This window comes from Toxotes jaculatrix, chromosome 1, assembly GCF_017976425.1.
Source record: "Toxotes jaculatrix isolate fToxJac2 chromosome 1, fToxJac2.pri, whole genome shotgun sequence".
Classification (NCBI taxonomy): Eukaryota; Metazoa; Chordata; class Actinopteri; family Toxotidae; genus Toxotes; species Toxotes jaculatrix.
Window position 1 is genome coordinate 32727272 of NC_054394.1, and position 69706 is coordinate 32796977.

At 46.0% G+C, this 69706-nt stretch overlaps 4 protein-coding genes and 1 long non-coding RNA gene across 6 annotated transcripts; 3 read left to right on the forward strand and 2 right to left on the reverse strand.

Annotated features, from left to right (window-relative positions):
• Positions 1 to 780: 780 nt before the first annotated feature.
• On the forward strand, positions 781 to 23203 carry hsd11b2 (hydroxysteroid (11-beta) dehydrogenase 2). 2 transcript variants are annotated; one of them, XR_005894223.1, is made up of 6 exons: positions 781 to 1316; positions 12285 to 12497; positions 15759 to 15944; positions 16746 to 16883; positions 20095 to 22141; positions 22185 to 23203. XR_005894223.1 is itself a non-coding variant. In XM_041040880.1 (5 exons), exons 1-5 carry the CDS (start codon positions 1034 to 1036, stop codon positions 20514 to 20516), a joined length of 1242 nt encoding a protein of 413 aa, XP_040896814.1. In that variant the 5' UTR covers positions 781 to 1033; the 3' UTR covers positions 20517 to 23203. The 2 variants fall into 2 exon arrangements, 1 of the variants encoding a protein (XP_040896814.1); XM_041040880.1 differs by having other exon boundaries at positions 20095 to 23203.
• A 5362-nt stretch (positions 23204 to 28565) lies between these two features.
• Positions 28566 to 33905, reverse strand: LOC121183716 (calcium and integrin-binding family member 2-like). Its single transcript, XM_041040909.1, has 6 exons — positions 33671 to 33905; positions 33224 to 33258; positions 32171 to 32282; positions 31242 to 31389; positions 30960 to 31155; positions 28566 to 29486 (listed from the first exon to the last, which is right to left on the reverse strand). Exons 1-6 carry the CDS (start codon positions 33719 to 33721, stop codon positions 29465 to 29467), a joined length of 564 nt encoding a protein of 187 aa, XP_040896843.1. The 5' UTR covers positions 33722 to 33905; the 3' UTR covers positions 28566 to 29464.
• An 885-nt stretch (positions 33906 to 34790) lies between these two features.
• Positions 34791 to 43565, forward strand: LOC121183710 (isocitrate dehydrogenase [NAD] subunit alpha, mitochondrial-like). The gene is made up of 11 exons (XM_041040896.1): positions 34791 to 34859; positions 36065 to 36130; positions 36593 to 36676; positions 36776 to 36890; positions 36967 to 37154; positions 38440 to 38573; positions 39002 to 39104; positions 39289 to 39353; positions 39446 to 39530; positions 39924 to 40076; positions 42984 to 43565. Exons 1-11 carry the CDS (start codon positions 34833 to 34835, stop codon positions 43065 to 43067), a joined length of 1104 nt encoding a protein of 367 aa, XP_040896830.1. The 5' UTR covers positions 34791 to 34832; the 3' UTR covers positions 43068 to 43565.
• A 1312-nt stretch (positions 43566 to 44877) lies between these two features.
• Positions 44878 to 54720, forward strand: LOC121178896 (ras-related protein Rab-8B). The gene is made up of 8 exons (XM_041033384.1): positions 44878 to 45160; positions 48727 to 48787; positions 49333 to 49393; positions 50366 to 50443; positions 51031 to 51120; positions 51530 to 51595; positions 51675 to 51725; positions 52080 to 54720. The coding sequence occupies exons 1-8, from the start codon at positions 45037 to 45039 to the stop codon at positions 52167 to 52169; spliced, it is 621 nt and encodes a 206-aa protein (XP_040889318.1). The 5' UTR covers positions 44878 to 45036; the 3' UTR covers positions 52170 to 54720.
• Positions 53427 to 59126, reverse strand: LOC121178907. The gene is made up of 3 exons (XR_005893838.1): positions 58574 to 59126; positions 57902 to 57987; positions 53427 to 53559 (listed from the first exon to the last, which is right to left on the reverse strand). It is a non-coding gene; the product is annotated as an uncharacterized LOC121178907 (long non-coding RNA).
• Between the last annotated feature and the right edge of the window lie 10580 nt (positions 59127 to 69706).

Below are 69706 nucleotides of genomic sequence, written 5' to 3' on the forward strand. Positions count from 1 at the left end.
ACATGTCAACTGATTCATCTCTATGAATCCATCCACTGTTGGTTTTTCAGCAGCTGAAAGGATCATAAATAAATAAAGACTTTACTTTGTTTACTTCAAAATGTGTTTAACTTTAAATCCAGGTTCGTTTTTTTCTTCGGGCTTTCGTCTTCATCCACGAGTCAGAAAAGACAGAAGACACGAGAGCAGCTGAGCAGAGACGCGAGGGTCAGATCTGGACTCATGGTCGACTCGTCACAGTCCTTCAGATAGACTGGAGCTGATGAAATGGTGAAATGAATCAATGATTGCAGCCTCGGAGCATGTCTCGTACTGTGTGTGTCCTCACACACACACACGTTAAAAAGCTGTGTCTGCACTTTTTCTACTTTTCATGCTTTTAGAATTTTTCTGGAAATTTTTAGAAATTCAGAAAACTTTAACAAAAAGGTCCAAAGGATCCGTCCTCATGATTATTCAAACTGTGTGTATGAGTTTTTGTTGCCCCTCTGGGATGTTTTCCAGGACAAACACCGGGGCAGTAGTCCTCACTGAGACCAAAGCCTGGTCCTAATGAGGCAACACGTCCCTTCTCAGGTCCTGGTTAACATTAGACTGTTGACAAAGGCTGGAAGTCAACACAACGTCCGAACAAAGAGAGCTGTGCAAATGCACGTGTGTGTGTGTGTGTGTGTGTGGGCTGCAGATTAGATGCAGGGCTGCAGCCTGTAGTCCCTCCTCCCCCTGCTGCTCTCCTCTATATATACAGTGAGTGAGACGGAGGGAGAGGCAGCGATGAGCTCTGAGCCGGCTGCACTGCTCCGATCAGACCGAGTGTGTGTACAGCAGAGAGCGAGAGCGGTAGAGAGACATACACAGTAACTGAGCGACTGACTGAGGGGAAGGACAGACACTGACCTGGGACCAGAGTCTTTTCTTTTTCCTGTTTTAAAATTTGAAGCAGGGAGAGACAGACAGAGACAGACAGACAGACAGAGATAGACAGAGACAGACAGAGACAGACAGGTAAATCAGGTGAGCCAGCACTTCTCTGATGATGGACGACTACACTCTTCCCTTCTGGATTTACCTGGGCGTTCTGACCGTGTTTGTTGGTGGAGCCATGAAAAAGATTTTGGCGTCCCACCTGAGCGCTGCTCCCACACTGGTGGCCTGGCTGGGGGCCACTGTGCTGGTGGAGCGGCTGTGGGCGTTCTGCCTGCCGGCTGTGCTGCTGCTCGGGCTGCTTGGCTTCGCCTGCTGCCTCTACTCTGCAACCAGAACCGGCCCGCCGCCCGCCGCTCTGCCTGCCCACGGCAAGGCTGTCCTCATCACAGGTAAGAGGAGGCTCCTCCCACTCTCTCAGGTGTGTAAATGTGGCTGCAAAAATCTGCTTTTTTGGCCGTTTATTCTGCGGTGACACCAGAGCTGTTTGCTTGTTGCTGGGCTCAAATTTTCTTTATCTTTTTGGGAAAAGCAGCTTTGTTCCATCTGGATGTTTAATGCATTTGTTAGATCTGGATTCTGAGTTTAGGACGTCTGGAAAAAGGTTTTGACTCATTCAGGAACATGAAATTCTTCAGAGCATGAAGGGTTCACACGTGCTGTGGATGTTCTGTGAGCTTCGCTCCCTTTTAGAAAAGGGTCAAACCCGATAATTTCCTGAAAACTAAATCATTACATTTCACTGAAGACTTTTTTGAGAGCTTTCAACCGTATTACACAGTCTTCATCAGCAGCATTCAGCTGGTTTTACAGAAGTGACACAATCAGCGTTTCAGTAATTCAAACTTTGTCAAAAATTCAAACAGAAATTTGCTTTCGATTCCAGAAAAGATCCCAAAGTTCAGGAAGCGTCGTGGCAAAGTTTCTAAAGTTCTGCACAGAGAAGAAGCTGAGAAATGTTCAGTCAGCTGGAAAAAGCAGACAGAGAGTGATGAGTGACTCTTTAACTTTGAGGAGAGAAAACCAGGCTCTAAGAGGTTAAAAGCAGAGGTTTCGTAATGTGTGTGAGTGGAAACGATCACAGCCGAGGTCACGCTGAACTCAGCCCTCTTTTAAAAACCATTGTATCACTGCTCAGATCAGGGAGGTGATCCGATCCCACAGGGACTGACTGAGGAGAAAGGGCAGTGTGTGTGTGTGTCATGGGGAAACACGTAATGAACAATAGATGCCTGGAGCTGCGGGGGAGGGGTGGGGGAGGGTAAAAGTCACAGAGTGGAGGGAAACTTGAGCAGTGTGTGTTTGCCGGGGTCACAGGTTACTGCGGAGTGTTTTCGTCCCATGTTCTGTAAACTGTGATCTGTGTGTGTGTGTGTGTGTGTGTGCGACATGTGAAGCGCTCAGCAGGCGGTTGGTCAGTGTTTGGACCGGCCTCCGTCTCCATGCAGACTTAATCACATTTTTGTTGCCTGACAGCCAGCTGGCTCCGGGCTCTTTGTGTCGTAGTTAATGAGATAATCAGATCAGCAGATTAATGCGACTGTTTAATAACACCACACTCAGCCTTTGTGTAACTGTACTCTCATCTAATCTGCACAGAAACAGACTTATACTGGAAACTTTCCCAAACTGGTCCTCAGGTGAGGCAGAAAACAGCCGTCACCATGGAGACAGACGGACACCTCGCTCCCTCCGCTGCTGAGTTCAGTTACCTGCTGTGTTTCTGTAAAGGCAGAACATCCGTGATACGAGTGTAATCTGTCCCTAACGTCAGGTGATGCTTCCATGGAGGTTTTCAGGGCTGAAGTGAGTCAGCGTTTTCATTACTGATTAATTATTAAAAGGTTAGTAATTATAATGATAAACTTTATTTCCCTGGTGCTTCACAAAATACAGAACTATTTAATCCAGAGATAAAAAGAACAACATGAAAACGTGTGAACAGACGCAGCAGAATGTGTGAGGAACGCAGGCGCAGCTGGGTTTGAAAAGACTTCACAAACAGAAGCAGTGGGTGGAACTTTGAACCTTTGATTGTTCTGATGAGTCTCGGTGCAGAATAAGGTGTTCAGAGCTCTGACAGGTTCAGTGGAGCCGGATCGTGACGTGGTTTCATCATCATCAGTCGGAGGAACCTGGGGTTAAGTTGCTCTGCTGTGTTTTTGGAACTGAAACAGATTCTTCATGTGCTGATCAAAAACAGCTCCCATGTTTCTAGCAGAGGCTTCATGTCGGTTTTTTTAGAAACATGATCAGGACAAATAACCAGGACTTCAGTCTGTGTTCAGCTGCAGAAAGTTAGAAGCCATGCAGGGACGCAGCAGTGCAGAGACGGAGCCTCTGCCTTAAAATCGTAGGACAGACGCTGACACAGAGATAGAAACGGAACCAAACTGGGCCACGGCCCAGTCCCTCCAGGTCCCCTGGTCCCTCCAGGCCGATCCAGTTCCTCAGTCCGGTCACAGAACCATGATCACGTTGAATCATTTAAGGTGAAGAGAGTATGACATAAACAGGACACTGAGCCAAAAGACGCCTTTTCTTGTATATTTGGATATTTTACTAAACTCATTGCTGATGAACTGAAGGAAACTGTGGACAAACAGGAGGGACGAGATCAGAGATGAGCAGAGGACACCTCCAACGTCCACACCCAACCTGCAGGGTTTCAGCCTTTCACAGTAAAAGTTTCTTCTCTGTGTGTTATTATGTATTAGACAGCTGAACAGGAAGTGCAATAAAATATTAGACATGGGTCATTTCACTTCCCTCAGAACAGAGCTGGTCGCGCTCTCATCACTAAAACTGGCTCCTACCAGTGTTCTCTCTATGTTCTCTCTATGTTCTCAATATGTTCTTGCACTGCTGGGCTGGATAAGAACAGTATAACTATATTTTCACACTAACCAAGTAACATAAATCTTTGCTCGGGATTCAGCAGCAGCAGCTCCCATGAGTCTTAGCTCCAAATGAATTTGCCTTTGCCGTTTTCTGTTTCTCTGTTAAACGTCCTCCAGCAGTTTTCGTGTGCCAAACAGCTCGTGTGCAAACATTTTCAGACTTTGAACAAAGGTGTGGCCCACATCTCCTCCAGTCACCTCCCACACAGGAAGGGCTGCTCCTTTGATCTCAAGGAAAGAAATCTAGGTTAAACAAATATCACTGAGCTGTTTCTTCATATAATAAACAGAGAAAAGACACACGGGCAGAGTCGACGTGGGCCTTTTCAGAGCCCAGAGCACAATCTCACCACGTCACACGATGACTGCGTGAACTCTCACCTGTCCAATCCTCCAATAAACGTCTTCCATTGAAGAGATTTTTAGGACTGAACCAGAGACAGAGGATCTGATTTTAATCTAAACTTTAAATTATGCTGAAGTGTGTCACACAGTGATGCATCTGACTGACACACACACACACACACACACACACACAGTCGTATCTAACACATCCTGTCGCCTCAAAATGTTTCTGTACAACTGAACTGTCACAGTAAATATGTTTTTTATTAACGTGAAGAGGAGACGTTCATTTACGTTTCTGGAAAATCACAAATTCATTAATAATAAACGTGTCAGTGAAATGTTCACGAACAATGTTTTTGTTTTTTAATACACAAAAAGTTCAGTGTTTTCAGACACAACCTGTTTAAGATAAGATAAGACTTTATTGATCCCGGAGGGAAATTTAGTTGTTACAGCAACATAAACATAAATAACACGACATTTCACAAGATAAAGAAATTTATTTCCACTGAACTGAAACCATCGTTTCGAACCTTAACTGAAGTGCTCCTGGTCTCTGGTGGGACAGTCCCAAACTGTTCACGTCCTCACGGCCACTTCCTGTGACTCCATGTTTGTTAATACATGTGACCTCATTCATTCAAACAATAAGAGCGCGGTCTCTGAAAACAATCCAGATAAACTTCGTTGCTAATGTTCACAGCTATGGGCAATGCAGAGTTCCCACTCAGCCAAACTTGCTTGTCGTTGGACTGTGGGACGAAGCCGGAGGAAACCCACAGATGCACGGGCAGAGCCTGCACACTCCACCCAGGGATCCCAGCAGGATCCAGAACTAGACGGCAGGTTCTGTTCAGCCGAGCCACAGATGATGAACTGAATGGAAGGACGGATGGATTCTCATTTTCGTTCATTTGACCTGAGCACTAATTTAAAGTCTGTCTTGTAATCAGTTCATTAATCAGTGGATCAGTTGAGCACAGTCTTCATAGTTAAAGTACAAACATCGCAGGACGTTAACTTGTTATGGACCTGTAACATAAAGTGTTTCGCACATTCAGCTCTGTCAACAGAGACTAAACTCAGCTCCTGTGTTAGAAACACTGATGGAGGAAATGACCCCAGCACAGACCAGAAGAACAAAGTTAATTGGTCCAACTGGTCTTGCTTTCTGGTCATAAACGTCAGTCTCGGCATCGGGCCAAGGTAATTCCAACTCAGATCAAGATACACTGCAGACTAAGCTGTCTATTGGCCATGCCAGAGAGCCCCAGGAAGTAGTCTGATGTCATGGCAACATGGCTCAAAATCCCTGAGACTCGCACACGACGGTGTCCGAACGTCACCTCTCTCCATGTGGTCCCCAGGAAACTTTACAGGCAGCAACATCTTTGCATGTATGCAAACACAAAAAGCCACAAACACCAGCAACGAGTTATGCAACAGTTCCTGCTGTGACAGGCGGCTTCCTCTGAATTCATGTTTCATGTCAGTGGGAAACAAAAAGCCTTTGCTTCAGGTGTGATTCCAGTCTGGAAGCCGTCCTGCCCTCACGGTGCAGCGAACGTTGGTTTTGATGCAGTACAGCAGGCTATAGATCAGAGGAGATTTAAAACTTGGGCCAAGATGTCAATCAACAGCTTGTTTGTAATTGGCTCTGATGGAAGCTGGTAAAGGTCAGCGTGGGGTCGCTCTGGAAAAAGAGCAGAGGGTGGAAAAAAGGCCCCGGTAAACCTCTTAGAAAGCTGAAGTGCTCTACAAAGAGCCACATTCTTCCAAGGATGAGTGTTGAAGTCACAGGGCTCGTTGACCAGGCAGCGCTGCAGGCTGCTGGCCTCCCAGAGTCTTCAGACTCTTAGCCAATCAGGCGAGGGAAATCTGGTTATTGTCATGTTTGCTGTTAGACGTCTGAGGGTCAGACTCTGGGTCTCTGTAAAGCGCGTTGAGACCATTTTGATTGTGGAGCTGTTTAAATAAAGCTGAATTGAATTGAATTGTGGCGCGTGCATCGGTGTTGATGGTGCTGTGCTGGAATCAGATTGCACCAGTTTAGCTGTGTGGTCATTCAATTAATGGAATGAGATTCGGGCTGAAAAATACCAGAACTGTCCTTTAAGTCAGCTGCCTGTGTCCACCAGTGTCCAACAGCTTCTGTGTTCATCGGAGATGTCCTCGATGGGACGGATACGCACACCTGACGATGGCGCTGGACGAAAGGTCGGGGGTCACAGAATTGATCACTGTCCGTCACACAGCAGCTGCTGACAGATTTCAGCGTGGAGCAGAGAGGTGAACGTGACGGCTGCAGGCGGAGGACGGCAGCTGCATGTGCTTTCCTGCGTAGCAGTGATCTCTGGCCAGATTCCAGGGCTGACTCTCAGGAGACACTGATCCCTGATCCAGAGGTTTCAGTTGCACAGCTGCAGGAAACTCGTCCAACAGAAACAAGAACACAATCTCTACATCTGCAGCCGCGTTTAGACGTCAGGTCTGAAAGCGATTGGATTAGGTTCTCTGACTCTTCCTTCCTTGGATCCTTGGTTTGTTTCCTTTTCTTTCTTCTTTCCTTTATTTTCTTCTTTCTCCTTCTTTTTTCTTCCTTTCACATTTTTATTACTTCCTACTCCTATATTTCCTTTTTTCTTCTTGTGTTTTATCTTTATTTTACTTTTCTTCCTCTCCTTTTTACTTTTTTCTGTCTCTGTTTTTGTCCTGAAATCCTGTTTTTTAATCTTTTCTTTCTTTCATTCTCTCATCCTTTTACATTTGTGTCCTTTCTTTTTCCTCCCTTCCTTCTCTTTTCTCCTTATTTCTTTCTTTTGTCCTTATCTTGTCCATTTTTCCTCCAGCAGCCTCTGTTCTTCTGTCATTCTTTGTCTCTTTAGATTTTTTTTTTTTTTTACCTTTTTTACAGTCCCAACACTTTATTTTCTCTTTTTCTTCCTTCTTTCATTTCTCTGATTTCTCTCTTCTCGTCTTATTCGGGCCGTCAGAGTCCTTCCCTCTGTTCACAGTTGGATGACACTTTGTTACTGCAGAGTTTCCAAGTGATGAAGCAACGATGGCCTTTGCTGTGTGCTCATGTTGTGTTCTCACAGAAAATCATTTTTTCCTTTGTGCAACAGAACAAGCAGCAGCAGCATTTTTAGAAATGTTACTCAACATTTGTACAGAAACATCGCAGAGTCCCAGAGTCCACCACGAGTACCTCACCACGGGGTGCCGGTCAAACCTCGACCACGAGGTTCACAGATCTGAAATCAGAAAAATTGTTTCACAGAACCCCTAACCTTATCAAGACCCCTACCTGTCAAGCCCCGCTAGAACCACTTCAAAGCCCTCTAGAACTTTTTCAAGAATCAATAGAACCTCATTTAGAACCTCATTTAGAACCTCATTTAAGACCCCTTTAAGCTTCTCAAGGATACACAGAACATCCTTAAGGACCCTTAAACCCCCTCCAAGGTTTGTTTGGACCTTTTCAAGGATGTGTAGAACCTTTAAGCATCCAGTCCCACGCAGCCTCATCATGGACAGAACCAACCATCTAAGACTCATTGAAACTTCTCAAGGAACCCTGGAGTCTCTTGAACCCTGAGTGACCCACACGTCCGTTCCTCTCCTGGTTACATTCCCCAGTGTCTTCCTGTGTAAATGATGAAGTTCTCCTCTGACAGCAGTGATTAAGATGAAGCATGATGCTGTGATGACTTCCAGGTGCATCTCTGTGCTGGACAAAAACACATCTGGACGTCTCTGAGGCTTTTTAATAAAACCGTGACGGACGTCTCTCACATTCTTTCATCTATTTCTGATATAAAGTCAGCCACTGCTGCAGACACACAGAGATGAAAGCAGCTGAGTCTGAACTGAAACTCTGATGTAAGAACACATTTGCATGCTCTCTGCTCAGGAAGCGTTCGCCACGCCTGAGATGAACCTGCTGGATACAAGGCTGATCAGCAGTGATTGTGTTCAGCTTGAGATGGAATCATTAGAATTTTTTGTTTACTCGTTCAAACATTTGATTTTTCCCTCTCACTATCTTTTTATTTCAAAACTGAAATAAAACAGTGTGAAAAACAAACATGACTTTGTGCAGCTGCTGAAGCAGTGAAGAGTGATATAATATGTTCAGTCACTGACTCCTGATGACAAAGAGAAAACGTCTTCACAAGTTTCTGTAAATTAAGTCAAAAGTAAAATCTCTCGCTTATTGAAGCATCGAGAAAAACTCTACAGAACTGTGGGACATTATAGACACAGGTGGACTCCAGTCAAATTGTAGACACATGAGTAAATCAAACAGGAAGCAGCTGAGCACAGACAGGATGCAAAAGCTCTGAAGACTGATGAGGACAAACGCTGTTTTATCCATTTTTAATGAACACAACACACATCCCGCAACCTATGACCAAACAAACTGAACGAGCCAACAAACCTGTGTGAACACCTGCGCCCAGTTTAGAGTCCAAGCAGCTCAACAGAACCAGTAATGAGTCCGGTAACTGGAACTGTGTCAGACTAACCAGCGTCTGCTGCATGTTGTCAGAGACCAAACTGATCAGCTGATCAACCTGACGCGTTAAAACGTCTTCTGACTTGCTGATGTTGATGTTTTTTTTTTGTTTCTGTTTCGTAAAATTTTTCTTTTTGTTTAATATTGTATGCTTTTATTGTGAAACACTAACTTTTGTTTTGAAAAGTGCTACAGAAATAAACATGTAACTTGTGTGAAACTAATGTTGAGTTCATCATAGTAAAGTAGTGAGTAAAAAGTCCAGTCCACGCAGCCACCTGTGAATAATCTGAACTCTGAATGTGAAGCTGGAGCTGCTGTGTCCAGATGTTGAGTCCTCCACCCAGAGACAGATGTGTGTGTTTTTGACCTCGTACGTCTCTCAGTACTCGGCTGTCTCCACACAGATCCAAGTTTATTTCTTCATCAGCGTGGCCCCTTGGAGTCTCGCCCCGTTACGTAACGGTGTTCCTCCTCAGAGCCGGATCCGTCTCCTGCAGCGATGACATGTGTTCGGCCACAGACTCACACTGTCAGATTTATCTTCTGCTTTAATGAGCCATTTACACGCGTGTTCCCGTCGGCTTGTGTTTCACAGAGAAACCTCGGCCGTCCTTATCAGAGCCTGACGGCTGTGGACGGCCCGGCGGTGGAGCTAGCAGGACTCCATCTCTGTCAGTTTCTCTGAGACTGGAATCCACACCTCCTCCACCCTCAGTTCAAAAATGGAGACCTGCTGTGAGAGGTCGGTGGTGGACAGGACGAAGAATGTCGAACGGTGTGTGGTCTGCAGCGCTTCTCCATCTCAAAAGCTGTGGACATAGAGGAAAAGGAATTTTTCTGAGCAGCCAAACTTTTCCTGAACTGCAGCAGCAGCTTCAGGCTCGAAGCTGAAGTTTAAAGTGAACTGTTTCACTCTGATGGAAAGAAAAAAGAAGTTTAGGACATGTCTGATCCAAACGATCCATGTTCCTGTCGGCGCTGTAACAAAATGGGATCTTTAATACTTCAAACCCCAACAGAGCTCAGCTGCTTGCGGCCCCTGGTGGCCCCAAGGAGATGAAGCAAAAAGGTGGAGAGTGTTCACACCTGCAAACAGGAGGCAGGAGAGTCCGGCATGTGGCATTCACTTTCTCCTGTCAAAATAAAAGACGGTCACACAGTGAAGCACCATACAAGACACAGAGACAAGGGTCATAACGTGACAGGGACAGACTGGTCTGTGAGGAAACTGAGGTTATAATACAGTCCTCTGTCTTAAGACTGAACAGGTGTCTCAGACTGTCCACAACTGTGAAACAGAGCTTAGAAATATATCTGAGCTGTGTGTGTGAGTGTGTGTGTGTGTGTGTGAGTGTGTGTGTGAGTGTGTGTGTGTGTGTATGAGTGAGTGTGTGTGTGTGTGTATGTGTGAGTGTGTGAGTGTGAGTGTGTGTGTATGTGTGAGTGTGTGTGTGTGTGTGTGTGTATGAGTGAGTGTGTGTGTGTGTGTGTGTGTATGAGTGAGTGTGTGTGTATGAGTGAGTGTGTGTGTGTGTGTGTGTGTGAGTGAGTGTGTGTGTATGTGTGAGTGTGTGAGTGTGAGTGTGTGTGTATGTGTGAGTGTGTGTGTGTGTGTGTGTGTGTATGAGTGAGTGTGTGTGTGTGTGTGTGTATGAGTGAGTGTGTGTGTGTGTGTGTGTATGAGTGTGTGTGTGTGTGTGTATGAGTGAGTGTGTGTGTGTGTGTGAGTGTGAGCGTGAGGTTGTGGTTCTGTTACACAGAGCAGAGCAGTGGTATTTATTCCTGGAGCCAGCCTTCACTCTATCTTTCTTCTTGGGACATGATTCTGGACGCCCTCCAAGGGCACGGAGCGAGGCAGCGCGCCAACGCCTCCACGCTCTTTCAGACACCCGCCGCACAAAAGAACAAACAGAACAGCGAGTACCGCAGAGGATCAGGTTGTAGGTGCCGGGACTTCTGGGAAGCTGGGGAGCAGTGGGGTACGTGACAGATCCCCATGGCGGCTGTTTCTGAGGGACTCTGCGTCCTTCTGGGAAAACATATGTGGATGTGTGGACACAAATGTTTCTGCTGCTTGTTTCTCTGCACGTGTTCAAAGTTTGCTGAAACGCTCAGATGAGCTGATCTGAGCTGCTCATCGTGTTTCTGTCAGAGCCAGAACGCTGCCTATCCAACAGAGTTCTGCACGGGCCTACAACCGAGACCTGAACCCCAGTGATGACCCGCTGTCCCGACCCGTTACTGAGCTGGAGGACGCAGTGTCCAACAAAAATCAGTGTAAAGAGAAAAGTCTTTGGTGTCTGAGACAGAACTCGTTCAGATAAACTGAACATGATGATGTGGATGAAGTGAAGAGATTCAGTCCACAGGCTTCTTTTAAACTTTCACAGCTTTTATTTTGAAGCACAGATCTCACATTTGATAGAATGAATTATGGGAAATGTGTTTAAAATGATGTGGAATATTTCCATTAAAAACCTGGATCAGAAAAACTGCAGACATCGAAATGCTGGAGAATTTGACCTGAAGGACTCAGACATGTTTTTCTGTCAGAAGGCAGCACAGAGGACAAGCACAGAGGACAAATCAGAAGAAAGACAAGCACGAGGACAAGACTTCAAACCAGAAGAAAGGACAGGCCCCTCTGCTCAGTCCTGGTCCTCAGGTCTCCTGCTCTACTGTTTCTGACTCATCTTTCCACAGTAAGCAAAGAGAAAGACGTCAGATTTCACAGGGAATTCTGGGCCGCTGAGTCTAACTGAGCCTGAAAACGGAATTCATCACCAGTTCGTCCGATTGGTTTATGTAACGAAGCAGAGGCAGCAGTGGAGCGATGCCAGATCTCAGAGCTCTGTACAAACCTGCTCTTACAGCAGCTGTCACACCGTTAGCTACACATCTAAACATCTGCCGACACATCTGAACTGATACGAGCTGCAGCAGGAGGAGGATTGTGTTACAGGCGCTGGTGAAACTTCAGCTCATCCATCCGACCTGCGAAGCCTGGGAACCTGTAGCTGCTGTAAACAGCAGCGTTTGGTGCTGATGAGTAAAACTCATGTTCACAGTCACAGGAAGTGGCCGTGAGGACGTGGACAGTTCGGGACTGTCCCGCCAGAGACCAGGAGCACTTCAGTTAAGGTTCAGGAACGATGGTTTCAGTTCAGTGGAATTAAACAGGTTGTGTCTGAAGACACTGAACCTTTTGTGTATTAAAAAACACAAACACACAAAAACACATTGACACGTGATCTGACACGTTTATGATTAATGAATTTGTGACTTTCCAGAAACGTAAACGAACGTCTCCTCTTCACGTTAGTTCAGTGTTATTGATTCAGTTCAGTGTTATTGATTCAGCTCCTTCCACAATCAGAATGGTCTCAAAGCTCTTTACAGAGATGCAGAGTCTGACCCCAGATCAGCGCTGAGCGTTGTGTAATCGTCAAACTGTTGAAGATGTAAAAACATTTTGCCCTGTTCTGATTTTATTGACTGGTGTTTGTGTGTAAGTCTGTCTGTGGCATCACCAGTAAAGAAACAGCACTTTGTAGAAAGCTGCTCACGAGTCTCTGTCCATGTCCCTACAGGCTGTGACTCTGGTTTCGGGAAAGCGACGGCGAAGCGTCTGGATGCTCTGGGTTTTGAGGTGTTTGCCACGGTGCTGGATCTGTCAGGAGACGGTGCCAGAGAGCTGCAGAGGACCTGCTCCCCCAACCTCACCCTCCTCCAGGTGGACATCACCCAGCCACAGCAAGTCCAACAGGCCCTGCTGGACACCAAGGCCAAGCTGGGCCTCAAAGGTAAAGACTGGCTGCTGGAGCCAAGATCTCATGTTCTGAGTCACATAAATCTGCTGGAAGGTGGATTTTTCTCATTTGATGGAGCTGAGCTAACAGCTTCCCTTTGTGCTAAGCTGAGCTACAGTGTCCCTCGTCCTTCGCCCTGCTGTGTTCTTGTGAAATGCCACCGTGTTGTCTTTGGAGAAGCAGGTCAGCTCCTGGTTTTAAACAGTCAGGTTATGCTGCACCTGAACGCACCTTTCTGTGGACTCGCTCACTCAGTCAGTGTTGACAGTAAAACGATCTCTGACATTTGATGTGAGAGCTTTCAGTTGGTGTTGTGGTCGTCCTCCTGAGAGCACCGTGTCTCTGTCGAGGGTGAAACAGGAAACTGAAAAACCTGTGGTGGCGATAAACCGTCTGAAGGTAACGTCATCGTCACCGCAGAGCGTCAGAGGTAACAGCTGCTTCAGATCAGATCACAGTAACTTTATTCAAATCAAACTCCCAATGGAAAACGAAGAAAATGAAGCGTAGTACACAGAAGAGTTGGAAGATAGAGGCAAGACTGAAATATACATACACCCCAATATCAGGAAAAATAAAACGTATTTTCATATTTACATATGTACATGAGGTTTAATAATTAAGTATAGCAGGACACAGAGTCTGTCTGTAGAGTTCAGAGTTATATAGTTTGATAACAACAGACAGGAATGATTTCCTGTCGCTCCTGCGTCTGATCAGCACACGGTGGACAGGGTGTGAAGAACAGTCCAATATCATCGTCTGTTCTGCCCCAGCAGACAGCAGCGTGCAGAACTGGCCACCACAGACTCGTAGAACATCCGCAGCTTCATCCAGCAGATGTAGTGGTTCAGGAGCTTCCAGTCTTGTACTGATCTGACTGTCAGTTTGTTAATTTACCTGAGGACAGGTGTGTCCAGCTGACCACACCGTGTCCCCGTCTTCTCAGGAGTTTTGTTTCCTTAGTTCAAACTCTGTATCAAAAAAGGCTTAAGAGAGTTTCCCTAAATGTTGGATTGTTCCTTTAAACTGTCGGCAGTTGTGCTGATTGTGCAGAGCTCGGGTTCACCTCACTGGGGCTTTTTTCAGTGTTTGGAGGCAGAATGTTCTGAGCGACGGAGGAATGTGTGGTGGAGTTTGTCCAGCAGCCTTCTAGGAAATCACTGAACTGCAGAAGCAGCAGCGGCAGCGACGATGTGGGAAAGTTGCTTAAATAACAAAATAACTCCAAACAGCTTGAACTGATTTAAGAGGAGCGAGTGTCTGAGGGGACCGAGGCTGGAGGAGCAGAGGTGGCGTCTCAGGTTTCACTCACAGAAACCGGAGCACAGAGAGTCTCCAGGGTCACTGTGATTGGCTCAGACCTGCAGCTCCCACTGGCTTTGTAATTAGCTCAGACTGCTGGCTGTACCTCTGAGTCATTTAAGGATACACAGAGTGTGTGTGTGTGTGTGTGTGGGCGGATGGATGTAATAAAAGAACTGGAAGGAAAGGTCACTAACACACACTCCCATGCACTCTCTCTGGAGCAGTGTGTGTGTGTGTGTGTGTGTGTGTGTGATCGGTGGCTCTCAGCTTTGAGCAGCCAGGTGTGTGAGGGTAGATTCTGAGGAGACTCTGCAGCTGTTGTTTCCAGACCAGTTCACCAGTGAACTTATGAGACTGGTCCTGAATGAAACCGTGACAATCAGGAGATGATCAGTGTTAGAAGACCGACGAGGACACGCTCTGATGGGAAACAAAGTTTTGTATCTGCTCATAAAATGTGAACCACAACAGCTCTAAAGTTTCACTTTGACTTTAACCTGTTCAGAAAGATTAAAACTGTCAGATAATCAATCTTCAAATAAACAATCAATACATTTCCTCTGCTGCTGGAAAACTTTCTGCTGACACGTACGAGTTTCTGCCATCGTCCTGGTGATGTTCCAAAAAGCAGACAGGACGTTACCTGGGCGGGACGTTCAGGTGTTTGACTGTCTGCCAGCCTGGATGTTCTGTTCATGGTTATCTGTCATCAGCTCTGAGACAGTTCAGACTTAAACAAAGATCCTGCAGCCGCTCATAAAGCAAAGAGCGGGATTCTGGGTCAGCTGTCTCACACGAGGACGAGCGAGGCTTGTTTACACTAGCAGAACGAGAGAGAGAGAGAGGGGCTGAGCTCATGGTGCAGAGTCTGAGTGTGTTGCGTAATCGCACAAGTACACAAGTAAACTCAGGTAAACCTCAGAGTGCTCATACCTGGATCAGTTTCACTGATGAGTGAACGTGTGAGCAGGATGTTAGTTACTTTATACTGGGCTGGGATACCAAGGACTGCCCCGACCACAGACACCCCCAGACCCCCCAGACCCCTCCGAACCCCCCCCCCCCCCGAACCCAGACCCCCCAGACCACCAAACCCCCCAGTCGTTTGTTACTGATGGCTGATGGGTGATGATCTGGCGACTGGTAATTTATGGATTGTATGAGATTTGAGAACACGACACACGAGAAACCTTCTATTCTGGACATAGGACAGTTTGGAACTTTTCAGGGACAGAGACACAAAAAGTAAACAGCACCAAACTGAAGGATTTTGGATTTGTCCTCACTGAGCAGCAGGAAGCTGTGGGACATCCAGGTGTTCATGTCTGTGATGGAGTCAGTCTGTGAGCACAGTCTGTAGCAGATGAAGACAGGTGCAATGGACCCGGTGTGGAGCCATGAGGAACTCCATGCACGATCCCAGCTTTGTGAAGTTTAGGAGCTTCTTGTATCACAAACGGATACAAAGCTGTTTCCGCTTTTTGAGCTTATCAACTCATTTTGTCACCGGCTGTTGATTGGTTGAGGAACTCACTTTGTACTTCTACTCTCTCTGAGATGAACCTTCATGAACTGTTCATTTCTTTGAGACATTTATCGTCCTGGGCAGGTTGGATGCTGAACCACACCTGTTATCACAGAGCCTGTCAGCCTTTCTGTGTGTAAATATAAATATGTGGGTGTTGTATCCAGCTTGGATCTAAATGTTGTGATTTGGAGTCAGCGTGTGCAGGTGTTCCTGTTTTCATGTGACTTCTCCAAACCTTTCATATTTTGATTCCATCTGGGATTTCAGTGTTTCCTGCACTGGCCTTAAATGGAAGCAGCTTTATTTTCAGGTTCTGGTTTTCCTGCTGGTAGCCAACAACAAGGTCAGGGACCGCTGCGTAAACACAACACAGTTTAGAATATTTGTTGTGTGTGTGTGTGTGTGTGTGTGTCTGGCAGGTTTGTGGGGTTTGGTAAACAACGCCGGAGTGTGTGTGAACTTCGGAGACGCTGAGCTGTCGCTGATGTCCAACTTCCGTGGCTGCATGGAGGTCAACTTCTTCGGCACTCTGACTGTCACCAAGAGCTTCCTGCCGCTGCTGCGACAGGCCAAAGGACGCATCGTCACCATCTCCAGCCCCGCCGGTGTGTGTCCAACACACTCACTTACACACACACTCACTCACGCACACAGTGATGCAGTAATAAATCTTAATTGAATGTTCTAGAACAGCTGAACCACAGATGAAATAACTTCTGCGTCCAAACTGCCAAACCAAACAAACAGAGCTGCCGCTGCTCGTCTCTCTGCCATCTGTTATCCAACTCAACTCGGTCGCCTCGCCAAAGCATCAGAGAGCGACCAAATCAGTTTCAAAGGTTCATCCCCCCCTGACAGAATGAATGTGCTCAGCAGATTTCATGGTCATCTGCATGTTAGATTATCACAGATGTTGTGTGGTGTTTCAATTTTGGCTTAAATGTGGTCAAAGGAAAACAGTTTGGAACCGTGACATGATCAACAGCCCAAACAATTTGGACATTAGTAACCATAGGACAATGTACATAAATCAACTGATATCTTTATCAGACTTTAACAAATTATCAAAAGTCAGCTTGTTGGGGTGTACAGGTAGCTCACCTGGTTCAGTGCCCACATTAAAGTTGAGTCCTTAAAGCAGCAGCTTGTCCATCCTGCAGAACTTCATTGAGAATTCTGCTGTTTTTAAGTTTCCTTCAGTATCACAGTGATCCAGAGGAAGGTGTCTGTTCATCCATGATTCGTCCGTGATTCCGCTGCTGTTAATGGGACAGTTTGACTGAATGGACACAAGTTGTCGCTTACACCTGATGTGCCTAATCCATGACAACATTACACTGTGCTACACAGAAGTGATTGGGCAAACTCTGTGTGATGTCATGACGATGTTGTAACTGCGTTTTCAGGTGACCAGCCGTTTCCTTGTCTGGCAGCGTACGGAGCATCTAAAGCAGCTCTCAACCTCTTCATCAACACTCTACGACATGAGCTGGAGCCCTGGGGAGTCCAGGTCTCCACCATCCTGCCGTCCTCATACAAGACAGGTAACACCAGCAAACAGTTCAATTCAATTCAATTCAATTTTATTTATATAGCGCCTTCCACAATGTCCCCTCCCACCCCGACCCCCCACCCGTAGGACTAAACTGTGATTCATCTTCCTCTGGCTGTTATTTCCTCCGGGCTTGTGTGTTATGGTTTGGTCTCATGTTGAACACGATGACAAACCTCCTGCTGAAGAAAATACCCTCATAATGAGGACCACATGTGGGATGGACCATCTGTTTTCACACACATAGAAACTACAAATTGCTAACGTACCATTTTGAAACTCTTGCAGGATGGATGTGATTAGAGGGCTGGAGTTGCACAGAGCCAGCCTGCTGGCCAGCAGAAAACTTTAAATTTGGCCCGTCTCTGTTTGACTTTCTGATTCTCCCTGAAAACTGTTTTCATCTTTGTTGTGGGTTTAAAAAACAAAAATCCTGCATGCCTTAAAATTTCACTCTTTGCTGCAGTTATTGTGGGAAAAGTCAAGATGTTTGTCAAAATTATTTGAAAATCCCATTTTAACAGATTTATCATTTTGAGATGTAGAACAGATAAAGATCACAACCATAGCAAGTGTTGGAAGAAGTATTTAGAGAATTTCCTTTGGGAAAAGTTTCACAACCACATTAAAATACTTAATTAGAAGTAGAACATTTGAATTCAGAATTTTACTCAAGTAAAAATACAAAAGAAACCAGAAAATGTAGCTAAAGTTTCAGAAGTAAAAGGACGAATCAGAACAGTTTAATAGAAGAGGTCTGAACCGACCACAACCTAATGATGAACAAGATGGTATCATCAGCGTAGAAACTGACTTTGGACAGTTCAGTTAGAACATAAATATATATAGTGGGAGGGTGTGGGGTTGTTATTATTCTGATGCACTGAGAGTTGACTACAGACCTTTGTGTAACTGAACCGCCAAAGAAGTTTTCTGGAGGAAATTGTCATCAAGTCTTTAAAACACACCTCCGACAACAGTTGCATAAAAACTGAAAGACTGAAAAACTTAGATGTGAAAAATAAAATTAGAGAGTTCAAATCCACTGGAGCCTGGTGTTCATCCCTGACACCAGGCTCCACACAAAAACAACAATGAAAGCAAACAACAGGAAGTAACAGTGAAAACAAAACAACTAAACAGCTAAATCTGCTGTTGATGTTTCTGATGTTGGTGGGTTTGATCTTCATAGAGAAGAGTTCCCATCATGTATTTGTTTGTGTGGTGACTGATTGGACGGAGCAGTGGAGATGTAAACAGCGGGCACACTTTATCCTCCTGTTCACACTCTAATCCTGAAGGAACAGGTTTGTATTTAAACTCCTAATCCCGCTGTGACTCTGCTGGTTTGGCTGAGAGCCGACTGAGTCCGCGAGCTTTGTCCACACTGAGCTGACACCGCATAGAACAGTTAAACAGTTTGTTCTCCACACAGACTCTGTGAGATCAGCTGCTTTAAACTTCACACTGAGACAAAACAATGAAAAAGCAGCAGGACAGTTTGCACTGAATGTTCTCCAGCTTTAAAACTGCTCTGATTTCTGGGAACACAAAACTGGTTTCAAACTTCTTTCAGTATGAAACTACAGGCTATTACAGACTGGGAGAGTGGGGTTTAAAGACTTGGCTCTTTACCAGGCAGGGAGGCTCTAATGAAAGACACTATCCAGAGGCATCATGGGAAATGTAGGATCCAGTGTTTTTGAGGATGTCTGCTCCTCTGCTGCTCAGATTTGGACTTTTCAGATTGAAATATGTTTCTCACCAAAGCTGCTTCTTCATGAGTGAAATGTTTTGTTTCATCACCTCAAGACAAAACGACTTCATCTTGTCTATAAGTCTTATTTCATGGCATTTGAATGATCTATAAACTGCCTTAGCTTAAAATGTGAGTTAACTGAAGCTGAAGAATTTTATGAAGAGCTGAATCTGTTGAAGAGACAAGGTGAAGCTGCTGTCAGGTGGATGAAATCCATCCCACCTCACAGTCACTGTTACTATGAAAACAACCAAGTCTTCTCTGAACATGTGAAAGATGTTTTCTCTTCAAACTACAAACAGAAAGTTCTGTGGGAAAGATGCTCCGAGGCCTGTTAACATACTGATGATGCTCATTTAGGAACTTCACTTAATGTGCCTCGCAAAAGTTTTCACACCCCTGGAACTTTTCCACAGTTTGTCACGTTACAACCACAAACTTAAATGTAGTTAATTGGGCTTTTATGTGATAGAACAACACAAAGCAGTACATAATTGTGGTGAAAGGAAAATGATACTTGGTGTTCAAGATTTTATACAAATAAAAATCTGAAAAGTGTGATGTGCACGTGGATTCAGCTCCTGACTCCATACTGAGTCTGTGAACAGCAGCTTTCACAGCCACTGCCACAGATTATTTCACTGGGCCATTCTAACACATGAATATGCTTTGATCTGAACCATTCCTTTGTAACTCTGGCTGTATGTTTGGGGTCATTGTCCTGCTGGACGGTGAACCTCCGCCCCAGTCTCAGGTCTTTTGCAGCCTCTAACAGGTTTTCTTTCAGGATTGTTCTGTATTTAGCTCCATCCCTCCCACCAACTCTGACCTGTCCCCGCTAAAGAACACTATCCCCACAGCACGATGCAGCTCCTTCACTAATGTTCTCTAACAAACCTGAGCTCTTCACACAGCAGCTGTTTTGAAGCTGAGATTGAAGCACACAGGTGGATTCTATTTACTAATTAGGTGACTTCTGAAGGCAGTTGGTTGCACTGGATTTTATTTAGAGTAAAGGGGCTGAATACACGTGCACATCACACTATTCACATTTTTATTTGTATAAAATCTTGAACACAGTATCATTTTCCTTTCACTTCACAATTGTGTTGTTCCATCACATTAAATCCCAATAAACTATGTTTAAGTTTGTGGTTGTAACGTGACAAACTGGAAAAGTTCCAAGGGTGTGAAAACTTTTGTGAGGCACAGTAATGAGTTGAACTTTCATCAGTTTGTTCATTCAACTCATTTCAAACGTCAGACAAACGTGTTCTGAAAGTTCAGGATCAGCTGATTCCACTAAAGTCCTGCATGATGTTTCCTGCTGATGATATTGGAACTACCACAGTTACTTTGAGTGGTTCAACAACTAGATCATCCCTGCTGTGTGACAGTGTACAGTCGTTGTTGTCATGGTAACACAGATCTCTCTCATCTGCAGGTCAGTCCAGTAACCATGCCTACTGGGAGCAGCAGCACAAACAGCTGCTGCAGAGTCTGTCTCCCGGGCTGCTTGAGGAGTACGGCGAGGACTACGTGACCGAGACCAAGGAGCTGTTCCAGAGTCACGCAAGGCAGGCCAACCCCGACCTCAGCCCTGTCGTTGACACCATCGTCCAGGCGCTACTGTCGCCGCAGCCGCAGGTGCGCTACTTTGCCGGGCCCGGGGTGGGCCTCATGTACTTCATCAACAGCTACTGTCCCTTCAGCATCAGCCAGCGCTTCCTCCAGAAACTGTTTGTGAAGAAGAAGCTGATGCCACGCGCTCTGAGGAAGCAGTCGAGCTTTGACCTGAACCTCAGCCTCCACAACAATAACAATAACAACAACAACAACAATGAGGAGAAACTCAAAAAGCTGTGAGACAGTAGAAACATCCTGGTATTATCCTGCAGCGGTAGAGGACCACGTCTATAAACATGCTCATAGAGCTGAAACCTGTCGTTTTCTATGTTGTGTTTTTTAACTGTTGAAGGGATCATAGTGATGCACCAAAATGGTTTCTGTTTGCTTCTGTGTTGTCTGACCCTGTGACACCCCCCAGTGGACGGCATGGACACACCTGGAGGTTGGCGGACAGGGTCTGGTACAGGTAGGGATTCAGCCACAGGTCAGTCAGAGAACACTTTCCTTATGTCAGCGAGATCAGCTGTACTGTACACACACCGAAACAGTCACACCGACTTCACGTGCCTTCATCACACAGATGAGATCATCGATGAACCAGCGGACAGAATCCAGCAGCTCGTTTTTAACACAAGCAAACAGTGTGCACATCAGTGGCTGCGGGAACACGACGCCGCTCAGTCACTTCTCACCCAGCATCTTCTCTGCTGAGTTGCTGAGACACAGAGACGTCGTCCATCAGTTTTATGTCAGACCCCAAAGAGCCGCAGTCAGCTGAAATGCGCTGACCCACCTCCGGCCGCTGGCTCCGGCCCAACCCCGACCCCGGTGCTGCTGCTAAGCAGAGCTGACTTTCAGCCAAAATTCACGCACAAAATGAGCCGAATCTGGTGGTTGTATCAGGCCAGAGCCGCAATCAGCCCGACTCCGCTGGATCCCTGAGACGGTTTCAAACAAAACCACAGTTTAAGTCAATTATCTCAGATCACTGATTCGGAAGCAGTGAACATTAAAGGTGTTAGACAAACTGTGGGGTGTAGATGTTCACCAGCTCCACTGATGCTGCCGTTCTACTGGAACAACATGGTTTCTGTGTAAATGATAGAAACAACATGTTTCCTTCAGTCTGTTTAAGATAAGTGAGGAAAACTGTGGCTTTGCTTCTGATTGGTGCTATCGGATGATGTCCCCGTGTCCTCAGATCTCAGCAAAGTCAAATTATGACCAAAACAAAATAAGCATTTTTTCAAAAAACAAAAACAAACAAAATTTTCATCGAAAGACGTCAATGCAACCGTGAGAGAGAACAACCAGCGTCATTTACTTTTAAAAGAAGAGGTTTGATTGGCTCTTGCACTAAAACAAAAAGGGTCTGAGGTAGAAAACATGATGTAGAGATGTTTAGCATCTGTTACCATGGAGATCAATCAGATCAATCGATGATTCAATTCAATCAGGATTAAGTCAAGATTAAAGATCTTCTGCGTGATCAGCAGCGTGGAGCGTTTTTGACTCTGCAGTAAAGATGGAGCTTATTTCTGTTTCTGACAATTTATAGATAATTTTGATGATGAAAAATGATGTGGTGCAGTGATTAGCACTGATGCCTCAGTGAGCGGGCGCTTACCAGCCTCCAGGTTCTCCGGCTTCCTCCCACAGCCACAGAGCGTGAATGGTGGTTTATCTCTCAGCCTGTGACACCTGTCCAGGTGTACCTGCCTGTGGCTCAGTGTTGAAACAAGCTGCTGTGGTGACGCCTCCACCCATCACACATTTCTACATCTCTGAATGTATGAGACATTTAGAGTCTGTGGACAACAGAGTCACACGTTCTGAGTCCAAGTGTTTGTTTCCTGCATCATGTTTTTCTATCTTATCTTATCTTATCTTATCTTATCTTATCAGAGGAAGCAGAGACCGAATCCTTTCAAAATAAAAGTTTGACATGTCTTAGTTTTATACTTAAAGAACCAAAATATATTTACATTAACATTATTATTAGATTTTCCGGGAGATTCATCAGAATTCCAAATACTGATGAACCTACATTTTCATTTTATTGCCCTGTTACCAGGCAGCAGGGCGACACATACAGCACAGACATTAATAATGTGTTTGCATGTTTTCATGTAACTTTAGGTACAATTATTTTGGAATAATAAACAACAAACAGAAAAGGTGAGAGAAACAGGTTCAGCAGTGAAGCCAGTTAGACAGTGAACTCCTGTCTGATAAGTCTCGTCCTTAAACTGATGAAAAATGTCTGATAAAACGTTGACTTACAGTCAGTGGACAGGATTAAGTCAGGATGCTGCTTAATGAGCAGTGTCACGATGTGATCTAAAAATATTGTGTATGACGTCTTGGCTCCTGACGTGGTAACAGCTGTTTCTCCCTCAGACACTAAACGTTTCTGTGTCTGGATGAAATCAAATCCATTTGTTCTGTTGTGAAACAAACACAGACCTGATGCTTTTCACTGAGTTTCTCTTCATATTCAGGAAATTTCATGTTTCTTCATTTTGTTTTTTATGATTTAATCTATAAAATAAAGTATGTAGCGTTTTTTTTGTTTCTTTCTTTCAGCTGTGACAAATCCAACAAAATTCAAACCTCAACTTTACAACTTTTCCAAATGGACCTATTTCCAGAGCAGGTGTATTTACTGTGGAGACATTAGCTCATGTTCAGTGTGCGAGAGTTTCTGTGGAACCTCTCTGATCACGTTCACATCACCGTTTTGTTTGTTTGTTTGTTTTTCTGCCCACTTTCTGTTTTTGTTTTTGAATCAAACTATTTATGGCATCTTTTCTTTTCTTCACTTAAACTGTGAATTTTATATAAAAATGTAAAACAAAAAACACAAAAACGTGATGTAAATGTTCACTTGGTTCTTTGATAGAAATAAAGTTGACTTTTTCAGACTCTGCTTTCTCTGTTGTGTGTGGTGGGGGGTCAACAGCTCAACAGCCCCAACAACAGCCCCGGTCCCTCAGGGGCCCCAAAGCCCCATGTTTACTCTGCTTCTGTCTACATCATGTCATTCACTCTTCTCTCCTCCCTCCTCTGTCCTCCCTCCTCTCTCCCTCCCTGCCTCCCCCACCCCTCCCCTCCCCTCCCCTCATCTCGTTGGTCCAGTTTCCATTTTCTGAGAACTCAGAGACGGCTGAGGGACGCTCATCATCATCAACATCCACCACAGAAGAAGACATGTGGGACAGAGACACAGAAGGCCTCTGTTGAAGCATCCACCACATGACGACGACCTTTGACCCAGTGTGTGTTTCATTTCCATCGGCAGGCCTCCTAATGCCTCCCCGTTCACCACAGAACAAACAGACCTGAGACTGAGACAGAGGCTGAGATGAAGCCTGAGACTGAGACAGGGACTGAGACAGAGACTGTCAGACACAAAAACCCAGAAAACTCCTTCTTGCATTTACTTCACTTGTGTCTTTCACTTTGTTTCTGGTTTCCAGAAAATCGTCCTCCTCAGAAAACAGGTGTGTGTCCTCATGTGGTCTGTAGTGGACCTGGTCCAGCAGCAGTTGGGTCAGTGGGTTGAACTGTTGGCAGCGTCCTATGATAACCAGCAGCTTACTGGCAGCCAGAGGACAAACCCAGTGTGCACTGGGAGCGTGTGTGACCATTTACTCTGGCAGAGCGGCAGCTGAGGAAATCCGGCTCCTTTCCATCAGGACCGAGGGAGGACGAGTCCAAATGTTCCCCCGATCCGTGGTGTGCGGCAGCCTGGACCCCCCAGCAGCCGCTCTCAGCCAACTGATGGAAATAACTCACATTGTTCAAAGCTCTGTGGGATACCAGCTGGCTGCATCACAGAGTCACCGAGTTTAATTTTCACTCACACTCAACACGAAGCACACAAACCCCCACAGAGCCCTTTAATTTATTATCTGCCCCCCTCCCTTCCAACGATGCCCCCCCCCCCCCCCCCCCCCTTTTTCTCTGCTCTTGCCTTATTTGACCTGTTTCTGCTCCTCAGATTTCCATCAGCGCTGAGCCTCAGGAAACAAACGCGCAGAACAAATTTAAAGGTTTATGTGAAACTGCTGAACTCGACTCTGACTTAAAGGAACAGTCCAACATTTCTCACCGAGACCAAACTGTTTAACAGAGGACGATGGTCTCAGAAAGACACTGCTGGAGGAAATGATTCAGTCTCAGATGTCTCAGAGTCTCAGAGCGAGAGACCAGAGGGAAACTTTCTCTAAAAACACATGTTGGAAGACGTTCAGCGCCTCCTACTCTCAGGGTTTGTCAATGCATAATGAAATCGTCTGAGCTCGTCTCCGCTCTGACTGAACTCACATCACCTGCTGCTGAGCTCATAGAAATATAAAGTACAGAAGAGATCATCATGCAGAGAGGACGTTCACCCGGTCAGATGCGGTCGGACCTGGTCGGACCCGGTCGGACCCGGTTGGACCCGGTCGGACGCGGTCAGACTCTGACCGAGCTCAAGTGTCCTGACAGGATCACAGTTTCCCAGAGAGAAACTAAAACGTGTTCATATAAAAAGAAATGTGTCCATACATGTCAAACCAGTTACTCTTAATGTTGTGGCTGAGTGATGTCTACACTGTGCAGGATGAATATGACTGTATGTGAGTGAGAGAGTGATCGTGAAGCCGCCCGGATCTGGCTCAGCTCCTCAGCTCACATTACACTCCGTCGTAACTGTGCGGTACGACGTGTTCTTTCTGAAGAACGCTGAGGACAAACTCTGATTTACTTGCCATGACCTTTGACCTTTCCATTATTTCAGTGCTTGTCAGAGTAAAGCAGCATGTAGTCCAGCGGCACATTATCTGCTGAACCTCTGAATTTTCTTCAGGGAGGAATCTGGATTTGGTCTGGGCGCCATGACAGCACCAGGGCTTTTCTCGAGACTTGGACCGCTCCCTCTGTAACACGTCATTAATGTTACTCTGTTATCATGTTTTTAAAGTCGCTGTGTCATGTTTTTAAAGTCCCTGTGTCATGTTACTAATCAAAGATAAAGATGGAGAACTGAAGTTTGTCAGAGGTGATGTTACTGTAACACGACTCTTCACACAGAGAACAACAACATTCAAAATCAGTAAGCAATAAATAGAAAGATCAGCATTTCAGACAGAATAAAATGGAGATTTAAAAAATGAGTTAAAACGAAATATAACACAGCAAAGACTCATGAGAGCAGCGAAGCTGTGAGGGCGCAGTGAAAGGTTGGGAACCATGTGACCTGCCACACAGGGACTGATGACACTAACAGTAACGACTGATATCAAACAGGCTGCTGATCACACACTGACTCTGAATCTGTCTGAGCCTCAGTCACAGGAACCTTCTTTAACTTTTAGTGTAATTATATTTCACGGCTGACGAACTGTCTGTGAAGGACCAGCAGCGACAGGCCGACACGAGCTGCTGTCAGTCGTTTCAGTCCTGGGTTTGATTCCTCTGACAGTCCCGCCTCCTGCCACCAGAGGTCAGTGTAACACAACCAACAGGTACCTGAGCGAGCACAGGTGTGGTGTCCTGTGTCTGAGCTCCCTCTGCTTTCATGAAGCAACACGAAACTCTCACAGACGACACAATCAAAGACGTTTTACCTTCAGTATCTGAAACAGCAGAGACGGGGGGCTGTCTGCTCCTGTAAATTAAAAACACATTTTGAATTTGTCTTTAGATATTAGTAACATTGTCCACTTCCAACCCATTCTACATGCTGCATGTCCTCCTCCTCCTCTCCTCCATTCCCAGCTGTCCTATCTCCCTCCTCTCCCTCCTCTTCCTCCTCTCACCCAGCCCGGCCCTCAGCAGGAGGCCCCATATGAGCCCGGTTCACAGGGAGCTGTGTCTGCTGATCTGGGGTCAGACTCTGGCTCTCTGTAAAGAGCTTTGAGACCATTGTGATTGTGGAAGGAGCTGAATAAATAACACTGCACTGAACTGAAAAATCCCTCGCGTGTGTCTCTTAGGGGTGTGCCATCTAAGTCACCTCACGATTCGATTATGATTCACAGTGCTACGATTCGATGAGTCCCCGATTATCGATGCATCTCCATTCATCTTTTTTTTCCCACAGAATGTTTCTTTTCTCACTCTGTAGTTACTTGCAAAATAATGTATATTTTTAAATTTCCATTCATTGAAGTAAAACACGTTTATCTCTATCTTTTCTTTTCTAACTCCTCTGATAAAAGAAACATTAGCTCGCACATGTAATGCCGGTTTCATTTATTGCTGTAGATTAAAAACAATAATAATAACACTAAAAATATATATAGTGTGGCTGTACTGACATGATTCTGATTTGATTATTTTATTATGAACATGTACATGAAAAAAATATGTTAAAAAAGAAAAGAAAAAACAGGGAAAGGAAATACAAACAATATTTCCACTTCTATTACAATCTGATATCTTGATGTGCAGAAAATAATCCTTTTAAATCTTATTGTATGTGCACGTCAGCCAGATTGTTTCTCATATGGATTTTGGACACTATATGGTCACTGTGCGTATTCTTACGTTTCCAGTCAACAGAGTGTTGACAGAATATATAACACTCGACGCTAACCCCTCAGTACAGAGCCGTATGCAGCCGCTCGGCCATGCTTACATTGTTTTGAAGGGGGAGGGGCTTAGTCTGTGGAAGGGGCTTGTTGTGCCACACAGATTTGCTTCCCTCTGTGCAGTTTTCCACAGACACACGTTCCTCTTCCACACGGAAACAGCATTGCACTCAAATTATGTCAAATTCCGCGATATTCCATGTTAAAAATAGATTCCAATTTAGTCGACCGATTCCACGATTCAGTGATCGCGGAAATCATAGGGCCCCATAATTTTTTTTTTTTCGTTCCGACCGCTGGACTTTCCTTCCGTTATTAAAAGAATCTATTTTTGAACATTTATGAATCGATTCTGAATCGTCAGGTGTCACATCACAATTAATCTATGAATCGGGCACACGCCTAGTGTCTTTGTGTGTCTCTGTGTGTGTGTGTGTGTGTGTCTGTGCGTGTGTGTGTGTCTGTGTGTGTCTCTGTCTCTCTGTCTGTGTGTGTGTGTATGTGTGTGTGTGTATGTGTTAGCTTGCCTGTGATTGCTGCCTGCTGATTGTGTAAACAGGTGACATGCTCCTCAGCGTTTGTTGGGTTGATGTGTTGAGGACTTGGTAGTTTGTCTTGTTAAGCTCAGCCCACAGTTTTGATTCCACAGAGACGCCACTCAGATTTCCTGTATGGCTTTATATAAACACAGAGAGCAGAGTAAAGTGGCTGCTATTAGATTAATGTGTAACTGAAGCTGAGAAACTGCAGGGTGACAATCCAGCAGACGGCAAAGACATTGATCAGCCTGAAGTGACGGAAACACAAGACGTTTGTTTGGGGACAGAAGCAGCACTGCAGCTCAGACATCAGACATCACCCATCAGCCATCAGTCTGCAGCCATCAGTCAGCAGCTCAGCCATCAGGATGTACTGTACAGGATGAACTGTCCCTGGATACTGCGTGAGACTGAAGGAAACTTAAAATCTGCAGGATTCTGAATGAAGTTCTGCAGCATGTTTTTCTGATTATGGATCTTCTTCAGTTTTGAATTGTTGCAGCTGGAGGCTAAAAGTTTAAAGTGGTTTCATTTCCTCCATGAACGGTGTGTTTTTATAAGAAGGTCAGAGTAAAAACACTTCCTGTCGTTTTCCCTTCATCTCACAGTATCTTTGCCTCATCTTTGTCACCACAATATTTAACTACTGATCGATCTCCATCCTTTCCCCCACCAGCTGCCCTCTGTGGTGATAGCTCCGTCAGGTGCATGCAGCATACAGCAGCCCGCCTGATCTGGCAGATGAAGGCGGGAGTGCTGAGGCAGCAGGAACAGCGTCGTCACCACTGTTCCTGCTGACTGGCCGACTGTGGCTGGAATAATCAGGACGAACGTCCTGATGTTGTTCCAGTGCTGCAGCAACACGTCTCCACCTGAACTGAACATCAGCCTGAAACCTGAAGCAGCAGCTGTTTGTTCTGTATATCTGCATTCATCCACACCGCAGCCACACAGTGAACGCTGTCAGTGTGAAGTCCTTCAGTTCCATCATTCAGTCCAGCTTTGGAAAAAAACGCGTCCTGATTTAGATCATGTACGTGAAGCTGCCACCGACGCTGCCTCACCTGACAGCACTCGCAGAAGGTTAAAGGAAATGAGAGCATTGTTACGGCACAGCAGCGAGGACAGCTGATGGAACATGTTTGTGTTTAATGTTTTGGCTCTGATGGATTTAGCTGCAGACTGTGGAGCAGCTATAATACAGCACAGGACAGACGTCAGCACCTGAACCTGAATCAGTTTCTGTTGGTAAGAAGTGTTGTGGAGCGCTGAGCAACGGAAAATTCTTTTATTTGATTCTAGTCAGAAAACGTTTCATCTCAAATGAGTGAAAACTGTTTTCAAGTTTGTTGGAGGCAGGAAAAGTTTATCACAGCCAAACTTTACAGGTGAGATGACAGAGCCCTTCCATCCACTGAGCTACAGGTTACTATGATTGTCATTATGCACCAGAACCTTTGACTGTACCAGACGTAGAAAGTGTCCACAGCTTTACAACATGTCAGGAAGAAAAATTGCATAGTTCTTCACTGTTTGCCCTTTGAAAATGTGCTTTTTAAAAAGAATCCAGTCAGTGGATCGAGACTTTCTGCAAAGCACTGAAGTCAGAAAAGCCCTGTTCCTCTGCAGCACTGTCCTCCCAGCGTCTCAAATTGTGTCTCCAAAGAGCAAAAATGTTCCAAGGAGACATCAGACTTGGTGCAGAGAAGCTCTCTTGGTATAAAATTAGCCCCGTCTTGGTTTATCGCTCGTCCTCATCCGCCTCCTAACATTCACAAGGAATTAAAGAGAAAGGTTTCATGCATTGTCTGTCCCCGATGTCCCTCTATGCAAGAATTGGCAAGAGTTGACTGTGCTCCTGTCAGTCCAGACGAGACTTCGGGTCCAGTTTCAGGTTTTGCTGGAGAGGAAGACTCTCCACAAGTGATAGAAAGGACAGGCACTGAGTCGAGGTGGGTCTGAGGTTCAGGTGGAGGTGTGGGAGGAGGTGGAGACCGGTTGGATGAGGAAAAGGTGTCAGTGAGACATCTCTCCTCTGCAGGATCTCGGCTGTGAAGGCAGAGTCTCATATTCGTATGTGGAAGTTACTGCAGACGAGAGACAACAGACAGAATGAGAACCACAGACAGCAGCCACACACAGCCCTGATGACTCAGCAGTAATTCATCCAACCACAGATTCACGTTACAGTCACATGTTTTAATGTGAGCCACCAACAGTGTTGGGCAAGTTACTCTGTGAATGTAATTCAACTGTGATTATTGATTATGCCTTTTAAAAGTAATCAAATTACTCTTACGATTACTTTATTTCAAAAGTAATTAGTTACATTACTAGTTACAGTACTAGTTACTCGTTCCCACCCCAACCATTCAAAAACAGAAGAACCTCTTTAGTCAGCTCGTGAAAAACTTTATTGAGAAACGCGTTCTAAACAAAGTGAAGCCAGTGTTACACCCTGTGACACGGTGAGAGCAGAGCGGGTCCACGGCGGAAACACGCAGCATGTCCTCCACCATATAACCTGCGACGAGCTTATTTAGACTGTCTCCACTTACGTTGGTGCAGCTGCCGTAGCTCAGCTGGAGGACACCCACCGGAACTGGACTGGAAACGCGTCGTGTGTGTGTGTGTGTGTGTGTGTGTGTGTGGCAGACACAGGTACCTTCAGGAGTCACCTGTCTCTTCTGACTGTTTAACACAATGACAACTGCCCAACAACTCTGCTGCTGAACTAGATTGTGTTATACTGACAGGTGTTTCTATTATTTTGTCCACAGACAGTGTCCACAGAGGACATTTCTTACAGGACTGTCAGATTAGCACGAGGAGGGAGATCATGAGCTCAGTCTGAGTGAGTCTATCAGCCTTCACACTTTAACACACTCTCATTACACTTTATCTCACCTGGTTGCCATAGCAACAAGCACCCAGGAGCCTCATCCCCAGCTAATCTGTGACCGGCGGTCCGGTGTGATAGACAGATTTATGACTGAAATCGCTGATGGGATGAATCCCCCGTCATCTTTTCTGCAGCCGTGTTCTTTCTGCTTGGTTTGGGCGGAGGAATGAAACTGCAGTGATGGATCATCGGCAGTAAAACGAGTTGATCGAGCTGCACTGTTGATTTTGTGGGTTTTATCTATGAGTGCACAGCTTTACGCAGAGCAGAGCAAGATTCGGCTCGAGCTGCTGAACATGTGGTCAGCCCGTCCTCCCTGCTTCTCCCCTCGAGCTCTGGAAATTATCCGGAGGTCGAGATAAAATGTGGAAAGAGAACTGAAGAGCTGACAGAGGAAATGAACACAGGGCTTTGAGTGACGGACAAAACCTGATGTCACATGTTTTTGTCTCCACGGTCAGCTCAGGTGTTTTTTCTACAACCTTTAATCTGTCAGATGTCTGATTTGGCAGACCCTGTGGTTACTGATGAGAACTACAGGTCCAACTCTGCCAGACAAGAATCTTAATGTTTGATTGTCCTGTTCCAAACCATTCAACTGTCGACAGAGCTGGTGAAAACAATCTGCTGAGGGACAAGTTAAAAACGAGCATTGTACCTCAGGAAGTCTGGAGCCTTAGAGATCATGTTCTCGAAGTCAGCGAAGGAGAGTTTGTTGTCTCCGTCGAGGTCAGCCTCCTCGATGGCTTTGTCACAGACCAGAGTTACCTCCTCTGCAGTCAACTCTCCTTTGGTCAGCTTGTTCAGAGTCTTCTCCAGGTCCTCCTTACAGATGAAGTTGTCCCTGTTAAAGTCTGGACCAGAACCAGAACATCACACAGAGGAATACTGAGAAACATTTTACAGTGTCTTACAGATCTCAGAGAGACAAATCTGTTACCATAGATCTTGAAGGCGTATATTGTCTTCAGCTCTCTGGGTGAAGTTTCACAGAGAGCAGAAAACAAGTCGACAAAATCGTTGAAGCTCAGGTTCCCCTGTCCGTCCTCTGAGAACGTCTCCACGATTCTGTCTCTGAAAGGGTTCTCCTGTCAGGACAAATGGACAAAACAGCTCCGTGAGCTTCTGGTCGGAGGTCGGAGCAGAGCAGCTCGCTCAGAACCAGCTCCTTCCCTGATCTTCACCGAGAGCTGCGAGAGTCTGAACAGAACCGTGAACAGAGTGGGTTCATAATGCTGGAGTTCTGAGTGGAAACATGTTACGATCTGCTCTGCCTCACATTTCCTACAGATACATACGAACATCGTTTCTAAGAGACAGATTGGTCCTTGAGCCTGGCCTTAATCCCTGACCACTGCTGGTCAGACTGGTTGTACTGGTCAGTTCATCCACCTCGATAAAGGTGAGGACTTAACTAAGAGGTAACGTGGCTGATGTGTAAACATGAAAACTGAGAAGAAATAAACTGAAACAAGGACAATAAAATATTAAAATATGACTTTACCTTATGATCAAATGACTCTTTCTTACTTCATTAGATCAACGTCAGATCAACGTTAAACAGTGATATGTGTTTCTGCCCACCTCCTCAGTCTGAACCACCTCTGTCTAAACATGGTGAGTTCGTCCCTCGGATATGAGCAGAGCAGAGCGTACCAACGGCAGGTGTGCCGGGCCTTCGTTGTCACGCTTACAGTAATAAACACACAGTCACAGATAAAACCAAATACATTGATTATTGGTTTGGAAATGAACAGCAGTCTCCTGTGTGAAAATCCATCCGCCCGTCCTCGTCCTAACATGGACTCACCTGACTCCTAACAATAAAACCTGACTATGGGTCTGTCACAGGAGGACTGAGCTCTCTACCTTCAGCTCAGGCATGGTGATGATGAGCGTCAGAGGGACTTTGATGTCGGGATTGTTGGTGTAGTCCAGTGGCACTAAATGTGGAGCCAGCTCACGATATCTGCCGTGTAACCTGCAACAGAGCAGAAGACACAGGATTAACACACTCCTGTTTGACCATGATGACAGTGTGGATCTGTGGCAGCAGGCAGCAGGCAGCAGCCAGCAGCCAGCAGGCAGCAGGCAGCCGGCAGCAGGCAGCAGGCAGCCGGCAGCAGGCAGCAGGCAGCAGGCAGCCGGCAGCAGGCAGCAGGCAGCCGGCAGCAGGCAGCAGGCAGCCGGCAGCCGGCAGCAGGCAGCAGGCAGCAGCCAGCAGCCAGCAGGCAGCAGGCAGCCGGCAGCCGGCAGCAGGCAGCAGGCAGCAGCCAGCAGCCAGCAGGCAGCAGGCAGCCGGCAGCAGGCAGCAGGCAGCTGGCAGCAGGCAACAGGCAGCAGCCAGCAGGCAGCAGGCAGCAGCCAGCAGGCAGCAGGCAGCAGGCAGCAGCCAGCAGCCAGCAGCCAGCAGGCAGCAGGCAGCCGGCAGCAGGCAGCAGGCAGCTGGCAGCAGGCAACAGGCAGCAGCCAGCAGGCAGCAGGCAGCAGCCAGCAGGCAGCAGGCAGCAGGCAGCAGCCAGCAGCCAGCAGCCAGCAGGCAGCAGGCAGCAGCCAGCAGGCAGCAGGCAGCAACTCCACGACTCTTCGTCCCTTCAGTCTGAAGAGTCTCTGCTAAAGATGGATTCACAGTGAACACAGAGGACAGAGCCTCGGATCAAGACTCAGACTGATGTCTGCTTCTGTATCTATATGATGAGGTTTTCTGATTTATTCTCATGTGGACGTTGGGAGTGTGTTGGTGGAGGTTGTTGTTTTTGTTTTTTCTGTGCTCAGTAAGCCAGAAGCAGAAATGGTTGAATCAGATGCTACGAGGAGCCGCCTCCTCAGCCTCCTTCCAGCAGAGGGAGTTAACTCTGACCAGGTGACTCTGCTAATGAGGCCGTTTGGTGAGGATTTGTCTCAAAGGTGCCGATAACTCACCGCAGGATTTCTTTCCGGGTGAAGAAGGTGCAATCCTGTAAACAAACAAACAAACAAACAAACAAACAAACAAACAAACAAACAAACAAACAAACAGATAAACAGCTGATGATGGAGCTGGGTGTTGAGTCAGAGTGACTCACAGAGCTGCTGAACCTCAGGGAGGATCTGCTTTCACACCATCAGTCAGCAGGACAGCAGCAGCATCACATCCAGCAGGATGCAGAGAGAGGCTGGAGCTCAGCCAATCAGCAACAGGAGAGACACCCTGCCCTGTCTGCTCTGCTCTGTGCTATTCTGCACTATTTCAGTTTATTCTATCCAATTCTGTTTAATTCAGTTCTATTGAATTCAGCAATCTTCTCTCTTCTATTCCACATCTCTCATCCCCATGAAATAAAAGCAGGACATCTGTGTTAAAGATGATGATGGGTGTGGATGTGTCACCTGAAAAGCCTCCAGCTGCTCCTCGGTGAAGGTTGTCTGCTTGTTGCCCATCCTGCTCGGCCGATTCTCCCATCACACTGGAACTGCAGGTCTCAGATCTGCTTAAATCCGCTCAGGACGACATGTTCCGGTCCAGCAGCTGTTCTGCACACGGCCGAGACATCCACGGTCCTGATCCGGGTCTGACTCTCCTCCTGGCCGCCGCGGAGCTCGGAGCAGCAGAGGAAAAGGTGATTTTGACGCCTCAGCGATGAGGAGGCGGTGCGGGGAGCAGCCTGATGCCTTCAGGTGCTGCTCGTAAACACAGCTTTCAAGTGGGAGTTACATTCAAGTGTCTCAGGTTGGAAATGGGATAAATAGGCAAAGTAGATTTTAGCGCCACAGGATGAGCAGATCGTCACTGAGTCAGTGTCACTCCGCGGAACAAGAAGGCACCAGGAGGTCAGCGATGCAAATCTCTCAAATCATGTTAAAGATTTACAGAACTTATTTAGTTTGTTTGCTAAAACATCACAGCATTTTCCAAAATATTCCAGAAATGCCAAAACCCTTTAAGAATATTCGAACATCTTCAAAAATATTCATGGATTTTCCAAACCCTTCAAAAATTTCAAAAACCTTCAAATCTCCACCCCCCGATTACCGAGGCTGCGCTGACGTCACCCTGCCGCAGATGACATCGTCCACTTCCGCTCTGCATCGAAGATAATCTATTATTTCAAAGATGAATCACTACAACGATCTTTCCATAAAAGACAAACATTAACAGGCATTTTAATGTAAAATAAACAGCACAGAAAGTGGATGTACGACACGTTACAGGGGAACTCGAGCTTCAAACTGTCAGATTTCAAAAATCGGACAGTTTTGAGAAAATGACCAAAAAAGGAAAATGACCAAAAAAGGTCATTTTCTCAAATCCTGATCTGAAGCAGGAGTTTGAGGTATTTATACTTCAGTTTTTCCTTTTCACTACTTTACCTGAACTAGCTACTGAGCTAAAACGCTGTTTACACATTAATACAGCAGCGAGTAATAATATCAGAGTCAGAGTTAAGTACTTTTACTAATAGTTCCGTTCATCTTGTGCTCAGCGTGTGAGTCTGAGGATTCTGTCAGAGTGAGCGCTCTGTCACAGAGGATCTTTGTCCCGGAGTGCGGAATGGCAGGCAGCGTGTGGAGGTCAATGGTGAGAAAAAGATGCTTTATACACGGATTAAAGCCACTGACACCGCGTTTATCAGCTGCGAGCTGTGTGCTGTGTGTGAGCTGAAGTGTTAGCGTCACTCTGTCGATGTGTACTTGCTCTGAATGTGTTTTATTCGCTGCCGTTAGCAGGTTAGCAGGCTAGCAGGTTAGCAGGCTAGCAGGCTAGCAGGTTAGCAGGCTAGCCGCTCGTGTGTGTCCTTCAGCGTGCAGTCAGGGCGGATTTCAGAGCAGACTGCCGCGGCCGATTCTTCGGCTTTACCCTGGAACAGTCACGACTTCATCCATCACCACGAAACTATAACTTGAACTCTGTCAGTGCCGCGGGTGGAGGCCTCGACTCTCAGCTGTCACGGTTTGGCTGTAGGGACGCCCAAAACCGCGCTTAAAAATAAACAAATTTAAGGTTTCTTTGCTCGTTACTCAACCGAGTTCCTTCTGCTAAGTTCGGCGATATTAAATCTACCATGCAGGCTTTCATTACAGTAAAATTTAAATTGATTTGAATGTAGTCTGTCATAAATTCACAAACGACACAAGGCCAGGAAAAATCGGGTTCAGTTCAGTGCAGTACGGTACATGGGCACGAAAAGACAGAAAAGAAGGAAAATACATTTAAGTAAGAAACTACAGCAGAACATGTAACATAAACAAGGTTTCTCACATTAAACTGAAGCACAACAGATGAAGATAAGAAGAAGAAAAGTTCATTATTTGACCAAAATATTGATAAACCTTCTGTTAATACTTTGTTGTTGTTAATGGGATTCAACCTTTTCTAACTAAATTAATATGATGAAACAGCTCGTCAGAGTCATAAAAATAAAATGTTCATATGTTTTAGTGGAGATTTTAGATCAAAGCTCAGAGAGGGTGTGTGTGTCCTGGTGTCTTTGGGTCCTTCACAGACCTCACTGCCAACTTCATGAGCATCTGGAACAGTAAAGCACATTAAAGTAAACAAAGCATGAAACTGCAGACGTTGGTGCTTGAAGCTGCTCGAGATCCTGTGACTGAGGAAACGTTCGTTTGAAAATCAGCTGCTCTGTGAACCATCGCCGGCCTCAGGTCGTTCGGTGATGTGACACTTTGGTTGTGTTTGACCGGTTTCCAGTCAGATTCACTGAGTGTGTGTGTGGTCGGTGTGGAGTGTGTGCGTTGCAGTGACCTTCATGTTGTGTCCTCCAGCTGTCCCAAGTGGTCGGAGGGGCGGTGAGGAGACCTGCTCTGTCCTCAGCTTTATTTTCCAGAGGGGTGAGTAGTTCAGGGTCCCCAACCCGACACCAGCACCTGCTGCAACACACTCACACACACATAAAACAGGGCTCAGCATTTTCTCTGTGTCTGAGTTGGTTTGTTTTTCTGTCCACAGAAACTGTGAAACTACCTGATCACAAAAATCAATCAGTTAGTTTCAGCTATCAATTCATTAATTAGTCAGTGGAGAGAAAATCAGAGTCATAAATACAGAACTTCCTGTGGCGTCAGTTTTATCAGTGTCTCAGATTCATGCTTTTGTCAAACACACATTCATCAATGAATTGTGAAAATTATAAGACAACTCCAATGTGCACGAGCTCGTAATTCATGTAAAGTTGAACATTTTGAAGAAATGCCTCAGGAATGAAACATGAACGGGTGAAAATGACAGAAAATTAATTTTATCGATCATCAATCAATCAGCATCAATCATTTTGTCCGTCCGTCTGTCCACAGATGCAGACGGTCACTCTGATCCCTGGTGACGGGATCGGACCAGAGATTTCCACGGCTGTCATGAAAATCTTTGAGGCTGCCAAGGTGAGTGAGTTCAGCACAGGAGGAGTTTGTTCTCTGTTTACCTGGAGAAACACCTGGCTACCGTAGGGAGAATCGGCTGGTTTTGATTGTGTCCTACAGGCTCCAATCAGATGGGAGGAGCGGAACGTGACGGCGATAAAAGGACCTGGGGGGAGATGGATGATCCCTCCCGATGCGAAAGAGTCCATGGACAGGAGCAAGATCGGACTCAAAGGTCTGTGGAGGGTGAGTGTGCAGCGTTCAGAGTTTGTCTACGTGCGCCACTCATCAGTGGAATCTCTGTCCTGCAGGACCCCTGAAGACGCCCATTGCCGCAGGTCACCCGTCCATGAACCTGCTGCTCAGGAAGACCTTCGACCTCTACGCCAACGTGCGTCCCTGCGTCTCCATTGAGGGCTACAAGACTCCGTACACCGATGTCAATCTGGTCACCATCCGAGAGAACACGGAGGGCGAGTACAGCGGAATCGAACACGTGGTGAGTGGACCAGATGCAGGATGTACGCTGTGTGATGGGAGGTCAGACCCATTTAAATAAAATCACACAGCTGTTGAAGGGTCAGTTCACCCAGTTAAAACTAGCAGGAGAGTTTATGTAGTTAACTTTTATCACTCAGTAAATAACATGAACTAACGACAGCTTCGTGAGTCTGTAGCAACGTTTGCTAACGGCAGTTTAGGAGGAAAGAGCAGAACTTTAACCACAGTTCATCTACATCTTCAGTCCAGTGACCGTTAGACTCAGGTCTGATGTCACCGCGTCCAACTCAGTGGGAGAATGAAGTGTGTTGCAGCTGTGAGCAGGTGTTACCTGTGTGCTGCAGCGATGACCTGCCCTCCTCACCTGTGCTCCTGTAGGTCAGCTAGTCGTTGCAGACAGGACGCTGTGCTCCTGTTCGTCTTCAGGGTAAGAATGAGGAAGCAGCTCAGTCGTACAAACCTCACCTGTTCGTCCTGCACAGTCCTGCTGTGGATCAGTGTGTCTCCCAGGTTCACACTGTCAGCTCAGATCTGGACTCTTTAACCCCCTGAATCAGAATCCTGAGAGTCTGCTGTGATTAGCTTAGCTTAGCACAAAGAGACCAGTGTAACTGGTGTAAGAGTCATAGACATGTTTGGTAAATGAACGAAATCCTGACCAAAGCATCGGCACAGATCTTTCAGCTGACAGGAGACGTCCCAGTGTCTGTGTGCGGACTCCCTCTCACCCTGAGCCATAATCAACCTTTGTCCATTTTCCTCCTGTTGGGGTTTTGTGTCTCTGTCTCTCTGCACCTCACTCACCTTCTCATGGAAAAATCGTCATTGACCTGCTGGTAAAAAAAACGAGTCTTATTTTTCCTTAGATTTGATAAAAAAATTTTTTTTTTAAATGTTGTTCCGTTGGTTGTGAGCAGCTCAGACACCTGTGTTCTCCACACGTTCTCAGGTGTGTGTGAGTCAGGTGGTCTGACTGTGATTAGTTAGACACCAAGACTGTGGATCCAGTTAAGCAGAATATAATTCACACCAGCACAAGATCTGCACCTGAACAGGTGTCGTATCATCTGTAAATCCAGATGTTTGCTCCTGGAACAGCAGCAGCTGAGGTGTGTGTGTGTGTTTGTGTGTGTGTGAACTCTCCCTGTGGACACTGCAAACTGCATCATGTTTTCTGCCGATCAGGACGTTATCATCAGTCAGTGTCCCGGTCCTGATCCCGGTCCGTGATCTGAATCCCTCATCTCCCGGCTCTGAAACTGTCCTGTCTCCTGTTGTTGTAGATCGTGGACGGTGTGGTTCAGAGCATCAAACTGATCACGGAGAACGCCAGCCGACGCATCGCCGAGTATGCCTTCGAATACGCCAGAAACAACCAAAGAAACAGCGTGACGGCTGTCCACAAAGCCAACATCATGTGGGTACCACAGCAGTCGGTCAGACGGACGCAGTGAGGGACATGGACAGACGTGTGAAGACGTCCTGACGAGTTTGGTTCAGATTTCTGAGCAAACTGAAGAGTTAATGTGACTCGTCCTAAAAATCTGTTTAACAGTTACAACAGTGCAGCTGCTACTGCACACACACACACACACACACACACACACACACACACACACACACACACACACACACACACACACACACACTGGTTCAGTGTGCAGGAGTCAGCAGGCAGAGACTCTGGGTGTTTACCTGTGAGGTGTCAGTGGATGCACAGCTTCCTGTGTGATTGATCCTCTGATGGCTAAACCAAAGCTAACACGCTAACACTGTGATCAATGATCTGATGATTGATGGTCATCTGGATTCTGTTTTCCTGTCTCTGTCTCTGTCTCTGTCCAGGCGAATGTCCGATGGTCTGTTTCTGAGAAAATGTCGTGAGGTTGCAGAGAACTACAAAGACATCAAGTTCACTGAGATGTACCTGGACACTGTGTGTCTCAATGTAAGTTCACTGTGAGACCTCAGCAGTCCACTGAGACACTCAGGACTGTCTTTGTAGAGGTGGTCTGCTCATCATCTCAGTCTGGAGTTTACAGATGTTCAGTGTTCAGAGTTTGTTCCGTTTTCACGTTTACAGCTGAACCTTTTTTGTCTGACCTTCGTGTCCCGGTGTTCTGGTCTTTCAGATGGTTCAGGATCCGACCCAGTTTGACGTCCTGGTCATGCCCAACCTGTACGGAGACATTCTGAGGTTGGTTTTTGTCCCTGCAGCGGCAGTGTTACCTGTGAGGCCAGCAGAGGGCGTGTGGGGTAAATGTGACATGGTGATGCTTTGTGTTTCAGCGACCTGTGTGCCGGTCTGATCGGAGGACTCGGGGTCACTCCCAGCGGGAACATCGGAGCAAACGGAGTCGCCATATTTGAATCGGTTTGTTTTTCACGTTTTTTTAAGATTTAAAGCCGACGGGTCGTCACTCTGTCACACCTGCGTTTAAGCTTCTGAATGCTTGTGATGGAGGGACAGCAGCAGGTCGCTGAGTGTGACAGACGCTGTCTCATCATTAGTTTGGACAAACAACGTGAGACTGTTTGACATGATCGATCTAAACGATCAGTTATCAGAACTGGAAACCGGTTTCCAGTTCTTCCAGTCCCTCGTTTCCCAAACGGAGAAACAACATTGGTCAGTGGAGGACGTGTGTCTCTCTGTAGACACGGAGCTCAGGTGGAACTAAGAGGGAGTTGAAGCTGTGACCAAACCTGAACAGACCACTTTGAAAACTAAAATTCGAGTGTGTGTCTGTGTGTGTTTGTCCCGCAGGTCCACGGCACCGCCCCCGACATCGCGGGCTTGGACCTGGCAAACCCAACCGCCCTGCTGCTCAGCGCCGTCATGATGCTGCGTCACATGGGTCTCCACGAACACGGCAACAAGATCCAGACGGCCTGTTTTGACACCATCAGAGACAAGAAGGTGAGACAGGGACACTCGGAGGGTTCAGGAATCTCAGGGAGAGACAGACACCGAGCTGGAGTGATCGTCAGCGGTTCACGCTCTGACCGAGCAGGTGGAAACTGGACGCGGCCGGTACGAGGCCTTCGCCGCCTCAGAGTCTCCAGCTCATTTAAAGTTCACCTTGTGAAAACAATGTGAGGGTCTAATCCTGCAAAGGGAAACTCAGACCGGGTGTTGTGAATCAAGTCTTTTAATGTCATGCAGCATGGAGACAAGACATACAGTTCACAGTGTGTTCTGCAGTGTTGTCTAAAGAGTGTTGTCTAGTATGACTCTTTATACCTGTAGTCAGTATGCCATAAATACCTTTCCCAGCATGAGAGACAATAAAGGATGTCTTCTGGTCACACCAAACGTAAACAATCAGGACAACCAAATGGGGTTCATTCCCAGGCCATCTATGATATTTCCAGGTCAGCAACCTTAGATAAACAGTTCACTCTAGAAAGCAACTGTTTTTACACCTATTACAAACACTCAGGACAATTAATCAGAGTTCACTCCCAGGTTAGCTAAGGTTTCTCCAGATCAACATTTACAGATGTTATTTCACTTTAGGAGACGTCTGTTTTAAATGACCACAAGGTATAATCCTTATTCCCTTACAACAACTCTGGGGAAAGTTTTACAACCTGGCAGGAATGTGGGCAAACTTGTACTAAGGATGGGTTTAGGTACAGCGTAGTTCTAAATTAACAATAGAATATTTTCCACAACCTGTAACGGCGAAGTGGTCCAGGACTAAGGTGGATGGTGGACACCGTGAGTTACTGAGGCAGGGCAGAGAATGATATCAGGCCACAGGTGAGACCTCAGAGGAAGTTCACCTGGACAGAGACATGTACCGAGATGTTCTGTCTTATTGGTTTCTGTATCTGTCCAGGCCTGAAGACAGGACGACGTCTTTCTGTGGAGAAGCAGGTTCGTCTTACAGGATGAGAAATCACGTGCTGACGTCTGAGAGTGTTTTCAGTGTTTAGCGAGTCTCCACGTGAAATTAATGCATGACCAGTGAAACCAGTTCACAGCGTCTCTGACGTCTTCACAGTGTCTCTGATGTCTTCAATGCAGAAATGAACCAGAGAGAAAATGTGTCAAACAGCTGAGACGGACAATGATCTGAGAAACTGTCTCTTCGACGGGGGGACTGAGATTTCAGGACTGGTTCATCAGACCTCAGTGATGAGGACAGATCTGGACAACAGGAATTTGTAAATAAGAGAAAATTCTCTTGAATGAGCTGAATCTGCAGACGAGCAGGTCTTCATTAGACCGGGTATCTCTGGACTGTCCACAGAGAAAACCTGGATCTGGAGCAGACCTGTCACTCACGTGTCTGTCTCTGTAAAGGGTTAGGGTTAGACTCTGAGCTGTACTGTACGTATCAATCAGTGATTGATTGATTGATTGATACTTTGCACAGTTACATAGAATAGAATAGAATAGAATGCCTTTTATTGTCATTGGACATCTTTTACATGTACAACGAGATGGAAAGCATCTCCTTCTCCAGTGCAACATGTATGAATATACAACATAGAATAGAATAAAATAAAATAGATTAAGTTAAATAAGTTTAGTGCAAGTCAAAATATAAAAGGAAAGCTATACAACAATATGAAGAGAAAAAATCAAAATACGGAGGGGGGGGGGGGGGGTAAGGTGCACAGTTCAAGAAGTATGGGTTATTGCACATTAATGAATATTGCACAGTGAGTGGATAGAGGGAAGGAAGTCCAGGGGTTCAGGGGAATAGACTGTGGGGTTCAGTGCATGTGTGAGTTCAGTATGGTTTTGGCTTTCGGGAAAAAACTGTCTCTGAGTCTGTTAGTCTTTGTTCTGATGTGCCTGTGGCGCCTTCCTGAGGGCAACAGGTCAAACAGAGCAAAGCCAGGGTGGGAGCTGTCCTTGGTGATGCTCTTTGCTCTGCTGAGGCAGCGGGAGGTGTAAATGTCCATCAGGGAGGGGAGGGGGCAGCCGATGATCTTCTGTGCCGCACCGACTTAGCCCCCCCTTAGAGGGGGGCTAAGTCGGTGCTGTGCCTCCTGAAGTCGACAATGATCTCCTTGGTTTTCTTGGTGTTCAGAGCCAGGTTGTTCTCTGAACACCAAGATGCCAACTTCAGGACCTCTTCTCTGTAGGCTGCTTCATCTCCCTTTGAGATGAGTCCGACCACTGTAGTGTCGTCAGCAAACTTAACAATGAGGTTGCTGTTGGGCCGGACTGCAGTCGTGGGTGTAGAGGCAGTACAGGAGGGGGCTCAGCACACAGCCCTGTGGAGAGCCGGTGCTCAGCGTGCGAATGGAGGAGAGGTGAGGGCCGAGTCTCACAGTCTGGGGTCGGTTAGTTAGAAAGTCCTTTATCCAGGCACATGTGAGAGGGGGGAGGCCGAGAGTGTCCAGTTTGGTGATGAGAATGTCGGGAATGATTGTGTTGAAGGCGGAACTGTAATCCACAAAGAGCACGAACGTAGCTCTGCTGCTGCTCCAGATGGCTCAGCACAGAGTGGAGAGCTACGGCGATAGCATCCTCTGTGGATCTGTTACCACGATATGCAAACTGGTAGGGGTCGAAGTCTGGGGGGAGATAGTTCTTGAGACATCACAGTGTGTCTCTGTCTCACTGTTCACAGCTGTTACACAGTCTGCACATCTGTCTCGATGACAGAAGACAAACTTTGCTGAGACCATGGAAACAGTGCTGTTGTTGTTGTTGTTGCTGTTGTTGCTGTTGTTGTTGTTGTTGTTGTTGTTGTTGTTGTTGTTGTTGTTGTTGCTGCTGCTGCTGCTGCTGTTGTTGTTGTTGTTGTTGTTGTTGTTGTTGTTGTTGTTGTTGTGAAACTGATGAGGTGTGTTTGTGTCTCAGGTGCTGACGAAGGACCTGGGAGGAAACTCCAAGTGCTCAGAGTTCACAGCTGAGATCTGCCGTCGGATCCAGGATCTGGACTGAAGCTTCAGTGACGGAGCTGCTGTGGGAGCCGGGTCTCCGCCCACCTGACCCTCCTCCATCACAGATCCCCGCCTCCCCCAGTCTCCCCCCGCCCCCTCCCCCCAGCCTCTGTTTTTTCTTTCACCTGTGTTTACCTGTTTGATGTCTTTGCTGTAATGATATGAGATGATGTGGAGGGGGCGGGGCTTCTGTGGCAGCTACCTGTCAGTCACACAATGAAACATTCTCAGAAAACATACGCACAACTTTGACATGACCACGTTGGTATGAAATAATTTCAGCAGAGTTTCTTACAGAGAATTTCATATGAACATGAATGATGACACACGTGTGGATGACGTCGCTCTGCCTGTTGTGATCCAGTGTAACCGTAACTGAAATGTCCTCTTATTTATTGTTTCTACTTCCTGTTACTGTCTCCTGCTGCTCTTTAGTTGAGGTTTATATAAAGGAGGACGGAGACGTTTGCTCTCTGCTGTCTCTAACCACAAACACAGACGTGCAGCTTCTCTGGATTCTTCCAGATCTTCATCATCTTCATCATCCATTAAAAAGGGCTTTTTGAAAAGATGAACTGTGACGGTGAAATGAATCTCCTGTCAGGTGCACGTCATTCTTCAGGCTCATGCATCATTCACCTGTGCAGGGGAGTCATGTTGTCCTCTAGGGGATGGGAGGACGTGATTGTCCCTCTCAAGTGTTACAGGTTGAATTTCTTCCTGAAGTCTCTCAACTCTGTGTCCTGCCTGTTCAGCCTGTGAAGGACAGGGGACAGAGTCTGAGCTCCCTCAGTTCTGACTGTCGGCTCAGTGCTGCCCTCTGCAGGAGCAGCAGCGTCAGACCTTTGCACCCTGGGTTTTAGTTGCAGGTTCCATGGTTCCACACTGGCTGCGCTTGTTTAACAGTGAGAGCTGTTCAAAGCCTGTGGAACACATCATGTTAGCAAAGACAGGTTTATCTATCTGATGTGGAAGAGCCAATCAAAGGCTCAACATCTGCGAGAAGGATCCAGAACACGATGATGAAACAACTGAACAACGACAGACAGAAGTTCAGACAGAGAGTCCAGAGTCCCCCCAACATAGACACACACTCCCGGACGGGGACGTCACATGACCACGCCCCCTGTCTCCTGGGCGCGCCAAGCTTTCAGAACGCAGGCCGGAAGCACCGCGGACTCACCTTCAAAGTAAAAGCTCACGATTTAGTCAAACGGGGACGGCAGGTTTATCAGAAGGCAGCACACTCACCCTCACACCTAACCCTCACACTCACCCTCACACTAACCCTAAACCCTGACCCCTGCGTCAGAAACTGCATGGAGGAAGATTTACAGCAGCAGCACCGACCAGACTGGACAGATTCCAACACATTATATTTATGCATTTACTGCGTTTTACAGCCAAGTGTCATTCCTGCTGCTCATGTTTCTAAACATACGTTAATGTAAAACAGCATCATCATCTTCAGTTTATACTCTTGACATGGTGGAACGTATAACAAGGTAAATGTAAAGTGTATAGGTACGAAGTCTATAAGTTACTCATCATATAAAATAATAAATATCTCCTGTTCTCTGTTTTTCACAGAGAAAAATATCCACAGCAAACAACCAAAGGCTGAACATCAGATGATGAATGTCCATGTATTTCAATGAAAGCAACACACTGGAATGAATGAATGAATATGTATGATTCAGGCACAGTGACGCGGGAAAGACCAGAAAAATGAAATTTTCAAATTAAAATAGGCGGGTCGTTTAATTGTGAAAAGTCCTCCCCGGATGTGTGTGAACTCCGGTTAGCTTGAAGCTGAACCGTTTCCTGCCCCTGTTGGTCCCGTTTCAGTAGAAACCAGTACGGAACCAGTGCTTCCAGTAAAGCCAGTAAGCCCAGCAGAGTGTCGGCGGGTCGCGGAGAGCGTGAGGAGGCGGGAGGTTCCGTGAAATTACCGGAATAAACGGCGGGAAATGGCGAAGACGTACGACTATCTGTTCAAACTGCTGCTGATCGGAGACAGCGGCGTCGGTAAAACCTGCCTCCTGTTCCGGTTCAGTGAGGACGCGTTCAACACCACCTTCATCTCCACCATCGGTGAGTCCGCGGCTCACGGCCACCGTGCGAGGTGTGTGTGTGTGTGTCTTTTTATTGGGGGGCCTCACGGGTAACGGCTGTTACCGGGAAAGTGAAAGCGTTCAGGGAGGAGGAGGAGGGGGAGCTACGGTCCAGATGTTCCATCTGTAACTGGGAGTCTGTGACCTTTGACCCCATGGATCAGACTGTGGCTGCTGTCAGAGGGTCAGAGGGCGGCCACCTCTGACTGTGGTTGTTGTGTTGTTGCAATGTGTATTGTTGTATTTTGTTGTGTCAGTTGTGTAGAACCTCTGGTGAGGACTGTCCAAACTGTCCTCCCTCTGATCCTGGTCCTCATAAAGACAGACATACAGGTATACACACACGCTCTGCGTGTTTCCGGTGTGTCACGGCGAGGAGCGTCGCTCTTCTGTCATTCTGGTGGAAACAGGAAGTGGGAACTCTTCTTCTTCTGTCTGCAGTGACACAGTGCTGCCCCGTGTGTGTGTGTGTGTGTGTGTGTGTGGGTTGGGGTGGGGTTTGACGGTCTGCAGGTTCAGGTTGGCAGTGAGGATCCTCATGTGTGCGGAAGGACGAGCGCGTGGTGGAGTTTTCGAATCCGGTTCAAAGAGAAACTGAAGTGAGCAGAGACAGGAAACGCTCAGGTTTCCACACTCAGCTGCTGAAATTCAGCTGAGTGTGTAGATCTGTGATCAATGAGGCCTCCGATCTTAGATCTGTGATCAATGAGGCCTCCGATCTTAGATCTGTGATCAATGAGGCCTCCGATCTTAGATCTGTGATCAATGAGGCCTCCGATCATAGATCTGTGATCAATGGACCAGTTTCACGTGCAGCTCATCAGTTCATCTCACTGTCATTCATTCATTATTCATGAGCAGCTTTTTAAAAGCTGGGTCCTTCAGTGGGACAGCAGAGCTGTGAGACAGCAGAGCTGTGAGACAGCAGAGCAGTGGGACAGCAGGGCTGTGAGACAGCAGAGCAGGAAACGGAGCGGATCTTGTTGTCCTGACATCACTTCCTGTCAGACCTCTTCTCCGTTCAGTCTCTTACTCAGCGTTTCTCTCGTCCTTCCTGAGAGATGAAGTAAATCAGCTCTGTTACAGCTCAGAGACGAATAAGGTCAAGATGATTGACAGCCCTGAATTTGACCAGACTTTTACTATTATTAATATTATTAATATTATTTAACATGAATATTTTAATAAAACGTCAGAGGTGAATTAAACAAAAACAGACCTCGGACACAGTCATTGGCTCCTTCACTAATCCTTGGACATGTGAAAACTTATTTTTGACATGTGTGAAACCTGTTCCCTGTGTTCCCTGTATTACCTGTAGAATAGAATAGAATAGAATGCCTTTTATTGTCATTGGACATCTTTTACATGTACAACGAGATGGAAAGCATCTCCTTCTCCAGTGCAAACATGTATGAATATACAACATAGAATAGAATAAAATAAAATAAAATAAGATTAAGTTAAATAAGTTTAGTGCAAGTCAAAAATATAAAAAGAAAGCTATACAACAATATGAAGAGAAAAAAGCAAAATACAAGGGGGGGGGGGGGGGGGGGGGGGTAAGGTGCACAGTTCAAGAAGTATGGGTTATTGCACATTAATGAATATTGCACAGAATACGGATATTGCACAGTGAGTGGATAGAGGGAAGGAAGTCCGGGGGGTCAGGGGAATAGACTGTGTTCCCTGTGCTCCCTGTGTTCCCTGTGACCTGTATTCCCTGTGTTCCCTGTGACCTGTATTCCCTGTGTTCCGTGTTCCCTGTATTCCCTGTGTTCCGTGTTCCCTGTATTCCCTGCATTCCCTGCGTTCCCTGTGTTCCCTGTGTTCCCTGTGACCTGTGTTCCCTGTGACCTGTATTCCATGTGTTCCCTGTGACCTGTGTTCCCTGTGACCTGTATTCCATGTGTTCCCTGTGACCTGTATTCCCTGTATTCCCTGTGTTCCCTGTGTTCCCTGTGACCTGTATTCCATGTGTTCCCTGTGTTCCCTGTGACCTGTATTCCCTGTATTCCCTGTGTTCCCTGTGTTCCCTGTGACCTGTATTCCATGTGTTCCCTGTGACCTGTATTCCCTGTATTCCCTGTGTTCCCTGTGTTCCCTGTGACCTGTATTCCCTGTATTCCCTGTGTTCCCTGTGTTCCCTGTGACCTGTATTCCATGTGTTCCCTGTGACCTGTATTCCCTGTATTCCCTGTGTTCCCTGTGTTCCCTGTGACCTGTATTCCATGTGTTCCCTGTGACCTGTATTCCCTGTATTCCCTGTGTTCCCTGTGTTCCCTGTGACCTGTATTCCATGTGTTCCCTGTGACCTGTATTCCATGTGTTCCCTGTGACCTGTATTCCCTGTGTTCCCTGTGTTCCCTGTGTTCCCTGTGACCTGTGTTCCCTGTGTGAGGGTAGGTGGAGACTTTCAGAGTCTAGGTTGTGACCTGGCAGACACGGGTTAGTGAGGACAGACTGATGTTGGTGTAGACAGTTTGTCTCATGTCTCCAGTCTCTGCTGGTTTTCCCCCAGTTCAGCTGCTGGTCTGGATGAATGTTAATTGAGCTCCCACAATCCTCTGCTGCTGTGGTCAGACAGAGGATGCACTGTCACCGGACTGCCAGGGGTCTCGTGAGAGTCAGCTGACCTCTGAGTGTGTGTGTGTGTTGTGAACATGTGAAAGTGTCCATTTGCTCCCCTTGTATGACGAGTGTGTGAGTGTTGTGGATTTGTCAGACTGATATAAAGACACACACTGTACGAACAGAGTAACACAACAACACAGCAGCACAGAGTGAAAGCAGTGAGTCCGTCCTCAGCGAACAGGAGCACCTGTGCCTGCGTCCATGTCTGATACTGATCAGGTGCGTGAGATCAGATCGTCAGTGTTGATGAGGTGTTGTGAACCCATTCCCAGTATTCCCAGCATTCCCAGCACCGCTGCTTCTCTGGACGTTCGGTCGACAGTGATGTGTTTGAAGATGGTCCCTGATGTTTTTTCACCACCATCAGACTTTAAGGTTCCAGTTCACATCAGATCACATGAGCCCAGCTGTTCACCACTGTTTAAATGTGTTGCTCAAGGACACTGTGGCAGGTAGTGCTGCAGTTCAGGGAATCAAACCGACATCCAGCTGAAGGAGGAGGGACCAGAGGGGGCGGTGTGAGGAGGGAGGGGCCTCAGCTCAGCTCAGAGCAGGAAAGGCTGGAGGAAACAGAGTTTTTCACAGGAAGTGAAGTTTGGTCACATTTGTTAGTTAAAAATATCTTTGACTTCCTTTTTAACCAGCACACACACACACACACACACACACACACACACACCCTGTGAGCTGATAGACTGTAACTCACAGAGCAGGGAAACACATCTCACACACAGCGGGTGGGTGTGGGGGTGTGGCGGCAGGGTGGAGTTGACCGTGTGAGACTGGTTAATGTCAAACACCTGAAGACCCGAACTGTGACATCAGGAAGCCGCAGGAAGTCAACGTGTCGGATAAAGTGAGCTGAGTGCGATCATCGCGTTTCCTCTCATCTGTTTGTTTCTTCTCTTTCAGGAATCGACTTTAAAATCAGGACGATCGAACTCGACGGCAAGAAAATCAAACTTCAGATCTGGTGAGTTCGGAGCGTCGGCGAAGCCTCGGCAGTGACGGAGCAGTCGGCCAAACATCTGTGGATGTTGTAGGTCGGAGTTAGCGTAGCATTGAGTTAGTGTAGCACAGAGAATGAACACCAGTAGTTTGAATGATGTCGTTTACTTGTGCAGAGTAAACGACTGATGATCTTCAGACGCTTCAAACACGTATGAACTGTGCGAGCTGTGAATATTCAGTTTCTGCGCTCGGAGAGAAAGGGGCGGAGCGTCGCTCCAGCAGCTCTGCGTCTGTTCCCTCCTCCTTTGCTTCGTTGAATCACAACTCGCCAGCGTTCGGCTGCTTCGACAGAGGAGACGTGTTGTTTTCATGTTCTTTGATCAGTGCACAGTGAAATTATGCAGCAGCAGAGGAAGAGATGCTGATTGGCTACAGCGACTGTGAGGACAGGGTCAGAGGTTAATGTTGTGTGTGTGTGTGTGTCACACACACTCTGGAGTCTAATTTGTTGAAGAACAATATGAATGAGACGGATGTTGATGCAGAATCTGCTTCCTGTTCCTGCAGGGACACGGCGGGACAGGAGCGGTTCAGGACCATCACAACAGCCTATTACAGAGGAGCCATGGTAAGGCACGCCCCCTCCTGATTACCTCTCTGTTATTGGACAGAGGCCGTGTCAGTCATGCAGACAGGCTCTGTTCAGTGTGGGAAACATTCCAGGTGTGATGCTGATCAGTGAACGTCAAAGATGATTGATCATCAAATTAAAAAAAAAACTTGAAATGATCAAAGTCGTTTTGTTCCAAAATGAAATCCGTGATTTTAAACTCAGCCTGAGCTCCGTCGCAGCAAGCGACAGAAACGTTTTTCTACTGAAGCCAAACTTCTTACATTTAATTATTAGATTTGGTCCCAACATCTGGTTTCATCTGTCAGAGCTGTTAGTGATGTCAGACTCAAAGCTGCAGAAAAGATCAAAGCTAAAACTGTAACCACAGTGAAATCTCACGATCAGCCTCAGGTCTTCACCGAGCGTCTCCTGTAACAGGTCTGAGACGTCTCTGAGCCTCCGCCGCTGAAAATAGTCCCCGGCAGATTCACTGTTTCCTCCTGTCTGATGAAAACTACAGTGAGCAGCTGTTTGATTCAGTCACTGAGACTTTTAACAGGAAACTGAAGGTTTGTGTTTGTTTTAAACTCGGACCGCTGGGCTCAGAGGTCAGAGTTCAGAGGTCAGAGCTCAGAGCTCAGAGCTCAGAGCTCAGAGGTCAGAGCCGAGAGGTCAGAGCTCAGAGGTCAGAGCTCAGAGGTCAGAGCTCAGAGGTCAGAGCTCAGAGGTCAGAGCCGAGAGGTCAGAGGTCAGAGCTCAGAGCTCAGAGGTCAGAGCTCAGAGGTCAGAGCTCAGAGGTCAGAGGTCAGAGGTCAGAGCCGAGAGGTCAGACTGAGACTGACTCACTGAGTCTGAATGTGAGATTTGATGACAAGAAGAAAGTCTAGAAAACACCAGTCAGTAACACACACACACACACACACTACGATGTGTGTGTGTGTGTTATGAAGGATCAGCTTATGTCACTTCCTGTCCTGTGTGTTTCAGGGTATCATGCTGGTCTATGACATCACCAATGAGAAGTCCTTCGACAACATCAGGAACTGGATCCGAAACATCGAGGAGGTACGAGACGCTCGGACCATCACGTCCTGACATGGCTGGGGCAGCAGGGGCAGTTCACACCTGAATCCGTTAGTCCACCTTAAGTGTCAACATGACACCTGTGACCAGCGGTCAGCTGGATCCGATCAGCTGGTCCCTGGTGGTTCTGGTCTCACCTGTGACAGCCTGGCTCAGTGCCTCACACAGTCCGACACGTCTGTACCAGGTTCAGAAACACGGTGACGCCTGAAATCTCAGGTTTTCTTTTGTCTGTGAAGCGAAAGGAAGTGACTCCTCCTCCTCACCTGTGTCTGAGTGTGTGGAGGGAAAACAGGACGCTGTCCTACAGGACGTAGTTGAGATTGTCCTCAGAGTCAAAATGATGCTAAAGGTCTGAGCGGTCTGTAAACTGTTGGTGACGCTGCCTGTAAACGTCTCCTGATGATGTAACAGAGACAATTCATTTTGAAACAGCAACGACCAATGAGCAAGCTGCAACGCTCGGCCGACCAATGGTGTGACAGGGACAGACGTCTGTGCTGACTCCGCCTCTGTGGTTCAGTCAGACCTGAAGCCATAACTCTGTGTGTGTGTGTGTGTGTTTTCAGCATGCGTCCTCAGATGTGGAGAGGATGATTCTGGGAAACAAATGCGACATGAACGACAAGAGACAAGTGTCCAAGGAGCGAGGAGAGAAGGTTTGATGAGGCTGATGTGCCACAGACACACATCACACACATCACACACAACAACCACGACAACAACAACAACAGATAAAACCCTGCTCAGTAACAAGCAGCTGTTTGTGGATGTCTGTGATTTTGTGATTCAGGTTTTAAATTCACTGGATGAAACAAAGCAAATGTTAGAGTTTCAGGTTGTTTGATGAGCAGCTGATCGAACAGCTGATCCGTCACCGCGTCACTGTGTCATTGATCAATGTAAATCAGATCCAAACACTTTTCTTCTGTTTGTTAAATATAATAATTTCTCAGAAAATGATTTAAATCAGAAAATATCGGATCAAACCACCAAGGCGAGTTTGTCAGTTTCCGGCTGTGAACGTGAACGTCAGTGTCGTGTTTGACTCGGTCTCGTCTCGTTCAGTTGGCCATAGATTACGGGATCAAGTTTCTGGAAACCAGCGCGAAGTCCAGCATCAACGTGGAGGAGGTGAGTCGTGATTCCTCAGAGCTCAGCACAGAAAACGGTTTCCCACAGTGACACTGATCTGTGTGTTTTTCCTCCACAGGCCTTTTTCACACTCGGCAGAGACATCATGATGAGACTCAACAGAAAAATGGTGAGTTTGTCAAAGAACCGTCGAGCACCTGCAGCATCGACTCACCTTTCTGATGTTTTATGGATCAAACGAATATTTGAGCCGATCACCGTCAAGTTGATCAATAATCAGAATCTGTGCCTGAGCTGTTTTCAGTCTCTGCATCACATTTATGTTTTTATGTTTCTGTGACTGTAAAAGTAAAAAGCTGCTGCTCAAGACTCAGATGTTCGCTTCCATTCATTTGTTCCTTGAGTTTTATTTTGAAGTGAAGGACACACCTGCCGCTCACCTGACGTACCTGCTGATCCTCATTCATCTGATTGGCTCATGTTCTTACCTGTGATGAACTGTTTCTTCTTCTTCTTCCTCCAGAACGACAACAACCCATCAGGTGGAGGTGGTCCGGTGAAAATCACAGAGTCTCGCTCTAAAAAGAGCTTCTTCAGGTGTACGCTGCTGTAGGCGGAGCCTCCGCTCAGAGGAAACATGTTGATGTAATCTGCTCTCACTCCGTCCGAACTGCCTCTTCACCTCCCGCACGCCGCCTCCTTCGCCCGCTTCGGTTCTTACTCTGCCGTCGGCTCGGCGGACGAAGAGTCGGAGCCTTTACTCTGTGAACGTCTCAAAGAACGAAAGTGAAAGTGATGATGATGAAGAGATGAAGAGCAGAGTCTGGAGTCGTCTCGCTCTGTTTGCCGACGTCCTCGTGTTTTTATGTTTTCTGTCCTCGTGTCGTCGTCTGCACTCAAAAAAACTCAAACGTTAAAGGAGCAACGCGTCGGATTCGAAGGGAACATTGATTCAGTTATTGATCCTAAATCAACAGTTAATCAGGTGATCAATTCATAAATCTCAATCAAATAGATGAAGTTTATTTAAATGACGTGACAGCATCTCTGACCTCTGGCTTTCAAAGGTCAGAGGTCAATTCAGTCACAAAGCTGTAAACGTTACAGCAGAGTCAAAAATCAATAAAACAAAGGCTGATTGATTGATCCGATCAGTGAAACTTTTATTTTTATTTCATTATTTAAAAGAAAAATTATATATTCATTTATCAAACACTGAAATTTGCTCTTTGGTACAAACTTGTATCATGAAGATAAAAGTCCAAACAGATCTGACTCAGATTCATCGTCCTGCTGCTCAGGCCTTTAATCAAGAATCTGAGGAAACGTCTGTGACAGTGAAACGAACGTTCGTCAGCACAGATCGAAGGTTCAGACCCGAACGGTCCACGTTCCTGTGTCCGAGTCCGGAATCAGGAGCCGCTCAGGTTCAGACCGGATTTTCTCTGGAGTCTGAAAAACTCCACGTTTTTACGCTTCTGTGAGTTTTTGTGTTTCGTCTCGTTTCTTTAAAACTTTTTACTTTTTTTTTCAACATTAGATTTAATGAAGAAAATCAAACGTATGAAGAGTTCGTCTGCAGCTGCTCAGGCCAGACTCACGACTGACTCTGAACTTTTATTATCAGAAATCAATAACTGATTATTTTAATAATTATTAGTTCATAAAATTAGGTAATTACCAGAATGAATGAGTGAGTGAGTGAGTTCTAACTCTGAGGCACAGAAACAGAATTTTGTTTCATTTAAATTCAAATGTAATGAATCAGTTACTATCAGCTTATTGATTAAGTGATGACTGCGTTTAAACCCGAATCCTGTCACAACCCAAGGTGTTCACAGGTGAGCAGGATGAAGACTGGAGACAGAGACAAGTGTCCGTATCAGACCTTTCAATGTGAGTCCCGAATTCACATCAGACCTGGACGTCAGCAGGGACGTGGTCTGTCCAACACGTGAGAAGGTTTCCTCCGTCGGAACAAACGTTCTTCAGTACGTGAGCAGCTGCAGAGGAAGAACAGGGTCAACATGTGGCATCGTTTACAGACGCACTGCAGCAGTATTATTATTATTATTATTACTACTATGAAGGTGCTTTAACAAACTCAACTTTAGGTCACAGAAATCAATCAACCTGATCAATTCTGACAGGAAAAACAATTGATCTTTCAGTTTATATCTTTGTCTTTCATTAACATGTCGTCAGTGTTTCTGCCTCCTGACAGATCCATCAATGGATCCATCAGTGGATCCACTGATGGATCAGGACACGTCGGCAGCTGCTTTTCTCCTCTTGATGTTTGACACAGAATGCTTCTAAGATCATTGATTTGTCAAAGACTTTTGAACATGTGATGAAGCAGCGAAGTTACGATCATCAGCTGATCGATATCAGTGAAGCCGTGATCATTGGCCTCTTTCTTATTTCACTGATTCTTTTCTGTTTTGTTGTCAAACTTTGTTTCTGTCTGGTTTGTAAATTCTGTGGAAACTTTTATAGATCTCTTTTTTCAGCACTTTGTAACGTTGCTAAAACATTTCTATGCAAAAATATAATTTTGTTTTGTTTTTGTTACGGAGTTTTTTTTCTGAAGTCTGATGTTTGACTTAAAACTTGATTTCCAATCAACATGTTTCATTTTCTGTTCAGCAGGTTTCAAATATAGAGAATAACGATTCTGCTGATTAACACACGTCAGAAGTTTTTCCATCAGACGTAAACAGAGAGATGTTTGTGTTTATCAGCAGAATCAGACACAGACTGACAGGAAACGCTGGACAAGCAGGAAAATAAAAGTCAATGAAAACAGATGAAGGATTTGATGAGGAGCTGGATGTTTACATGATTTTTTTCTGCTGTGAGTCTGATGGATGGAGATGTTTAATCGAAGCTGATTTTCATGAGAAAAACTTTCTGTGGAAAAATCTTGTTTCACATTTTCGGAGAATGATCCGAACGGACAGAGGCTCTTATTGTGAAATGAAATCAGAGAATGTTTCTGATGATCGGGTTGATCAGTTTTCATGGGGAAGGGATCGCTCTGATCATTGTAACGCTGCAGTGATCTTTGACCTCTCGTCCTTAAGCCTCCACCTCAGTTTTCCATTTCCTGCTCCGTGATGTCTGGAGCGTCACTGCAGCTGATCAATCAATAAAATACTTTTTCTATCAAATGTGTCTACTTTGTTTTTTCTCCAAACTTGTTTTATTTAGATGGGATTTACTTTGCTGGTTATTGGGTTTGTGTTGATTTGTCAGATTGGGAACCTCAGGTGATGCACAGGCAGGTGTAGGATCAGTATGTACCTGTGAAGAGTCAGGTATGTGTTGTTTGTTTGGTGGTAGAATAAACGTTTTTCCTTTCGCCCTGAGTCCTGTTTGTTTTGGACTGGTCTCAGATGCTGAGGCTAAGAGTCAGATGAGTATGTGACCTTGGTTCCTCCTCCTTCATTTAGAGTTAGGTTAGGGTTAGGGTACTAGTTAGGGAACTGAGTCCGTCTCCTTTGGGAGAAGGACTCAGTTCCCCTATCCTAAAGGGGATAAAGGGTTTTAACAATGATCAGTTTTTGACTGATCCCCAACCATAAGAGATAGAGACATGGGACCTTGACCTACCTCCTCTCCCATTTGTATGTAAATACAAGTTTGGTGTAAGTAGTAAAGCGTAAAATCGAATCGAAGTGATAGCGTAGGAGTTTCTCTTCATGTGGAATCCATGTAAAGCTTAAGATTTTTCTCCATTTTGTTTTAAAGCGTTTAAAGCTCTCCCATCTGCCGCCGCTCGGTGTCTTTTCTCCGTGATTTCTCTCCTAAATGTTTTAAAATCCAGCAGAAGCCCAATGAAACGACTTTGACAGCGAGACGACAAGTTTGTTCAGAGATACGGTGCAAAACATTCAACTCTTGACTGTATTTTTTCGTTAAACAGCAGTTTTTTCGGCATCTGCAAACACACGCATGTTGGTGGAGGCCACCGGCTGAGTTACTTCCTGCGACAGTGTGTGTGTGTGTGTGTGTGTGTGTGTGTGTGTGTGTGTGTGTGTGTGTGTGTGTGATCTGTTTACCTCCGTTTTTCCCTTTAATTCATAATAGAATCAGACGTGAATCGTAGTTCTGACAGTCTGAAATGTGTCAGGCAGATAATCAATGACTGCAGTACAACAAAGGAGATAATAAAACAATCATTTAGTAATATGATTTGTGAAATAATGAGATTAAATCATTGCATGTGAATCCGATTTTCAGTACTTACGTTTGAATTGGTGTTGTACACACTTGATCGAATCATCAGTGTCCTATTTCAGTCTGAAAAGATACGCTTCTGTTTTAACGAATGAAGCTGTGTACAGCAGTAAAGTTCAAGCTTATATCTCTGACCACAGGGAATCACAGATCTTGTGTCCAGCGTGTGGAGGAGGATTTTAAATCCGTCTTCGGTGACCGCGTTAACAGTCAGCGTGTCCTCGGCAGTGTAGTGCGTTCTGGCAGTCGTTAGCTCCCGGTGTGTTCCGCTGCTCTTATCATCCGGAGTGACGCTGGTCAAACATGCAGGAATCGTCTGTTCGCTTCTTTGGGCCTGAGCCTCATTTTCCCACTTTTCAGCGGAACTTTTCCATCATGCGAATACCTGTGCTGATTTTTCAGGTGTCGGTCTAAAGTGGTTGCTGTAAATAGTCCCAAATGAGCGCCGTGCTGGTGTTCTTGGGGATTCAACGCCGTAACTCCGCTTCTGGTCCAGCTGAAGCCGTTTGAGTGATGAGGCAGTCAAATGGCGGAGCAGGTGACACTGATTGCGTAAGCCTGACCTGTGCACGAGCAGCACGCCGCTTCTGATCGGTGAGCTCGGCAGGTATGTGTAAAATAGTGGACACAGCAGATCCTGGCTCAGTCAGGAGCCCTGCAAAAACCCCGCAACTTCGGCAATCAGGTGATCGTGGAACTTCACGTGGAAGGTCACATAAAATTGAAAGAAAACAAAGGAGAGAATAAAACAATCATTTAGTGACATGATTTGTGAAATAATGAGCTTAAATCATTGCATGTAAATCAGATTTCCAGTACTTACCTTTGAATTGGTGTTGATCGAATCACTGAGATCCTTTCTGTTTAGGTAAAACGAATAAGTGGAGCATGAATCACAGTCATATGTTGGCTAATAAATGGCCAGTAGCATGATAATTTCAAATTTGTTGTCATAGTTTCAAACAGACAGCAGCGACACATTATATAAGGGTTTGTCTTTTTTTCGGGGGGGTAAATGTTTCCTTATCTTTGCCCTCCTGCAGAGCCAGCGGCAGCGTTTTCCAGCGCTGACTGAATGAGTGCGATGACAGTTTAACAATGACTAATGATGATTGTAGTGATGATGGTTTTGGGGAAAGAGTATGGAGTGAATATCCGCTGGAAGTGTGCTCTTGAGTGAAATATGTGGGTGGCTCTTAAAAGAGCTTTTTGACGAGTTTGAAATGATTTGATGGACTTTTTGTGTGTTTTGTTGGCAGCGAGCTTGTTAGTTTTGGCCGCCTTCTTCGGGCTGTTTGGAGGTTTCTTAGCTTTCTTCGCTGTTGTCTTGACTGCTTGGGGCTTCTTGGTGGCTGCTGGCTTCCTGACTTCCTGACAGCGGCGGCAGCAGCGGTCTGGTCCAGATTTGTTGCTCGGCTTTGCGGCCTTCTTCTACGGTGCTTTCGCCGGTGCGGCTGGGGCGGCGGTGGCGGCGGATGCAGCTGGAGCGGCGGGTGCAGCTGTGGCGGCGGGCGCAGCTGGAGAGACCTCTGCCGTCTTGTTGTCGAACAGCTCCTGTCAACGACTCGGATCAGAGTGATACACAGTTCCCTGCTAAGACATTAATCTATACCCACCTTGAGAACCTTGGAGACTCAACCCAGCCCGCCGCGCTCTGCTGCTGCAGGAATACAGGAGCCACTTGTGTTTTCTCTGTAGCATTAAATCTGTAAAATACACGTTTGGTGGAAGTAGTAAAGCGTAAAATCGAATCGAAGTGATAGCGTAGGAGTTTCTCTTCATGTGGAATCCATGTAAAGCTTAAGATTTTTCTCCATTTTGTTTTAAAGCGTTTAAAGCTCTCCCATCTGCCGCCGCTCGGTGTCTTTTCTCCGTGATTTCTCTCCTAAATGTTTTAAAATCCAGCAGAAGCCCAATGAAACGACTTTGACAGCGAGACGAAGGGTTTGTTCAGAGATACGGTGCAAAACATTCAACTCTTGACTGTATTTTTTCGTTCACAGCAGTTTTTTCGGCATCTACAAACACACGCACGTTGGTGGAGGCCACCGGCTGAGTTACGTCCTGCGACAGTGTGTGTGTGTGTGTGTGTCATCTGTTTACCTCCGTTTTTCCCTTTAATTCATAATAGAATCAGACGTGAATCGTAGTTCTGACAGTCTGAAATGTGTCAGGCAGATAATCAATGACTGCAGTACAACAAAGGAGAGAATAAAACAATCATTTAGTGATATGATTTGTGAAATAATGAGCTTAAATCATTGCATGTGAATCCGATTTTCAGAACTTACCTCTGAGTTGGCGTTGTACACACTTGATAGAATCACTGAGATCCTTTCTGTTTAGGTAAAACGAATAAGTGGAGCATGAATCACAGTCATATGTTGGCTAATAAATGGCCAGTAGCATGATAAGGGATTCAACGCCGTAACTCCGCTTCTGGTCCAGCTGAAGCCGTTTGACTGATGAGGCAGTCAAATGGCGGAGCAGGTGATACTGATTGCGTTAGCCTGACCTGTGCACGAGCAGCACGCCGCTTCTGATCGGTGAGCTCGGCAGGTATGTGTAAAATAGTGGACACAACAGATCCTGGCTCAGTCAGGAGCCCTGCAAAAACCCCGCAGCTTCGGCAATCAGGTGATCGTGGAACTTCAAGTGGAAGGTCGCATAAAATTGAAAGAAAACAAAGGAGATAATAAAACAATCATTTAGTGATATGATTTGTGAAATAATGAGATTAAATCATTGCATGTAAATCAGATTTTCAGTACTTACGTTTGAATTGGTGTTGTACACACTTGATCGAATCATCAGTGTCCTATTTCAGTCTGAAAAGATACGCTTCTGTTTTAACGAATGAAGCTGTGTACAGCAGTAAAGTTCAAGCACCACAGGGAATGACAGATCTTGTGTCCAGCGTGTGGAGGAGGATTTTAAATCCGTCTTCGGTGACCGCGTTAACAGTCAGCGTGTCCTCGGCAGTGTAGTGCGTTCTGGCCGTCGTTAGCTCCCGGTGTGTTCCGCTGCTCTTATCATCCGGAGTGACGCTGGTCAAACATGCAGGAATCGTCTGTTCGCTTCTTCGGGCCTGAGCCTCATTTTCCCACTTTTCAGCGGAACTTTTCCATCATGCGAATACCTGTGCTGATTTTTCAGGTGTCGGTCTAAAGTGGTTGCTGTAAATAGTCCCAAATGAGCGCCGTGCTGGTGTTCTTGGGGATTCAACGCCGTAACTCCGCTTCTGGTCCAGCTGAAGCCGTTTGACTGATGAGGCAGTCAAATGGCGGAGCAGGTGATACTGATTGCGTTAGCCTGACCTGTGCACGAGCAGCACGCCGCTTCTGATCGGTGAGCTCGGCAGGTATGTGTAAAATAGTGGACACAGCAGATCCTGGCTCAGTCAGGAGCCCTGCAAAAAACCCGCAGCTTCGGCAATCAGGTGATCGAGGAACTTCACGTGGAAGGTCACATAAAATTGAAAGAAAACAAAGGAGACAATAAAACAATCATTTAGTGATATGATTTGTGAAATAATGAGCTTAAATCATTGCATGTAAATCAGATTTCCAGTACTTACCTTTGAATTGGTGTTGTTCACACTTCATCGAATCACTGAGATCCTTTCTGTTTAGGTAAAACGAATAAGTGGAGCATGAATCACAGTCATATGTTGGCTAATAAATGGCCAGTAGCATGATAAGGGATTCAACGCCGTAACTCCGCTTCTGGTCCAGCTGAAGCCGTTTGAGTGATGAGGCAGCAGGCGGAGCAGGTGATACTGATTGCGTTAGCCTGACCTGTGCACGAGCAGCACGCCGCTTCTGATCGGTGAGCTCGGCAGGTATGTGTAAAATAGTGGACACAACAGATCCTGGCTCAGTCAGGAGCCCTGCAAAAACCCCGCAACTTCGGCAATCAGGTGATCGTGGAACTTCAAGCGGAAAGTCACATAAAATTGAAAGAAAACAAAGGAGATAATAAAACAATCATTTAGTGATATGATTTGTGAAATACTGAGCTTAAATCATTGCATGTGAATCCGATTTTCAGTACTTACCTTTGAATTGGTGTTGATCGAATCACTGAGATCCTTTCTGTTTAGGTAAAACGAATAAGTGGAGCATGAATCACAGTCATATGTTGGCTAATAAATGGCCAGTAGCATGATAATTTCAAATTTGTTGTCATAGTTTCAAACAGACAGCAGCGACACATTATATAAGGGTTTGTCTTTTTTTCGGGGGGGTAAATGTTTCCTTATCTTTGCCCTCCTGCAGAGCCAGCGGCAGCGTTTTCCAGCGCTGACAGAATGAGTGCGATGACAGTTTAACAATGACTAATGATGATTGTAGTGATGATGGTTTTGGGGAAAGAGTATGGAGTGAATATCCGCTGGAAGTGTGCTCTTGAGTGAAACATGTGGGTGGCTCTTAAAAGAGCTTTTTGACGAGTTTGAAATGATTTGATGGACTTTTTGTGTGTTTTGTTGGCAGCGAGCTTGTTAGTTTTGGCCGCCTTCTTCGGGCTGTTTGGAGGTTTCTTAGCTTTCTTCGCTGTTGTCTTGACTGCTTGGGGCTTCTTGGTGGCTGCTGGCTTCCTGACTTCCTGACAGCGGCGGCAGCAGCGGTCTGGTCCAGATTTGTTGCTCGGCTTTGCGGCCTTCTTCTACGGTGCTTTCGCCGGTGCGGCTGGGGCGGCGGTGGCGGCGGATGCAGCTGGAGCGGCGGGTGCAGCTGTGGCGGCGGGCGCAGCTGGGGCGACCTCTGCCGTCTTGTTGTCGAACAGCTCCTGTCAACGACTCGGATTAGAGTGATACACAGTTCCCTGCTAAGACATTAATTTATACCCACCTTGAGAACCTTGGAGACTCAACCCAGCCCGCCGCTCTCTGCTGCTGCAGGAATACAGGAGCCACTTGTGTTTTCTCTTCACCATGAAATCTGTAAAATACACGTTTGGTGGAAGTAGTAAAGCGTAAAATCGAATCGAAGTGATAGCGTAGGAGTTTCTCTTCATGTGGAATCCATGTAAAGCTTAAGATTTTTCTCCATTTTGTTTTAAAGCGTTTAAAGCTCTCCCATCTGCCGGCGCTCGGTGTCTTTTCTCCGTGATTTCTCTCCTAAATGTTTTAAAATCCAGCAGAAGCCCAATGAAACGACTTTGACAGCGAGACGACAGGTTTGTTCAGAGATACGGTGCAAAACATTCAACTCTTGACTGTATTTTTTCGTTCACAGCAGTTTTTTCGGCATCTACAAACACACGCACGTTGGTGGAGGCCACCGGCTGAGTTACGTCCTGCGACAGTTTGTGTGTGTGTGTCATCTGTTTACCTCAGTTTTCCCCTTTAATTCATAATAGAATCAGACGTGAATCGTAGTTCTGACAGTCTGAAATGTGTCCGGCAGATAATCAATGACTGCAGTACAACAAAGGAGATAATAAAACAATCATTTAGTAATATGATTTGTGAAATAATGAGCTTAAATCATTGCATGTGAATCCGATTTTCAGAACTTACCTCTGAGTTGGCGTTGTACACACTTCATCGAATCACTGAGATCCTTTCTGTTTAGGTAAAACGAATAAGTGGAGCATGAATCACAGTCATATGTTGGCTAATAAATGGCCAGTAGCATGATAAGGGATTCAACGCCGTAACTCCGCTTCTGGTCCAGCTGAAGCCGTTTGAGTGATGAGGCAGCAGGCGGAGCAGGTGATACTGATTGCGTTAGCCTGACCTGTGCACGAGCAGCACGCCGCTTCTGATCGGTGAGCTCGGCAGGTATGTGTAAAATAGTGGACACAACAGATCCTGGCTCAGTCAGGAGCCCTGCAAAAACCCCGCAACTTCGGCAATCAGGTGATCGTGGAACTTCAAGCGGAAAGTCACATAAAATTGAAAGAAAACAAAGGAGATAATAAAACAATCATTTAGTGATATGATTTGTGAAATACTGAGCTTAAATCATTGCATGTGAATCCGATTTTCAGTACTTACCTTTGAATTGGTGTTGATAGAATCACTGAGATCCTTTCTGTTTAGGTAAAACGAATAAGTGGAGCATGAATCACAGTCATATGTTGGCTAATAAATGGCCAGTAGCATGATAATTTCAAATTTGTTGTCATAGTTTCAAACAGACAGCAGCGACACATTACATAAGGGTTTGTCTTTTTTTCGGGGGGGTAAATGTTTCCTTATCTTTGCCCTCCTGCAGAGCCAGCGGCAGCGTTTTCCAGCGCTGACAGAATGAGTGCGATGACAGTTTAACAATGACTAATGATGATTGTAGTTATGATGGTTTTGGGGAAAGAGTATGGAGTGAATATCCGCTGGAAGTGTGCTCTTGAGTGAAACATGTGGGTGGCTCTTAAAAGAGCTTTTTGACGAGTTTGAAATGATTTGATGGACTTTTTGTGTGTTTTGTTGGCAGCGAGCTTGTTAGTTTTGGCCGCTTTCTTGGTCACCTTCTTCGGGCTGTTTGGAGGTTTCTTAGCTTTCTTCGCTGTTGTCTTGACTGCTTGGGGCTTCTTGGTGGCTGCTGGCTTCCTGACAGCGGCGGCAGCAGCGGTCTGGTCCAGATTTGTTGCTCGGCTTTGCGGCCTTCTTCTACGGTGCTTTCGCCGGTGCGGCTGTGGCGGCGGATGCAGCTGTGGCGGCGGATGCAGCTGTGGCGGCGGGCGCAGCTGGGGCGACCTCTGCCGTCTTGTTGTCCAACAGCTCCTGTCAACGACTCGGATCAGAGTGATACACAGTTCCCTGCTAAGACATTAATCTATACCCACCTTGAGAACCTTGGAGACTCAACCCAGCCCGCCGCGCTCTGCTGCTGCAGGAATACAGGAGCCACTTGTGTTTTCTCTTCACCATGAAATCTGTAAAATACACATTTGCTGGAAGTAGTAAAGCGTAAAATCGAATCGAAGTGATAGCGTAGGAGTTTCTCTTCATGTGGAATCCATGTAAAGCTTAAGATTTTTCTCCATTTTGTTTTAAAGCGTTTAAAGCTCTCCCATCTGCCGCCGCTCGGTGTCTTTTCTCCGTGATTTCTCTCCTAAATGTTTTAAAATCCAGCAGAAGCCCAATGAAACGACTTTGACAGCGAGACGACAGGTTTGTTCAGAGATACGGTGCAAAAACATTCAACTCTTGACTGTATTTTTTCGTTAAACAGCAGTTTTTTCGGCATCTGCAAACACACGCATGTTGGTGGAGGCCACCGGCTGAGTTACTTCCTGCGACAGTGTGTGTGTGTGTGTGTGTGTGTGTGTGTGTGTGTGTGTGTGTGTGTGTGTGTGTGTGTGTGTCATCTGTTTACCTCCGTTTTCCCCTTTAATTCATAATAGAATCAGACGTGAATCGTAGTTCTGACAGTCTGAAATGTGTCAGGCAGATAATCAATGACTGCAGTACAACAAAGGAGATAATAAAACAATCATTTAGTGATATGATTTGTGAAATAATGAGATTAAATCATTGCATGTGAATCAGATTTCCAGTACTTACCTTTGAATTGGTGTTGTACACACTTGATCGAATCATCAGTGTCCTATTTCAGTCTGAAAAGATACGCTTCTGTTTTAACGAATGAAGCTGTGTACAGCAGTAAAGTTCAAGCACCACAGGGAATGACAGATCTTGTGTCCAGCGTGTGGAGGAGGATTTTAAATCCGTCTTCGGTGACCGCGTTAACAGTCAGCGTGTCCTCGGCAGTGTAGTGCGTTCTGGCAGTCGTTAGCTCCCGGTGTGTTCCGCTGCTCTTATCATCCGGAGTGACGCTGGTCAAACATGCAGGAATCGTCTGTTCGCTTCTTCGGGCCTGAGCCTCATTTTCCCACTTTTCAGCGGAACTTTTCCATCATGCGAATACCTGTGCTGATTTTTCAGGTGTCGGTCTAAAGTGGTTGCTGTAAATAGTCCCAAATGAGCGCCGTGCTGGTGTTCTTGGGGATTCAACGCCGTAACTCCGCTTCTGGTCCAGCTGAAGCCGTTTGAGTGATGAGGCAGTCAAATGGCGGAGCAGGTGACACTGATTGCGTTAGCCTGACCTGTGCACGAGCAGCACGCCGCTTCTGATCGGTGAGCTCGGCAGGTATGTGTAAAATAGTGGACACAGCAGATCCTGGCTCAGTCAGGAGCCCTGCAAAAACCCCGCAGCTTCGGCAATCAGGTGATCGTGGAACTTCACGTGGAAGGTCACATAAAATTGAAAGAAAAAAAAAAGGAGACAATAAAACAATCATTTAGTGATATGATTTGTGAAATAATGAGCTTAAATCATTGCATGTGAATCCGATTTTCAGTACTTACCTTTGAATTGGTGTTGATAGAATCACTGAGATCCTTTCTGTTTAGGTAAAACGAATAAGTGGAGCATGAATCACAGTCATATGTTGGCAAATAAATGGCCAGTAGCATGATAATTTCAAATTTGTTGTCATAGTTTCAAACAGACAGCAGCGACACATTACATAAGGGTTTGTCTTTTTTTCGGGGGGTAAATGTTTCCTTATCTTTGCCCTCCTGCAGAGCCAGCGGCAGCGTTTTCCAGCGCTGACAGAATGAGTGCGATGACAGTTTAACAATGACTAATGATGATTGTAGTTATGATGGTTTTGGGGAAAGAGTATGGAGTGAATATCCGCTGGAAGTGTGCTCTTGAGTGAAATATGTGGGTGGCTCTTAAAAGAGCTTTTTGACGAGTTTGAAATGATTTGATGGACTTTTTGTGTGTTTTGTTGGCAGCGAGCTTGTTAGTTTTGGCCGCCTTCTTCGGGCTGTTTGGAGGTTTCTTAGCTTTCTTCGCTGTTGTCTTGACTGCTTGGGGCTTCTTGGTGGCTGCTGGCTTCCTGACAGCGGCGGCAGCAGCGGTCTGGTCCAGATTTGTTGCTCGGCTTTGCGGCCTTCTTCTACGGTGCTTTCGCCGATGCAGCTGTGGCGGCGGATGCAGCTGTGGCGGCGGATGCAGCTGTGGCGGCGGGCGCAGCTGGGGCGACCTCTGCCGTCTTGTTGTCCAACAGCTCCTGTCAACGACTCGGATCAGAATGATACACAGTTCCCTGCTAAGACATTAATCTATACCCACCTTGAGAACCTTGGAGACTCAACCCAGCCCGCCGCGCTCTGCTGCTGCAGGAATACAGGAGCCACTTGTGTTTTCTCTTCACCATGAAATCTGTAAAATACACGTTTGGTGTAAGTAGTAAAGCGTAAAATCGAATCGAAGTGATAGCGTAGGAGTTTCTCTTCATGTGGAATCCATGTAAAGCTTAAGATTTTTCTCCATTTTGTTTTAAAGCGTTTAAAGCTCTCCCATCTGCCGCCGCTCGGTGTCTTTTCTCCGTGATTTCTCTCCTAAATGTTTTAAAATCCAGCAGAAGCCCAATGAAACGACTTTGACAGCGAGACGACAGGTTTGTTCAGAGATACGGTGCAAAAACATTCAACTCTTGACTGTATTTTTTCGTTAAACAGCAGTTTTTTCGGCATCTGCAAACACACGCATGTTGGTGGAGGCCACCGGCTGAGTTACGTCCTGCGACAGTGTGTGTGTGTGTGTGTGTGTGTGTGTGTGTCATCTGTTTACCTCCGTTTTTCCCTTTAATTCATAATAGAATCAGACGTGAATCGTAGTTCTGACAGTCTGAAATGTGTCAGGCAGATAATCAATGACTGCAGTACAACAAAGGAGAGAATAAAACAATCATTTAGTAATATGATTTGTGAAATAATGAGCTTAAATCATTGCATGTGAATCCGATTTTCAGAACTTACCTCTGAGTTGGTGTTGTCGCCACTTGATCGAATCACTGAGATCCTTTCTGTTTAGGTAAAACGAATAAGTTGAGCATGAATCACAGTCATATGTTGGCTAATAAATGGCCAGTAGCATGATAAGGGATTCAACGCCGTAACTCCGCTTCTGGTCCAGCTGAAGCCGTTTGACTGATGAGGCAGCAGGCGGAGCAGGTGATACTGATTGCGTTAGCCTGACCTGTGCACGAGCAGCAAGCCGCTTCTGATCGGTGAGCTCGGCAGGTATGTGTAAAATAGTGGACACAACAGATCCTGGCTCAGTCAGGAGCCCTGCAAAAACCCGCAGCTTCGGCAATCAGGTGATCGTGGAACTTCAAGTGGAAGGTCACATAAAATTGAAAGAAAACAAAGGAGATAATAAAACAATCATTTAGTGATATGATTTGTGAAATAATGAGCTTAAATCATTGCATGTGAATCCGATTTTCAGAACTTACCTTTGAATTGGTGTTGTCGCCACTTGATCGAATCACTGAGATCCTTTCTGTTTAGGAAAAACGAATAAGTTGAGCATGAATCACAGTCATATGTTGGCTAATAAATGGCCAGTAGCATGATAATTTCAAATTTGTTGTCAGAGTTTCAAACATACAGCAGCGACACATTATATAAGGGTTTGTCTTTTTTTCGGGGGGGTAAATGTTTCCTTATCTTTGCCCTCCTGCAGAGCCAGCGGCAGCGTTTTCCAGCGCTGACTGAATGAGTGCGATGACAGTTTAACAATGACTAATGATGATTGTAGTGATGATGGTTTTGGGGAAAGAGTATGGAGTGAATATCCGCTGGAAGTGTGCTCTTGAGTGAAATATGTGGGTGGCTCTTAAAAGAGCTTTTTGACGAGTTTGAAATGATTTGATGGACTTTTTGTGTGTTTTGTTGGCAGCGAGCTTGTTAGTTTTGGCCGCCTTCTTCGGGCTGTTTGGAGGTTTCTTAGCTTTCTTCGGTGTTGTCTTGACTGCTTGGGGCTTCTTGGTGGCTGCTGGCTTCCTGACAGCGGCGGCAGCAGCGGTCTGGTCCAGATTTGTTGCTCGGCTTTGCGGCCTTCTTCTACGGTGCTTTCGCCGGTGCGGCTGGGGCGGCTGTGACGGCGGATGCAGCTTGGAGCGGCGGGTGCAGCTGTGGCGGCGGGCGCAGCTGGGGCGACCTCTGCCGTCTTGTTGTCGAACAGCTCCTGTCAACGACTCGGATCAGAATGATACACAGTTCCCTGCTAAGACATTAATTTATACCCACCGTGAGACCCTTGGAGACTCAACCCAGCCCGCCGCGCTCTGCTGCTGCAGGAATACAGGAGCCACTTGTGTTTTCTCTTCACCATTAAATCTGTAAAATACACGTTTGCTGGAAGTAGTAAAGCGTAAAATCGAATCGAAGTGATAGCGTAGGAGTTTCTCTTCATGTGGAATCCATGTAAAGCTTAAGATTTTTCTCCATTTTGTTTTAAAGCGTTTAAAGCTCTCCCATCTGCCGCCGCTCGGTGTCTTTTCTCCGTGATTTCTCTCCTAAATGTTTTAAAATCCAGGAGAAGCCCAATGAAACGACTTTGACAGCGAGACGACAGGTTTGTTCAGAGATACGGTGCAAAAACATTCAACTCTTGACTGTATTTTTTCGTTCAACAGCAGTTTTTTCGGCATCTACAAACACACGCATGTTGGTGGAGGCCACCGGCTGAGTTACGTCCTGCGACAGTGTGTGTGTGTGTCATCTGTTTACCTCCGTTTTTCCCTTTAATTCATAATAGAATCAGACGTGAATCGTAGTTCTGACAGTCTGAAATGTGTCAGGCAGATAATCAATGACTGCAGTACAACAAAGGAGAGAATAAAACAATCATTTAGTGATATGATTTGTGAAATAATGATCTTAAATCATTGCATGTGAATCCGATTTTCAGAACTTACCTCTGAGTTGGTGTTGTCGCCACTTGATCGAATCACTGAGATCCTTTCTGTTTAGGTAAAATGAATAAGTGGAGCATGAATCACAGTCATGTGTTGGCTAATAAATGGCCAGTAGCATGATAAGGGATTCAACGCCGTAACTCCGCTTCTGGTCCAGCTGAAGCCGTTTGACTGATGAGGCAGCAGGCGGAGCAGGTGATACTGATTGCGTTAGCCTGACCTGTGCACGAGCAGCACGCCGCTTCTGATCGGTGAGCTCGGCAGGTATGTGTAAAATAGTGGACACAGCAGATCCTGGCTCAGTCAGGAGCCCTGCAAAAACCCCGCAGCTTCGGCAATCAGGTGATCGTGGAACTTCAAGTGGAAGGTCACATAAAATTGAAAGAAAACAAAGGAGATAATAAAACAATAATTTAGTGATATGATTTGTGAAATAATGAGCTTAAATTATTGCATGTGAATCCGATTTTCAAAACTTACCTTTGAATTGGTGTTGATAGAATCACTGAGATCCTTTCTGTTTAGGTAAAACGAATAAGTGGAGCATGAATCACATGTTGGCTAATAAATGGCCAGTAGCATGATAATTTCAAATTTGTTGTCAGAGTTTCAAACATACAGCAGCGACACATTATATAAGGGTTTGTCTTTTTCGGGGGGTAAATGTTTCCTTATCTTTTCCCTCCTGCAGAGCCAGCGGCTGCGTTTTCCAGCGCTGACAGAATGAGTGCGATGACAGGTTAAGAATGACTAATGATGATTGTAGTGATGATGGTTTTGGGGAAAGAGTATGGAGTGAATATCCGCTGGAAGTGTGCTCTTGAGTGAAATATGTGGGTGGCTCTTAAAAGAGCTTTTTGACGAGTTTGAAATGATTTGATGGACTTTTTGTGTGTTTTGTTGGCAGCGAGCTTGTTAGTTTTGGCCGCTTTCTTGGTCGCCTTCTTCGGGCTGTTTGGAGGTTTCTTAGCTTTCTTGGCTGTTGTCTTGACTGCTTGGGGCTTGTTGGTGGCTGCTGGCTTCCTGACTTCCTGACAGCGGCGGCAGCAGCGGTCTGGTCCAGATTTGTTGCTCGGCTTTGCGGCCCTCTTCTACGGTGCTTTCGCCAGTGCGGCTGGGGCGGCTGTGGCGGCGGGCGCAGCTGGGGCGACCTCTGCCGTCTTGTTGTCCAACAGCTCCTGTCAACGACTCGGATCAGAATGATACACAGTTCCCTGCTAAGACATTAATTAATACCCACCTTGAGAACCTTGGAGACTCAACCCAGCCCGCCGCTCTCTGCTGCTGCAGGAATACAGGAGCCACTTGTGTTTTCTCTCCACCATTAAATCTGTAAAATACACGTTTGGTGTAAGTAGTAAAGCGTAAAATCGAATCGAAGTGATAGCGTAGGAGTTTCTCTTCATGTGGAATCCATGTAAAGCTTAAGATTTTTCTCCATTTTGTTTTAAAGCGTTTAAAGCTCTCCCATCTGCCGCCGCTCGGTGTCTTTTCTCCGTGATTTCTCTCCTAAATGTTTTAAAATCCAGCAGAAGCCCAATTAAACGACTTTGACAGCGAGACGACAGGTTTGTTCAGAGATACGGTGCAAAAACATTCAACTCTTGACTGTATTTTTTCGTTCAACAGCAGTTTTTTCGGCATCTACAAACACACGCATGTTGGTGGAGGCCACCGGCTGAGTTACGTCCTGCGACAGTGTGTGTGTGTGTGTGTGTGTGTGTGTGTCATCTGTTTACCTCCGTTTTTCCCTTTAATTCATAATAGAATCAGACGTGAATCGTAGTTCTGACAGTCTGAAATGTGTCAGGCAGATAATCAATGACTGCAGTACAACAAAGGAGATAATAAAACAATCATTTAGTGATATGATTTGTGAAATAATGAGCTTAAATCATTGCATGTGAATCCGATTTTCAGTACTTACCTTTGAATTGGTGTTGATAGAATCACTGAGATCCTTTCTGTTTAGGTAAAACGAATAAGTTGAGCATGAATCACAGTCATATGTTGGCTAATAAATGGCCAGTAGCATGATAAGGGATTCAACGCCGTAACTCCGCTTCTGGTCCAGCTGAAGCCGTTTGAGTGATGAGGCAGCAGGCGGAGCAGGTGATACTGATTGCGTTAGCCTGACCTGTGCACGAGCAGCACGCCGCTTCTGATCGGTGAGCTCGGCAGGTA

Excerpts from the sequence above, each read along its gene's own strand:
- LOC121183716 (XM_041040909.1), bottom strand. The coding sequence starts at position 33,721 with ATGGGCAACAAGCAGACAACCTTCACCGAGGAGCAGCTGGAGGCTTTT. Across the intron at positions 31,390-32,170 it reads TCACCATGCCTGAGCTGAAG|GAGAACCCTTTCAGAGACAG; the intron begins GTAGAGAGCTCA and ends TTGTCCTGACAG. Across the intron at positions 29,487-30,959 it reads AAGGCTCCAGACTTCCTGAG|TAACTTCCACATACGAATAT; the intron begins GTACAATGCTCG and ends TCTCGTCTGCAG.
- LOC121178896 (XM_041033384.1), top strand. The coding sequence starts at position 45,037 with ATGGCGAAGACGTACGACTATCTGTTCAAACTGCTGCTGATCGGAGAC. Across the intron at positions 48,788-49,332 it reads AAAATCAAACTTCAGATCTG|GGACACGGCGGGACAGGAGC; the intron begins GTGAGTTCGGAG and ends CTGTTCCTGCAG. Across the intron at positions 50,444-51,030 it reads GGATCCGAAACATCGAGGAG|CATGCGTCCTCAGATGTGGA; the intron begins GTACGAGACGCT and ends GTGTGTTTTCAG.
- hsd11b2 (XM_041040880.1), top strand. The coding sequence starts at position 1,034 with ATGATGGACGACTACACTCTTCCCTTCTGGATTTACCTGGGCGTTCTG. Across the intron at positions 12,498-15,758 it reads GGCCAAGCTGGGCCTCAAAG|GTTTGTGGGGTTTGGTAAAC; the intron begins GTAAAGACTGGC and ends TGTGTCTGGCAG. Across the intron at positions 16,884-20,094 it reads GCCGTCCTCATACAAGACAG|GTCAGTCCAGTAACCATGCC; the intron begins GTAACACCAGCA and ends TCTCATCTGCAG.
- LOC121183710 (XM_041040896.1), top strand. The coding sequence starts at position 34,833 with ATGGCAGGCAGCGTGTGGAGGTCAATG. Across the intron at positions 34,860-36,064 it reads GCAGCGTGTGGAGGTCAATG|CTGTCCCAAGTGGTCGGAGG; the intron begins GTGAGAAAAAGA and ends TGTGTCCTCCAG. Across the intron at positions 37,155-38,439 it reads ACAGCGGAATCGAACACGTG|ATCGTGGACGGTGTGGTTCA; the intron begins GTGAGTGGACCA and ends CTGTTGTTGTAG.